Genomic DNA, 72,089 nt, shown 5'->3' on the forward strand with positions numbered 1-72,089 from the left:
GTGGTTCACATGAGCAATAAAATGGGCGGAAATGATCTTTATGTTGGTCTCTGTTTCAATTTTCTGTCCAGTTTCCGGATGTCTCAGAACCGAGGTGATGCAAAACTTTTTTGATGTGTGTAATTCAAAAATTAACTGCAATAAAAGTCTACGCTTAGCGCAACGTGAATTATGACGTCTAGTAATCAGTTATAGTGATTGACGATACAGCATTCAGTATTCAGTTTTATATTGTCTTCATAGTTGCAGTGGCGTTCCGATGCTTCCGGAGAATTGTCGTCCTGCAGTCGCCGGAAACGCCGTCATGGATGTCTTCTTGTATCTTCCGGATACTGCATTGCGTTGCAGACATTCCCTCTACAACAGTTTTAGGATAAGCTAAATTACCATACTTGTGATTTATTCGTTTCCCATCATTATCATTTGTAAGGGGAACGAAATTGACGTACTAATAGTCGTCGTAGACAAACTTTATTTTAAAACATGTCATTGCACGTCTGCCGTTCCCAGGATACGAATTCACTAAATAGGCTACTTCATTCATATATAATAGCATTAATTGCTTGTCCATTACCTAATTTACTTTAGACGTCCGTAGTGGGGGTCCATTTTCAGCTACATGTATTTAATAGTTATAAGCAACTGAAGTTACACTTTATTTAAATATAATTCGCGCATTACTCTTATAGTAACAAGACTCCTGTAAATGCAAAGATATTCTTTCAGCCATTTGCAGTATTTCTGTTACCTAATGTAAGTATATAATTATTCTTCCTAATAAACGCGATAAACGTTTAAAACTTCACTAGTTCACCAGCTAACTTAAAGTAAGTGACAGCGATATTCACCCTTAAGGTACTTTACGAGAAATCTGATCTAAAAAAATGTACAGTTTCAACAATATGATCACCACATATATTCCAACCTATGTAAGGGCCTGCAACAATTTTGTTTATATTTATGATTAAGTTCAAAGGGCTCTAAGCATTATGGGATGGACCCTAGAACTTAGAACTACTTAAACCTAACTAACCTAAGGACATCACACACATCCATGCCCGAGGCAGTATTCGAACCTGCGGCCGTAGACGTCGCGCGGTTCCAGACTGTAGCGCCTAGAACCGCTTGGCCTCACCGGCCGGCTATGATTAAGCGCAGCTGCAACAGACCAGCGATTCTATAATCAGAACTAGGCTTGTGTCGCAGGAATTAAAAACTTGATATCTCTTACAAAACGTAAGCGCTTAAACTCTCTCTTGATTAATTCGTTAAATACTTAAATAATTAATAAATGAATAACGCTCTTCCACTTCACGTGGGTAGTTAAGGCTTCCGTCAGTATCTAACACTGCGTCAACAATACTTTGCTTAAAAGTAGTTCTTCCAGTTTTACTATTGGTAATACAGTTAACCTATGTAACATAGAACGCTACACATCAGTAAGTACTCGTACCCTTGCAAACATGTAAAAATCAGAAAAGACCTTTCTGACTTAGTCAATCAGTAAAGACTAAAGAATTTGTTACTACTAATTCCTTTACTCATTAGCACCACCATGCTCAGTTTCCCCACAGAAAATTTCTTTTAAGGGGAAAAACAAGAAGTAAAATAGTTATCATAACTACAAGTATTATTGCCTCTTTTTGTTAATTACTTCAAACTGATTGTCTTATCCATTACTATCTTTCCCAAAGGTTATCACACTCGGTAATTAAATAAGTCACTCATCTCATAATAAAGATTATTCAGATAAATCTCCTTACACACTTAACAGTAATACATCCTACTTAATCATATGTTATAGCAACAAGATTAATTAATAATCTTACAACACAAAACATCCCCAGTCCTTTGAATGATTATCATTTGTTATTTTTGAGGGACATCTCATGCATGATGATTTGGTTGTTCTTTACACAAACGATACAACCTCCAACTGGACCTGGGCAGTAAACATATTTCTAACTCTTCCCATCAGATTCTTTAGTGGTTAACGTACTAGGTACATTTACTTACTGTACGGCAGGCCTGGAATGATTTCAGCCAACCCTTGGCTGCACTTAATTTTCTTGTTTCTGGTCATACTTTAACACTTCTCCTTTACTGAAACGGTAATAAACATAGTTTCGCTGTCTCTCTTTGATTTGTTTTTGTCATTGCTCGCGTAACAACTAAGATATGAGATAAAATATGTTGCTACGAAAAGAGCGCTGAAATACCTTTTAGGGATGCTGTGCTGTGACTTTCTTTGGATCATTAATTTTCAACAAAACAAAATATATTATGTTCTTATTATTCTGGATCTGGTTTTCTATAGAAAGAACATTGTTTCGTTACTGTAACACGCTATAAAGTTCATCATATCTTCCTTATTTCATAGTTACTGAAAAGGTTACAGAAAATTATTTCGTTATCAATACTGAGGTTACAGTACGCAGTGTTTGTTCAACATCAAAATTTATCAGTGGATTCTTGTTAACAGTAAAACACCAATAAGTACCACGACTAACACGAGAACATGACACTATTGTCAGAGAAAAATATGTTTGCCAGACCAGAACCACGCAAAGCAAGATTTATTTAATGTTATGAAGGTAAATTATCTTTTTGCCCTGTTAATTATGTATCATCCACAGCCCGCGTCCACCTGTAAAACACATCATGTAATCTGCTGCTCTGCTCTGCAATTCCGAAAGCTGAAAGTAATAATTTTAGTTCACTATTACCTGTCCGCTTCTTTGCGGTATTATTGGTTTCATTTAATGGAGTTTGAATGCGCCGCGGCAGCGGTTCGTTCGTTCGTAGCACAGCTCTGCACCACGAATAATATTTAAATAGCTGGAAACGTCTTAAAAGGATGGGATAAAATACCAGGCAAGCTTATTACAAATCACAATGCAAGTTTTCACTAAGTAATTCTATTCAAAACATTTAGACAGATTAAATTATTACACACCTTTACAAATCAGTACCTAATGGCTTACGTCTCTCAATCTTGACAAAAGAACGCTACACAAGCATACAATATAAGGTCACAGGATCTTCCTACTCACATAACTCCAAGAAGACGACAGAGGAATTAATGTTCGGTCACTATCATTTATACTCGTTGTGACATATTCTCATCTTTGTTTTATATTTAAAAAGTATCGTCTGTGGCGGTTTCAGTACTCGCCGACACAGATATTATCTTTAAAAAAAATAGGTACATAATTCTATACAAGTATAAAACGTAACACATAATGCTTTCTCTTTATTACATAAAATTCACACAATCGTTGTCCACGCAATTACAATCATCCAGTTAAATTATTCTTTTCTCCTTTTTTACCACATATAATATGTGTTTTGTTAGGAGACTTTACAGTACATTTACTTACTGTACGGCAGGCCTGGAATGGTTTCAGTCAACCCTTGACTGCACTTAATTTTCTTGTTTCTGGTCATACTTTAACACTTCTCCTTTACCATAACGGCAATAAACATTTCCAGAGGAACCTCAATTATCCCAATATCGGTTGTCACCGTTTGGTTTCCCTTCGTTATTACTGGAGGTCGCTGAAAGACCGTTTCCGTGTCTATTACTACACTGAGGTCGCTGAAAGACCGTTTCCGTGTCTATTACTACACTGATTCGTTCCCCCATAGTTTTGGGAATATCCGTTTCCAACTGCTTTAGCTCCATAGATCTCCCCCATATACACGCTTTTCTTTCCAACTCATCTCATTGTTCTAAATAATCAAACAAAACTTGTGTGTCACTGAGGTCCCTACCTACTACTTTTTCTCCTTTGGAATAGGGTACCCTTATTATTAATATATCTACAAGGTGCTTGCAACTTAATGGATCATCCAAGTACTTGTAAATTCATCTGCCTCTCAATATACTTCCTGAGTTCCCCACATTTAATAGTATACTCTCCAGAAAATAGAAATTTTACACTTAGTCTACTTTGAGCACTTACTGATCAAAAACAGTTCTCGAATTTGCGACCTGGAATGCATCAAAATCTTCGTAATTGTCTTCGGAAATTAAAGCCCAACATGCTACATAGATTCTCAGTTAACCAACAACGAATCTTAATTTACACAGCTCCAACCACCCTTTTCGGAATACACATGAGAAGACTCTAAAAATATTACAGGACACAGATCCCCGATAGATCTTAAGGAGAAAACTTCGTGTAGCTTTAACTCTTTTACTTCTGACACACCTTACTTCACGAAAGTTATTACATTTAAACCTTGTTCTTTAGATATCTCTAATTGCTTCTTCATCAATTGTCTCGTGAGGCACGCGATGTTATCGAAAGAAGTTATACAGCATTCGACTACCTTTACTCTTTCGTTAATTTTTGATTATGATTCCTGAATTTTACCATAATAGGTGTCAACAAAAGACTTCATCTCAGCAACCATTGTTCCACACTTGCTACCCACTCCTTCGACGTGTTCACTTACTTCATATTTCACTTGACCTACATTATTTGTTAAGGTTTCAATTACAACAGGTTAATTCCTACATGGTAATTCACATGAATTATTTACGACGTTCTCGAAAGTACCCGGTACAATGCGCCAGTTCATTTGGTACTGCGATGTGGCATTTTTCTGTTGGAATGACCACCTTTATTTCAGCAAAATTGTGCTGTCAGAAGTGCTTACCTTTCACAATTTGTTGGTGGTATGGCGGAAATTCACAATTCCAGTGGCTGTTTACACGAAAAGATACAGTCTAACAGTCTGTGGTCACAAACGTTCCACAATGAATATGAATAACAGACGAGGCCGATGAGAATCCTCAATACCTATTAAGCAGTTGCATGATCGTCATGTATTAAAAATTTGCTATAAGACGACATTACAAGCATACAGAAAAAAAAATTGACATTGAAAGAGTAAAAAGTTACAACCATCGACAAACGAAATTTATTATATATTTGTAAATCAAAAAGCACTGTGTGCCAAATTTTCACTGGTGGAGCATGTGAAGAAAGTGAATTGAATTTATGAAGTCGAACGCATTATTCCACTGTTCGTTGCAACCATTTTCGGTAGATCTGAACGAATAGTACAGAAAGTTAATACATTTATGCGAAGTACGTTGGCTAGTCAAGGGGCAGGCCTGCAACGATTTAGGATTTAAAAATCTGCTGTTGTTGAATATATAAAGGAAAAAGAAGTGCAAGGACGAATATTAGAATATCCAGAATAGATTGCGGTTCTCGCATTGTAAGTTAACTTGACTGCCCACTGCTAAGACATTGCTAGGTGAAAAGTAACTTATTTTTGATTTGATGAGGATGCATTTGAAACGAAAAGCGCAGTGTAGAAGGGGCAAAGTCTGAGAAGAAACACAGTCCCTTTCCCTATGCTCGCTGGCTTAAAGAAGAAGAGAGTTTTCAAAAATTCATTGTGGCTTGACAGAATTACAAAGACAGTCTGCCAAACGTTTTGAGGACACTGCCAATCTTGCATATGTTTTCGAACTGTTTTCGAGACAGTTCGCCATTTCAGTTGAAAGCGCTGCTGTGCATGTGCAGGTGTAACTGACTGATGTGCAATATACTTCCAGTTTTACGAAGAAATACTTTTACTTTAAAATTGTTCAAGATATCTTTATTACTCTCCTCAAGAACAGTGTCCACGTCTGGGTAATGAGTTCGAAAACGCGATAAAATATATGGCTCAAAACATGTGCGTGAAAGGCTTTTTTCTCGGTTATGAATCTAAATAAGTCATGATTACGTGGCCAACTGTTTGCGAAAATCTGTGGAATTGTCGCCATCTGCCATTATGCCGACGGTTTGTACCACAAAAATTTGGTTCCGTGTTGTAGAGAAATATGAAACAAAGTCGTACACGGAGCGACTGCATTGCCATCTAAACTCGGCGCGTTCGCCATTTCTCCCACTACCCCCTCCTCCCACTCAGTGTGATGCGGCAGTGGGGGAAGTGTGCTGTCTGACTGACCACTATGGCATGCCTACCAGGGCAGGAGGATGCTAAGTTCACCGGACTTGGATACGATGTGACGTCATTATGACGTATCACGCTACATCGAAAACGATAGAAACCGTATATCGACTATTCGACTTTTGTGAACTTTCGAGAGGTTGTGACAGGGTAGCGCTGTACTCTGCGCCATTCGTTTAAATGTGTTTTGCGTTCCTTGCGTTTAAATCGTGTATTGTACTCTGTGTGTGTCCTGTGCGTTGTTTTTCGTTGCTCGTCTCTAATTATGTGTTCAGCATTCGAGAGACTAATGAGAGAAAAGCTGAAAAGAGTTCAGCATCGATGACGACGGGCAATTGCGTGGCTATTGTGAATCTCAAGCAGAAATTGATGTACTTCTGACCCAGCTGAAGTGCGTCGGTTATTCGTACTCGGTGAGAAGAAGCACTCAGCAGCCAAAATCTTTAGATGCGTCAAGACACTAACCTTTCGTTAAGATTACATTGAGAAATCCACTTCCCCTCGTATTTCATCTCCGGTCGACGATTTTTCTTCAACAATGCCTCATATTTTTCTTTTTAAGTTCGAAATTCAATCATTCTACACACCAGTCATTACTGGACACTAAGGTACCTGTCTCTGCGGTCCGAGTGTAAAATTACTTGGAATTATGGTTGATAAAAGACTATCTTGGGATGGACATATAAATTACTTAACTAACAAACTTGCACGAGTTCTCTTTCAGCTATATAAATTAAGAAAAAAAAGTCAGCAAGAGTATGCTGCTACAATCTAATATGTACTGACAAGACCAATTCGATGAAACCATACTAAAATATTGATAATAAATAAATATTATTTTCGGCGTAAGCATTCAATACAACACTCACACAATCTAATCTGGTCTGGACATAAGAAGACTTCACTTTTTTACGAAACGTGTTGTCCGTGGTGTTTTCAAGGCCACGGTCTGGAATATTTCTATTAATATCCAGCACTTTTATTTTGGCGAAATACATATACGCTGCCGCACTGAGCTGTTATCAGAATCGAACGTGTCAAAACAAACCACTAGCTGACGACAGTTTAGAATCTCGAACGTTCGTAAAGGTCGATAGGTGTGTTAATCGACTAAAGCGTATATACGTCATAATGACGTCACATCATATCCAGGTTGGGCGAACTTAGCATCCTCCACCAGGGCAGGGCTCGTGAGGCGCACTCCTGGGCACCCCTGCGTTACCTGTTATCTTCATGTAAATGACTCATCAGATCTGATATTTGCTATTGGAGAGCTATAAGGTTTGGTGACCCCAGACGATGTTAATGTTTATGTTCAATGCAAGAAAATGATTTGCTTGATAATAAGAGAGATAACTGGATTTCACAAAGAAATATTAGATTGCAGACTCAACTTGTAGAAATGAAAATGCATAAATGATAGCACGCTGACAACGCATGATAATTGTTGCACCGCAATGGTTGGTAAGATTAGTTATTTCGAAGCTAGTATAATCAATTTCAACAGTGCACAGCTAAAAGTTCATTGTTGAAGCCATCTGAATTGGTCCATGTGTCGATTGTGATTGAAAATGGAGGAAAGTGAGTTTTGTGCTGTAATTAAATAATTTAATTTGAAGTGCTCGACTGCCACACGAATCAAAACAGAACTGAATGTTCACAAGAACTCTGCACCATAACTGAAGACTATTTACTTCTGGTTTGAGGAGTTTAAACCTGGTCACCACCAAAGATGAAGTGTGCTCTCGGTGTGGAACTGACGTCGCCACGATAGACATCGTCGATAAAGTCTATGATATGGTAATACAAGACTGTAGGTGCCACAGAAGAATTCTGAGATTAGATGGGTAGAGCACATAACTAATGAGGAGGTATTGAATAGAATTGGGGAGAAGAGGAGTTTGTGGCACAACTTGACCAGAAGAAGGGATCGGTTGGTAGGACATGTTCTGAGGCATTAAGGGAACACCAATTTGGTACTGGGGGGCAGCGTGGAGGGTAAAAATCGTAGAGGGAGAACAAGAGATGAATACACTAAGCAGATTCAGAAGGATGTAGGCTGCAGTAGGTACTGGGAGATGAAGAAGCTTGCACAGGGTAGAGTAGCATGGAGAGCTGCATCAAACCAGTCTCAGCACTGAAGACCACAGCAACAAACAACAAGACTGCCGAATGAAATTCCATGTGGTTGCTGAGACTGTAGGCATCTCAAATGAACGACTGCATAATATCCTGCGCAGAAATTTGAAGAAGCTATGGTACTTGAACAAAAGTATCCGGACACCCCCAAAAATATACGTTTTTCATATTAGATGCATTTTGCTGCCACCTACTGCCAGGTACTCCATATCAACAACTTCAATAGTCACTAGACGTCGTGAGAGAGCAGAATGATGCGCTCCGCGGAACTCACGGACTTCAAACGTCGTCCGGAGATGCGTCTGTGCGCGAGATTTCCACTCTCCTAAACATCCCTAGGTCCACTGTTTCCGATGTGATAGTGGAGTGAAAACGTGAAAGGACACGTACAGCACAAAAGCGTACAGCAGGCCGACCTCGTCTGTTGACTGACAGAGACCGCCGACACTTGAAGAGGGTCGTAATGTGTAATAGGCAGACATCTATCCAGCCCATCACACAGTAATTCCAGACAGCATCTGGATCCACTGCAAGTATTACGACCGTTAGGTGGGAGGTGAGAAAATTTTAATTTTATGGTCGAGCGGCTGCTCATAAGCCACACATCACGCCGGTAAATGCCAAACAATACCTCGCTTAGTGTAAGGAGCGTAATCATTGGACGATTGAACAGTGGAAAAACGTTGGTGGAATGACGAATCACGGTACACAGTGTGGCGATCCCATGGCAGGGTGTGAGTATGGTAAATGCCCGGTGAACGTCATCTGCCAGTGTGTGTAGTGCCAACAGTAAAATTCGGAGCGGTGGTGTTATAGTGTAGTCACGTTTTTCATGGAGGGGGCTTGCACGCCTTGCTGTTTTGCGTGGAACTATCACAGCACATGCCTACATTGACGTTTTAAGCACCTTGTTGCTTGCCAGTGTTGAAGAGCAATTTGGGGATAGCGACTGCATCTTTCAACATGATCGACGACGTGTTCATAATGCACGGGCTGTGGCGGAGTGGTTACACGACAATAACATCATTGTATTAGACTGGCGTGCTCAGAGTTCTGACCTGAATCCTATAGAACACCTTTGGGATGTTTTGGAAAGCGAACTTAGTACCAGGCGTCACCGACCGACATCGATACCTCTCTTCAGTGCAGCACTCCGTGAAGAATGGGCTGCCATTCCCCAGGAATGAACATATGAGTGCGACAGTGGAAGCTGTCATCAAGGCTACAGTTGGGCCAACACCATATTGAATTCCAGTATTACCGACGGAGGACGCGTTGTACTTGTAAGTAGTTTTCAGCCAGGTGTTCGGATACTTTTGATTACACAGGGTATGTGCGAGTTGGTTGTCGCAAACGCTCGCAGCTGACCACAAGTACACCCGACACAAGATTTCAACTCTATGTCTGACGATGTTGAATTGTGATCAACAAGATTTTCTGCACTGATTTGTGACTGTTGATGAAAGCTGAATTCCTTGTTACCCACCAGAGTCAAAATGGCACTCAAAACAATGGACAAAAGCTGGCCAATGTGCACCAAACAAGACGAAGACTATTTTGTCAGCTGGTAAGGTGGTGGCCACATTTCTTTGGGATACCCAAGGAATAATCCTCATAGATTACTTGGAGAAAGACAAAACCATGACTGGGCCCTACCATGCTTAGTTGTTGGATTGTTTGTAACTTGGTTGAAAAATGTCTAAGGTACGCACGCAGAAAAATGTTTTTTCACCAGGTCAACACCCCATCCCGCAAGTCAGGTATAACAATTTCGAAAGCGCATGAAATGGGCTTTGAACTCGTACCTCATTCACCCTGCTCACCATACATAGCCTTAAGTGACTTTTTTCTGTTCCCGAACTTGATAGTTTGGCTAGTTGGGAAGAAATCTTCATTAAATGGGGAAGTGATGGTTGCAGTATCTTGCAGAGTTTTACAGAACCTGTTTCCCACATGAGATGAAAGAGCTCCAGCTGGGCCAACCGTATATCTCTCAAAGCAGACTATGTCGAGAAGTAAGGTGATTTTTTTTGCGAAACAAACATTTTTCTTGCTTTTTCACCAGACTTATCAAACGACCCTCGAGCACCTGTTAGCGAGGGAAGTTGCGATGTTCTACCAACCGAGAGCGGAAGCTCCGCTTCCCTTTAATTTATCGGTGGCACAGCAGAGCAGTTTTAATTTCAAGGAACCGCAACACCAGAGCGGCGCGGCGTATCGAGCGGTCGCGGTTGTAACGCGCAGAATGACACAATGCGGCGGCCCCAGGCGGTGGGTGGCCGCTGAGCGCGCTGAGCCCAAACCAGCGGGAAACACTCTGCGCGTCAGCACGCGGCCACCCCCAACCCCCTCGCTCCCCTCCCAGCCCGCTGACAGATCGCAGCCGCACCAAGAGCAGGGTATACAGGGTGCTTCACGAGGAACAGTAAATGTTATAGGAGCATGATTCGAATAAAACATCTTTCCAACTTTTATTGGTTACTAGCCCGACAACGCTTCCCTCTGGCTCACTCTGCTTAAATGGGACAGAAATAAAAGAGAAAGCAGACGTTTCTAATTTCTATGGGAACTGGATACACGACCTGATCTCCTTCACTCCCGTGTCTCTGCCCCTTGCTTTGTCCATCTGATCCTCCTCCTCCTTCTCCCCTTCACTCTCCATCTCCTTCTGACTGCTCTCTTTCCTTGTCTAAATCCATCACTTCCTCCCTCTTTCTCTGTTCATCTTCTCCTCCCCCTCTCTCTTCGTCTCCCCTGTCCCCAACCGAGCAAGGTGGCGCAGTGGTTAGACACTGGACTCGCATTCGGGAGGACGACGGTTCAATCCAATGTCCGGCCATCCTGATTTAGGTTTTCCGTGATTTCCCTAAATCACTCCAGGCAAATGCCGGGATGGTTCCTCTGAAAGGGCACGGCCGAATTCCTTCCCCATCATTCCCTAATCCGATGAGACCGATGACCTCGCTGTCTGGTCTCCTTCCCCAAACAACCCAACCCCAACCCCTGTCCCCACTCTTTGTCCTTCTTCCCGTTTCCTACGTCTATTTCCTCCCGTTGCTCTGTCCGTCTCCTCTTCTCACTCTCTCACTACGCGAGGTGGCGCAGTGGTTAGCACAATGGATTCGCATTCAGGAGAACGACCGTTCAAACCCCCATCCAGCCATTCTGATTTATATTTTCCGTGATTTCCCTAAAATCACTTCAGGCAAATGCCGGGATGACTCCTTTGAAAGGGCACGGCCGACATCCTTCTCCATCTCTCCCTAATCCTACGGGGCCTATGACCCCGCTGTTTTGTCCCCTCCCCCAAATCACTCAACCAACCCACCCTCTCTCTGACCTTGGGCCTTGTTTATTGTTATTTCAAAGACAGATTCTGTATCATTATTGTAATCAAAAACCAAAAAGCTTTAAATCAACTTTACTGTTTCCTAACAGCGTTTCACTATTGTACACTTTATATAGCTACTTATATATTACAAGGTATATGTGTGTATCTAACCAAACATTTACTGCAGTAACGTGTAAAGGTCTGAAGTAAATCGGAAAGGTAGATGGTTCAGGATGGCTCTGAGCACTATGGGACTTAACTTCTGAGGTCATCAGTCCCCTAGAACTTAGAACTACTTAAACCTAACTAACCTAACGACGTTACACACATCCATGCCCGAGGCAGCATTGGAACCTGCGACCGTAGCGGTCGCGCGGTTCCAGCGCCTAGAACCGCTGGAAAGGTAGAGTTCGTGATTTTTGGTAACATTGTTTTCTGTTTATATATTACACACTCATACATTATATTTATTAAAAACATACATATCTTAAAGAATTAGATATCTATAACACACCCGTATTATCTTTGTCTTTCGATGAATGACAGCGTAACGTAACCTGCAACTAACGCTGATATAATATAGAGCATGAAATGATTTCTTTACCCAGAAAATTAATCAATCTTACAAAGAATGGTACAAACACCTGAGTATTATTAAAATGATTAAAGAATTTCTTTAACCTTATCTCTTTAAGAATTGAGTTAACTTTTCATCTTTTGAATTAACTGTAAATAGTTTAAACCATAGATGAAGTTCATCTAAGCCATGCGGTGATAAATTTCTGAATAAGTTTCGTAATCAAAAATATTAACTAACTTTAATATTGAAAACTGACTATAAAAATTCATAAAAGCACTTAAGATAATTTTCCTTTGCGTGTGAAACTCGCAAAGACGGAAATATTCTTTAGTACACGTAATGACGGATTCAGCGCCACTGAAACAGTCGAAGCCAGGTAGACAATCGACAACTATATTATTATTATCTTTAAATGAATTGCACGTGGAGGAAGAAGTATTTTTCAAAGGAAACATCAGATATTTTTAATTAACAATTATTTTAACTTTAAAGTTCATACTGACAGCTAGTTATACATACATCGATCCACAGGAGAGAGGGATTAAACAGGCGAAAAACAGGGAACAAACAGGGGCGAGCAAAATGGATATTACACTGGTCGTTCCATGCTTTCATGGAACGTATTTAAATGTGGTATTCTTTATCTTTGCTATTAATGGGAAATATTTACAATATTTGTCAGAAAGTATTTTTAGATTAGACGGAATGACTTATAATATTACAGGTGTTATTGTCACTGTTTACATTACATTCATATCAGTTGAATAACCTGCGTCATACAGTAGATAGACTTCCAGGTGACGCCGCACGTTCTAGTAGGTACACAAAAAAAGTGGGTATTGGAATGCTATGCTGTGACAAAATTTCAAAGCAAACCGTGAAGAACTTTCGGAGATATTATAATTTTTAAGAAACGATTATCTACTTTGTACTTATATATAAGCTGTAAATGTTCATAATCGCAAATCTCCCAAAGTTTTTGGCCAAATGCATTGAACGTTGAGACAACAATGCACTGGAATAGGCCTGTCTTTTTATGTACCTAGTTTTAAATATATGTAATACATAATCTTTTAAACTTGACCAGAAGAAGGGATAGGTTGGTAGGACCTGTTCTGCTGCATCAAGGGATCACCTATTTAGTACTGGAGGGCAACGTGGAGGGTAAACATCGTAGAGGGAGACCAAGAGATAAATACACTAAGCAGGCGCAGAAGGATGTATGTTCAGTAGTTACTTGGAGATGAAGAGGCATGCGCAGGATAGAGTAGCATTGAGGGCTGCATCAACCAGTCTCTTGACTTAAAACCGCAACAACCACTCCATTAACTTTTAATATAATAATAAGGAAACGTTGTCACAAAAAATAATCTAAAATCGTTAAAGAATAAGGTACCTAAAAGCACTCCTACATTAGAATGGAACGTTGTGTCAGACTTTCTAAGAAATGAGTCAAGAACTTTCGGAGATACACGATTCTGAGCAGACGACCTTTCGGGCTCTTGACGACACCATATATAGATAGCTCTTTCGAGGTTGTCTTGGCTTTCTCTGATAACGTCAGCCTCATCATAAACCGCGTCTTGTGTTACCTTTTCTCTTGTAGCCTTCACCATTCAACCATCACCACAGTGAAGTCCTGGGAGAGTCGTGGCTCAGGAGTTCGATTTAGCCTCCTGCAAATTCCCTCTTTGTCTCATATATCGATAGTGGTCAACTCCCTGGTTGCGGCCAGAGGGTAAGAAGGAGAGAAGAGAATGCTGAGTAGTGCTTGCTTGGTGAGTGACCTGTAGAGGAAAACAAGTTCGGATGGCGTTCGTTGAGACTTTGTGAGCTCTGGTGCGCTCCTAGGAGTAGTTGTGCACTTGCTGCGGACTTCAGTGACAAACGGATAGAGCACACCGGTATTGCCGTGGTGTTCTGAAACGCGTCACGCCCAGAGAATTCGCTAGCCTGGGGAGTAGCGGACGGGAAATTCTACCGCACGCATGGGGAGGAGCCATGGCTGTTGTGACACGGCAATGTGATGCAGATTTCCCACATGGATAGAGAACATCCCTGGATCCGGCTTGATTTATTCGTTTGTTGGGGAGATTTCCATTGTTTAATCGCGAATTCTGATACATTTCCTTGAAAAATTATTCTTACGGAGAAAGCCACTAGACTTATCACATTCTCGTTGACCTCCATCGTAAGTGGTTTTCTTCCTTTTTCTTAAAAGAAAGGAAGGAACGAGTTAGATACAGTTATCCAGGTTATGATAAAATATAAAAAAAATTCTCCTTGCGAAGTAATTAAACTGTACTGAGCGCGGCCAAGTTTTGTGACTGAGATTGTTACCGTGGTTAAATAATTATCTAACTGTGCATGATACTGGTCGGACTCGTCGGTAGATTTAAATGTTTTTCAATCAGCGCGTTAATTGCTAAACTCCAAGTAGTTGATTTTTTTTTTCATTTGTGAATATCTGGAAGGGTTCCTTTTAAGCTGTGAGTGTTCATTTCTTCTGAGTCTGTACTTACATTTCTTTCATATGCTCCAGGCAGCTTAATAATTGATGGACCTTCTACTGATAGGCGACGAGCGTTATGTAAGTAAGAGCCTAATAGCCCCTTGTTACACCTACGTGTAATTATTCCGCCAACTAATCCCAGCAGCTACGCCCACGGATTCTGAAGTGAGTCTGTTATTACTGTAATACTATAGACCACGTACAGCTTTACTGGTGTCTGATCTTACTTCCTTGAGTGGCTCAGAATATAGTTCATGTAATAGAATGCTGTCTAAGGTATTAACTTGTTTCTAACTTTGTTAGTGTCTTTCAACTTCACTTTGGTTACCAGTAAATTTTGTTCCTGTAAGAACTCTTTGACTCATATATCGATAGTGGTCAGCTCTTTGGTTGCGGCCAGAGGGTATAAAGGAGGACAGGGGATGTTAAGTAGTGCTCGTTTGGTGAGCGACCTGTACAGAAAAACATATTTGGATGGCGTTCGTTGAGACGGTGTGAGTTCTGGTGCGCTCCCAGTTCACTTGTGCGGGCTTCAGTGACGAACGGATGGAGCACGCCGGTATTGCCGTGGTGTTCTGAATCGCGTCATGGCGAGAGAATTCGCTAGCCTGGGGAGTAGCGGACGGGAAATTCTACCGCACGCATGGGGAGGAGCCACGGCTGTTGTGATACGGCAGTGCGATGCTGATCTCCCATCTGGATCGCGAACATTCTTAGATCCAGCTTGATTTATCCGCTTCTTGGGGATATTTCCTATGTTTAATGGCGCAGTAATTTTCTGGAGTTTCAAGAGAGTGTTTCAAGGTTTCAATGAGAAGTTGCGATTGAGTTTTCTCCTGTAATTCTTGTTTGCTTAAGTTAATTGTGCATGTGAATAATTAAAGGCGTAATTAAGATCCCGTTTATCCTCTGGGAAATTTTATCTGTAATAGATTTGCTTTAAGGCATTATGTGTTTATTAGGTAATCCAGCTCCTTACATTTCACCACCTAGCTTCTGGTTGCCGCATCATTTCACTGGGATCGGTTGGCCAATATACGTGAAGTTTTCTGTCAATTCATCTTCTGGGGAACAGCTTTAGATTGTGCTGCGGTCCCTTCGCGTTGGAAGGCTATATAAGGACCAAAGTGGAAGATAAAATACAGAAGGTCGGAAAATTGAATTTGGTCTTCCGAAATTGTTTCAGTAGATAGAAACACGGTCCATCCTTTCAATCATTTACAGGAATGTTGAAATGGCGGATATTGATCGCGGAATAGAAAATGGAAACACATCAGGATCGGATGAGATACCTGGGACGTTCGATTCCGGCCCCAGTGGCCGCCACTTTGAATTGCCGCCGACTGGGCCTCCTGCGGCCGCAATGACTGAGATGGGGCTCCACAATCGGTCGGATCCATGCTGCTGGCAATGTGAAGGCAGAACGCTCCGCAGGGGAACGACGACAAAAACTTCTCGCTGCGACAGAGACGGCTGATGAAGAGACGCTGCAGTCTTTGCCTTGGTGATCCGCCGGATAGGTGGCGGCACGTGGTCGATCAACCGGAGGCTCCAAGCCGTTGCTGGATCGAGAGGGCGTGAAGAATTTCATGGAGGGGCCCGCTGGGACTGCCCATACGGTTGTTTTCCGATTTGTGTTGTGGGCTCCGAGCTACGTTAAACAGCCACACAGAAAAAAGGTGACGTTGGTCGAGATGGCCGTTTACAACTGTTAGCCTATGTGGATTCCTATGGCCGCTACAGGTTGTAAAAGCGCATTTGCTGCTCATACAGTTGACTTGGTCGTAATGAACTACGTTACTGGTGCGCATCATGGCTGCTGTATTGATTCCACGTGGTTTTGGATGCACGTGCTTGTCTTGATAAGAACTATATTTATTACGTTATTTTGAGTACTGTATATCCTGTCATTAATTTGATTATTGTTAAAAAAGCTGTCGTTCACATTTAGGGAGGAGGGCTGTATATGGGTGATGTTAAGGTGTGAACTATCAGTTTAAACTAGCAAAGAACTTGTCTGTTTTGTAACGATTACCTGTGGTCATTTTAATATTAGTTATTCTGCAATACAGGACGCTGAGCTCAGTGCGTAAATTTAAATCTTTCTTTATACTTGCTGGTGAGACCTGTGCGATTTCCGTCTGCTATGTCAATTAATTGGTTCAAATGGCTCTGAGCACTATGGGACTTAACTACTGAGGTCATCAGTCCCCTAGAACTTAGAAATACACTCCTGGAAATGGAAAACAGAACACATTGACACCGGTGTGTCAGACCCACCATACTTGCTCCGGACACTGCGTGAGGGCTGTACAAGCAATGATCACACGCACGGCACAGCGGACACACCAGGAACTGCGGTGTTGGCCGTCGAATGGCGCTAGCTGCGCAGCATTTGTGCACCGCCGCCGTCAGTGTCAGCCAGTTTGCCGTGGCATACGGAGCTCCATCGCAGTCTTTAACACTGGTAGCATGCCGCGACAGCGTGGACGTGAACCGTATGTGCAGTTGACGGACTTTGAGCGAGGGCGTATAGTGGGCATGCGGGAGGCCGGGTGGACGTACCGCCGAATTGCTCAACACGTGGGGCGTGAGGTCTCCACAGTACATCGATGTTGCCGCCAGTGGTCGGCGGAAGGTGCACGTGCCCGTCGACCTGGGACCGGACCGCAGCGACGCACGGATGCACGCCAAGACCGTAGGATCCTACGCAGTGCCGTAGGGGACCGCACCGCCGCTTCCCAGCAAATTAGGGACACTGTTGCTCCTGGGGTATCGGCGAGGACCATTCGCAACCGTCTCCATGAAGCTGGGCTACGGTCCCGCACACCGTTAGGCCGTCTTCCGCTCACGCCCCAACATCGTGCAGCCCGCCTCCAGTGGTGTCGCGACAGGCGTGAATGGAGGGACGAATGGAGACGTGTCGTCTTCAGCGATGAGAGTCGCTTCTGCCTTGGTGCCAATGATGGTCGTATGCGTGTTTGGCGCCGTGCAGGTGAGCGCCACAATCAGGACTGCATACGACCGAGGCACACAGGGCCAACACCCGGCATCATGGTGTGGGGAGCGATCTCCTACACTGGCCGTACACCACTGGTGATCGTCGAGGGGACACTGAATAGTGCACGGTACATCCAAACCGTCATCGAACCCATCGTTCTACCATTCCTAGACCGGCAAGGGTACTTGCTGTTCCAACAGGACAATGCACGTCCGCATGTATCCCGTGCCACCCAACGTGCTCTAGAAGGTGTAAGTCAACTACCCTGGCCAGCAAGATCTCCGGATCTGTCCCCCATTGAGCATGTTTGGGACTGGATGAAGCGTCGTCTCACGCGGTCTGCACGTCCAGCACGAACGCTGGTCCAACTGAGGCGCCAGGTGGAAATGGCATGGCAAGCCGTTCCACAGGACTACATCCAGCATCTCTACGATCGTCTCCATGGGAGAATAGCAGCCTGCATTGCTGCGAAAGGTGGATATACACTGTACTAGTGCCGACATTGTGCATGCTCTGTTGCCTGTGTCTATGTGCCTGTGGTTCTGTCAGTGTGATCATGTGATGTATCTGACCCCAGGAATGTGTCAATAAAGTTTCCCCTTTCTGGGACAATGAATTCACGGTGTTCTTATTTCAATTTCCAGGAGTGTACTTAAACCTAACTAACCTAAGGACATCACACACATCCATGCCCGAGGCAGGATTCGAACCTGCGACCGTAGCGGTCACGTGGTTCCAAACTGACGCGCTTAGAACCGCACGGCCACACCGGCCGGCGTCAATTAATTGGATTCGTTCCTTACGTAAAGATTATCTGTAGGTGCTTGAGGATTGTTTATTCTATTTTCAGGAAAGTGAACCCAGTACAAAGTTGGAAAATTGTTCTGGTTGATTTCAAGTACGCTTATGTAACGATAATTTCTTGCTAATTGCTAGTGAGATTTGTGCGAGGTCTTTCTACCATGTTAGTTGATGGGATTTGTTTTTTGTGTAAAGTTTGGCTGTGTGAACTTTAAAATTGTTTATTATAAATGCAGGATGGGGAACCGAGTACATAATTTGAAAGTTCTTTTGGTTGATTCCAAGCACATTCAGGTCATGCTGGTTCATTAGCTGCTGTCTTAATATTAGTTGTTTCTTGAAGGTAAAAGGCGAGTGAAAGTTTAGATTCAAATTTTCCTTGCTCATTGATCTTAAAAGTTGTACATAACAAACCTAGTGTGATTATATTGTTGTAACTATTCTGTTGTAAGGTTAATTGTCGGCTAACATCTTAAGTTTCCTGTTTAAGTATTTTTGTGCAATAAAAACATGAAACCTCCTTCAATGGAATGTCATTACGTATGCCTGTAAATGCGAGCACCACCACTCCATTGCTACGTCACAATACCTATAAGATTCTACAGAGTGTAACGGAAAACTTGCTCTGTTTCTTGCAGCGGTTTGTCGTAGATCTCTGGAGCAACGAAAGGTACCAAGTGGCGTAAAAAAGCGCAGGTCATTCCCGTTTTCAAGAAGACGTTGTTGGAGATTCAACTCAACACTACACTCTTAATGGAAAAAAGGAACAAAACCGACAAACGTAAGTCGCAATACCCCAAGGAAGTGTCAAAGGTCCGTCACTGTTTTCAGTGCATATAAATGATCTAGTAGAGAGCTTGGGAAGTTCTTTAAGACTGTACGCAGATGATGTGGTTGTGTTTAGGAAAGTACCAATGTCAGAAGACAGTATAGATTTGCCGAATGACCTTCAGAGAATTCATGAATGGTGCAGACTTTGTTTTATTTACCGTGAGCGTAAATAAATGTAACACACTGCGAATACATAGGAAAAGAAATCCACTTCTGTATAATTACATTATTGACGACAAATTTCTGGGAACAGTACCTACAGTAAAATACTGTATCTAGCAGTAACTCTTCAGAGTGACCTTAAGCAGAATGCCCAGAGGAAACAAACAGAAAAGCAGATGCCAGGCTGAGATTCATAAGAAGAATCTTAAGGAAACGTAATTCATCCACTTAATAAGGTGCTTGCAAGGCGCGTGTTCCACCGATTCTTCAGTGTTGTTCACCAGTCTGGGACCATGTCCAGGTAGGGCTGATAGGAAGAGAAAATCCAAAGGCCGGCCGGTTTGGCCGAGTGTTTCTAGGCGCTTCAGTCCGGAACAGAACGACTGCTACGGTCGCAGGTTCGAATCCTGCCTCGAGCATGGATGCGTGTGATGTCCTTAGGTTAGTTAGGTTTACGTAGTTCTAGGTTCTACGAGACTGATGACCTCAGATGTTAAGTCCCCTAGTGCTCAGAGCCATTTGAACCATTTGAATTTGAAAATCCAAAGAAAAACGATACGTTTCGTCACGAATTCGCTTAGTTGGAGCGAGAGCTTCACAGAGATTGTCAACAAACTCCAGTGGCAGACTCTACAAAAGAGGCGTTGAGCATCACGAAGTGCTTGGGTGTTGAAATTTGCAGATAGCACTTTCCGGAAAGACTGAGGCAACAATTGTTTTATCCACATGTCTCACGAAATGAGCATGAGAAAATTTGAAAAATTAGAGTTTTACTGAGGCTTATCGACAATCAATCTCCTCATCCGGCATTAGCAAGCAGAAAGAGAAGGGAGTGTAGGTCGGTTAATGTTACCAAAAGTACCCTCCGCCACACACCGTTAGATAGCTTTCGGAGGATGATGTAGAGGACATATCCATCCTCGTAGTCAGACTAAAAGGAACCTCTATTAGTAATTGTAGAATCTTGTTTCGGAGAGATTGTAGATAACAGGGACCCATATGTCAATGCGGTAACACAGTAGGTAGAATAAACAGATAGTTTGTCACACCATATTACACATTTAAAGAGAAGAGCTCTTGTAAACGTGTCTCTACAAATGAATGTGGATTTTCGTCCGACCACCGGTAGGAGTTACGAGTGCCATTGACACCGCCACCTGTGATAACGCCTTCTTCAGGAAACATAATTTATTGGGTTATTCGGCGATTTATAATCAGCTAGGGACAAAAATTCCTTAGTCTACCATCATCTTTGTCTCGAAGGTGTTGGATTTGGTGTAAATGGTATGGATAACAGCCGTGTATATATAATGTCCGCCACATTCTTGTATGTGGAACACCGACAACTGTAGAAATTCTTTGCGTTCTAGTTAACGACTACGTTCTACCAGATGAATCATGTTTTTTTCTTCATCCACGAACGATTCATTTAGTCGCTCAGATGAAACATGACTACTGATTACTGCAACAGTGTCACTCATATTACTCAAAATTCGAGTTAACCCTCTTAAAATTGATACTGTGCGTTTAGGAAATTGTCTCCAATATTCTCTACAAGCAGCACCAGAAATTTCATTACAAATACCCTAGCGGTATATCAGGCATTTGCAGAAATGGGAGGCATTCGTAAATAACACAGTGGAATTGGAAAACACATCTTAAACACAGCAAGCACAGTCCTTACCTGGAGGGGAACAGTGACCATTAGAAACTAAATTTGTAGAGTAGCCAGTGGGACATCGTGGAATATTCCCGTTTCAGCCCCTATAGTTTCATGATATTCCGAGATGTGACGGCACTGTACGTAGTCTTAAAAATGGCGTCTATGATTGCGGTGTGTTCCAAGTAGAGAGCAACCAGTGAGTTTTTCTTTTTTGGCGGAAAACGAGATCATCCCAGATATTCACAGGTACTTGCAAACCATTTCTAGACAGTTTTCCAAGTGTGGACGAAGTAATTATAAAAAATAAGCTACAAAATTTGTACGGTCATGTTGTTCGTATAGTCGAAGGTATTTTTAATTTATCTTTGCAACTACGGCACAAGAAATAGTGGTGCAGAACGACGGAATAGAGCAGAAATGTTGAAGAAGACGGTATTTCCTGATGCAAGCGAAAATCGGACATAATAAATCGTAAGTAACATCCATATATTTTGTGAGGAACTGTTTCTAGACGTAGAAAGAAAGCCAGATTGTAAATATGTTTCATTACGGAAACCCGATGACACTGTATTTCAGTATAACGAAAAGCGTTTGGCGAGAAAAAAAGTCATTTCGTTGCAGTTACAATGCTTCATTTAAAATACCTTTAACAACTTCATAAATAACTCAAGAAGGTGTAAGCCTCTTAAAAGAAGCAAACGGGGAGGGGGGGGGTATGAGTTCTGTAAAGCAACACTACAGTCAGCATTCTTAAAATGTTTCTTGTACTATGTTCATTACTGTAGACTATTGCCCGTGACTGTGTTAAGTGCGTTATTTTATGGGTATTACGAATTACTGAGCAAAGGCTCAAGGCGTCCTCTTCCTAGAACATCGAATCTTCTCGATTCTGACAGGAATGCCCATGATTTTTCCGGCAATCTAGTTTTGACTCACTTTGTGCGGTTTTTCTTTGAGTTATATTGTCAAACACTCAGTATCTGACCGAATTTTTCATCCTAGCTTCGCCCAAAGTTTCTCTTGAAGATATAAACTACCGTACAAATGCGAAAATGTGCTATAGTAAATGTACTACAGTAAGTGCCTATAAGACGTCGCGCTGCAGAACGCACTTCAGGCGAGGTACAGTCGCAATTCCTGAAATATGTCGGTCGTGGCCTCTGGCCAGACGAGCATGCATTGCAGTTCGGTGTCCAAGGGTAAATCACGAAAAATCCGCAGATTTGCCTACACCCATGAACGGACACGGTCTTTGGGCAGATCGGGGAGTTTAGATCCGATGGGCGGACCCGTTATTGGGAAACGATGAGTCTTAGTTAGATCGGAGGACGAGATCCGCCAGAGAGACCCGCAGAATGGGCCCTGGCGGAAATCCGCTCGTATGTGGCCAGCTATTATGTGATTCTCACAACAGGAAGGGACATTTATTGTGATCAACATTTTGACCCGTCGAGGCGCGTAATGGTTTTTACTTTATAGTACAATGTCTTTGTTTACAATTCACATTGCTTCAATGTCTGAAGGAACATTGCATAATGTGTACCGTAAACACTTACGCTCGACAGGAAAATAATAAGTATTGACTTAGACTGGCAAAATTTATCGATTTCCTGCGCGTCTTACACAGCAAGTTAATACGGTGGCTTGCAGACACCCTAGCTGTAGCTCAGAAGCTATGCAAGGTAGACCTTTGTTTATACGTTTCAGTAATCAAATTGCACCTCCATTACTGCGCTGAGCCCCCTGCACTACCATGGTCCTCGCCCCCATCATGCCATCTGGACAGCTACGGACCAGGTTACTTTGTACCCACTCTACCAACTAGGCTACAAAAAAGAAAATAAATAAATAAATAATATAGAGACACACTGACAGCATTCTAGACCCACATAGGGTCCAAACTATGCATTTACAGCTAGGGATACCCACTAAAAAAGACCAGTTTGCTGTCCTGTACAACATCGGCTCCCATTTGATGGCATTACTGCAGTGTATATGCAACCAAGCTTGTTGCCTTCGAACGGAAACTTTTTGATCATCCCTTATACTAAGCATTGTCGTTTGTTTCAAATACCCTGCACAGGCAGTATCAGCCGTTATTGGAATTGTGAAGTTGATTTGAATATTTTGCTGACTTTGTGAACTAGTTTATACTTATCGCAGTGCTGTTGTACTATTCAACCTTTTCCGACAGTGAAGATTAGAGCTTTGCTTTATGATTCACTATCCTCTTGTTATAAAAAGGGACTAGAAGAGCTTCATGTTAGACTGCTATCCAACAATGCAGGATGGGAGTGAAATTTATTCGAGATAACGTCAACTGCGTGATGAACGGCGGATTGAGTCAGGTATTGCGAAACGATTGTTGGATGACATATTTTTAATGGGTTGGAATTTCTGCGCTCCGAGAAATACCTGCAAGGAGAGAGAAACAGTACTGCATAAAGTAGCACACCCCAAGTTCGCAAAATTTTCTTTGTCGTAGGCTCATTCTACTTTGGAAATATTATGTTTCTTGCAGCTCTGAAATACGAACTGATTGATTGGTATTGCAAATTAATTCTGATTACAGAAGAAAAAGAGTACAACAAAGCAATCAGTATTCAGCGCTTACAGTACATTAGGGCTACCTATGTTTCTTGCGCACTTGCAGTAGCCCAAGTTAATATTTCGTTCCAGAAGAATGACGCACTTTCCCTATCAGGAATAAATCGTACACACTTTTTAATGTCCTTCACTTTCTTCACCCCTATAGGTACCTTCGCATCCTTGTAACACTTATAGTCTGGCAGTCGTAGTTTCTTCGCATGATCAAGTTTCTACATGAGGCTATTGATCTGAAACCAATTAATGAATTCAGTTGCTGCCACAACTCCTGGCATTGATGCTTTATAACGGTAATGATGAAACTTTGAAATATTTGATGGTACCTTGTCAGCCCTCGGAATATCTCGTCTCGATGCAACAGAAAAGCAAGTCTTCTTATAAACTGATGACCACCACTTCTTGAAGTCTACGATTTCACTTTCATTTACCAAGTGCACAATAAAATTACATTTTGCAGTCACTGTAAACTCGTATTCATTCCTAAGTTGTGTATATTCCCTTCACTTTCTTGACAGCTCCTTTTTATTGCCCCGGATACCCTAAAACGCGGCAGGAATGAGTTACCGAGGATAGGGTAAAAATGTTCTGTTGTTTCAAACCGATCTAACTCCGCAAGAACTAACTGCAGGCAAATCATTGTGTTGCATTTGTTCTGTCCCAGGCACTTTTCGCAAAACAGAGGTAACTTTTTCGCATACGGAGCTATAAATTCAGTGATGTAGATTAATAGGAAAGTAAAAGCTTCATTGGGTTTTTTCTTCTCATTTCCTTCACTATAAAGATATAAAATACTTGACCTTGTTTGTAGATTATGTATACAAAATACTGCAACAGTCGAGTGATTCAGGTACAAAAGTTCCTGCACGAAGACACGAGGAAGGAGAAACATAAAGCAGCAGTTCCAAGATCGGTGTCCGACTCTCTTTTCCCATTTTGTAGAGCATAATAAGACTTCTTAGATCTTCGGATTGTACAATCTTCACTGCTATGCTGTTCGCTTTGCAACCTCAGTGAGTGTTTTTGGCTTAATCTTTAATGTCAACTCTTCGCAGGTGGAGCAAGTGCCTACTTCAGATCTTCTGAAAGGAATTGAAAAGTTTGCACAAAAACTGTATTATAGTAGTCGTATTTCGCGCGCGAGCTAGGATGCTTAGGAAGAAAAATTCGTTGCATTTTTTTCACAGATAGTTTACAGTGTAGGTAGTGCATGGTGCGGCTGCCATAATGACTTTTCTTGATGGGGAATGATCTAATGTGAGCTGTAATTTGGTAATTTTATTCTGATGCCGTAACATTAACACTCTTAGGTTTCCCCCTTCCAAGCCGGCTGGAGTGGCCGTGCGGTTCTAGGCGCTACAGTCTGGAGCCGAGCGACCGTTACGGTCGCAGGTTCTAATCCTGCCTCGGGCATGGATGTGTGTTATATCCTTAGGTTAGTTAGGTTTAAGTAGTTTTAAGTTGTAGGGGACTGATGACCTCAGAAGTTCAGTCCCATAGTGCTCAGAGCCATTTCAACCATTTTTTAAACATAATAATGAGCCGAGAGAGGTGGCGCAGTGGTTAGACACTGGACTCGCATTCGGAAGGACGACGGTTCAATCCCGCGTCCGGCCATCCTGATTTAGGTTTTCCGTGATTTCCCTAAATCACTCCAGGCAAATGCCGGGATGGTTCCTCTGAAAGGGCACGGCCGACTTCCTTCCCCATCCTTCCCTAATCCGATGAGACCGATGACCACGCTGTCTGGTCTCCTTCCCCAAACCAACCAACCAACCATAATAATGAGGAGGAAAGATGCAGAATAGGTATAGAACCTGAAGACGAGGTTTGCGATCAACACAAATATCGCTTTTGGCGACTTTAAAGCCTCTTACAGATTCAGCATTAAAAGTATAGCTAATAATTGAATGAATCTCGTAGTCCTTTGAGATACGTACTGATATTCGACAAGGAGACAGTACGTATCCCATGCTATTTACTATGTTCTGGACAAAGTCATAAGAGACTGGAAAAAAGGTCACAAAACTCATAGCAAACGAAATTATCATGTGTTGTTATCTAACGGACGACCCCGTCTGTGGTACTTCGGCCGCCTACTGCAAGCCTCTCTATTTGAGACGACTTCGGCTGGTTGTGTGACAGTGACGAGGACAACACAATATTTGTAAGTAGGCTGTTTAGGTTCTTATATTGGCAACGCCACCGCCACCTAGCGCTCTGTATGAAAATCACTGGCTGTGCTGTATGCATCTGTGGCTGGGTGGCAATGTTGGAATTTGCTATTGTAGTGTTGGGCAGTTGGCTATTAACAGCGCGTAGCGTTGCGCAGTTGGAGGTGAGCCGCCAGCAGTGGTGGATGTGGGGAGACAGATGGCGGAATTTTGAGAGCGGATGATCTGGACGTGTGTCCATCAGAGACAGTACATTTGAAGACTGGATGTCATGAACTGATATACAGGGCTATAACAAATGATTGAAGCGATTTCATAAATTCACTGTAGCTCCATTCATTGACATATGGTCACGACACACTACAGATACGTAGAAAAATTCATAAAGGTTTTATCGGCTGAAACCGCACTTCAGGTTTCTGCCACCAGAGCGCTCGAGAGCGCAGTGAGACAAAATGGCGACAGGAGCCGAGAAAGCGTATGTCGTGCTTGAAATGCACGCACATCAGTCAGTCATAACAGTGCAACGACACTTCAGGACGAAGTTCAACAAAGATCCACCAACTGGTAACTCCAGCAATTCGCAATTCACCAAAAGTTAACGTGTCTTCTGCAATCTCACGGTTTAAAGTTTATGTCCCCTTTTTTCTCCTGCGAAAAAAACGTTACAGGACACGTGTATCTGGACATGCTGGAAAATTGGCTCATGCCACAACTGGAGACCGATAGCGCCGACTTCATCTTTCAACAGGATGGTGCTCCATCGCACTTCCATCATGATGTTCGGCATTTCTTAAACAGGAGATTGGAAAACCGATGGATCGGCCGTGGTGGAGATCATGATCAGCAATTCATGTCATGGCCTCCACGCTCTCCCGACTTAACCCCACGCGATTTCTTTCTGTGGGGTTATGTGAAAGATTCAGTGTTTAAACCTCCTCTACCAACAAACGTGCCAGAACTGCAAGCTCGCATCAACGATGCTTTCGAACTCATTGATGGGGACATGCTGCGCCGAGTGTGGGAGGAGCTCGATTATCGGCTTGATGTCTGCCGAGTCACTAAAGGGGCACATATCGAACATTTGTGAATGCCTAAAAAAACTTTTTGAGTTTTTGTATGTGTGTGCAAAGCATTGTGAAAATATCTCAAATAATAAAGTTATTGTAGAGCTGAGAAATCGCTTCAATCATTTGTAATAACCCTGTATATATTATGATTTTTTAACACTATTAAGGTAAATACATTGTTTGTTCTTTATCAAAATCTTTCATTTGCTAACTATGCCTATCAGTAGTTAGTGCCTTCAGTAGTTTGAATCTTTTATTTACCTGGCAGTAGTGGCGCTTGCTGTATTGCAGTAGTTCGAATAACGGAAGATTTTTGTGAGGTAAGTGATTTGTGAAAGGTATAGGTTATTGTTAGTCATGGCCATTGTAGGGATTTTTGAAAGTCAGATTGCGTTGCGCTAAAAATATTGTGTGTCACTTTAGTGAATGTCTGAGTACGTTCAGTTTTGCTCAGCTGTTTGAAAATCAAATAATGTAAGAGGTTTATCAGCACAGTCATTCATAAATTTTTCTAAGGGGACGTTTCAGGACGTTTCATATGGCGACCCTCCCATTTCTTTCTTTCTGGTAAGCACGTAAAAGTATATAGTGATCATCGTGCATTACAATTTCTTATGTCTTCAAAATTAAATCATGGCAGGTTAAAACGTTGCGCATTGTTTCTACAAGAGTTCCACTTCACAATAGTCTACATTCCCGGCAAGGACAACATTGTTGCGGACGCACTGTCACGCGCACCGGCTGGGCTCGAGAAAAGTAACACAGAAGGCAACCTCAAGAAAAATTTCAGTATTCTTTACATTCAGAAAGTCGCCTTTGAAAACTTCATCACCACATCTTTAAAAGACATTGCTCATGAACAAGATAAAGAACCGATTTGGAAAGACATCAAAAGTAAATGGCATGAAAAGAAACACACTCAGATTCGGCATTACTATCTGGTTAGAAACAACAAACTCTTCAAACGCTGAACTGTTGATGACAAGCTATGGGTACTTTGCATTCCAGACGATTTTGTTAATAAGCTCATTTGGTACATTCATTTCAGCTACGCACATTTTAGTCCACGAAAATGTTATCATGTTCTTCTAACGACTTGTTATTTTAACAATATGGAAAAGAGAATTCGAAGAGTCTTGTATATTTGTAAACTTTGTCAAAAGGCGAAACCATCTACTATCTCACATCGTGCTCCGTTGTTTCCTATCATTCCTTCAAATTAAAAGAATTTTCTGCTGTTGATCTCTTGGGACCCCTTGTCAGAACATCGAATGGATTTTCGTACGTTCTAGTCGCTGTTGAACTTACTTCAAAATTTGTTTCTTTCACTCCGTTACGTAAAGCCACTGGACGGTCTGTATCCAACGCCTTTGTTAAAAATTTCTTACGTGAAGTTGGACACGTTAGTAAAGTCATTCCAGATAACGGACCGCAATTCAGATCTGCTGTTTGGTCACGCATGCTTCGGAATCATAAAATCAAACCTGTTTTTATTTCATTGTACTCGCCACATTGTAACCCGTTTGAACGGAATATGAAAGAAATCAATAAGCTTTGTAGACTTTATTGTCACAGAAAGCATCAGCATTGGGGCAGATATTTACACTTATTTCAAAACGTGCTGAATGAAATGCCTCATGACTCCACTGCTTTACCACCTATTCTTGTACTAAAGAATGAAGAACCACCGAACAGAATCAGAGAGCTTGTACCTATTCCGAATACACGTAAACTTCGACACAAAAACATAATTGATTTGGCTATTAAAAATATATAATCTGCATCAGATAAAAGGAGAAAACCACACGTTAAAGCAAATGCAAAGAAATTATATATTGGTCAGAAAGTTCTGATTAAAGCTCATTCATTGTCACATAAGAAGAAACACTTGAGTCACAAATTCTTTCTAGTTTACAATGGACCTTACAGAATCCGACGTATACAACATGATAATTGCGTTCAAGTTGTAACTCTGCGTACTAGGAAGAGTACAGGTTTGCACCACATTTCACATGTAAAACCGTTTCTTGAGAGATAATCTGCTTTTTAACTTAGTCTTTGCCATAAAATTTTTCACTTCACACTACTAGTACAATTTGTCACACTGAGAAGCTGTTAGCATGCAACAATGTTTTGAAGTTAACTATCCAGTCTAAAACCTAGGGAACATATTTAGACAGTATTTATGAGTGCATTGTTATAGTGAACAACGACACAGTGTTATTCTGTGTGTACGTTCTTGCTTGTTAGTTGCACGATTACGTAACAACTATAAGGCTCACATACTTCGAACATGTACCGGTACTGCTAATGAGATTTTAATGCAACATTTTGGTTTACTTGAAAATACATTCTGGATTTAAAGTACTTTCTGAGAGATACCAGATGACACAGTGGTTAGTTTATTTGACAGCTACACGATTATATCACGACGCTACTAATGGGTGACACAATTTATATTATTGCTTTTGCGCTGTATCTGTTTTATATCTACACAGTTTTTCTGAATTCTTCTGGAAAGTAAAACATGTTTTAGTAGTAACTTTGGTGGTATAGCTACAATGAGACAGCCTTTTCCGTAGCACAACAATACGCTACAGCACAGTACTTTCTTCATCAAGGCAATAAGCGTAATAACTAAGATATCTATACGCAAAGCATTTCACTTTTGTTTATGAGGAAGTGATTACATTGACTTCAGCAGAACTTTGCTTACAGAGGACGATAACTACGACAGTTCCACAGAATTATCTTACAGCAAGACGCACATTTAGCGCTACAGGACACGCATTTGAGTGATTAATCTTGTACTTAAAACATTTATTTTTAAAGATTTTTGAATTACAATGAGAGTTCTCCGTGATACATTTCATTCCATTGCTGTAATCTTTAACACCTGAGGGTATAATTACATTAATCCTCAGGGGGTACACGCTTACTTTGTGTACCATGTGTTTGGTAAGCACAAGGAGCCCTAGCTAAAATGATATTTGCTTATACAACTTTACACATCGGTGCCACATTTCTCTAAAACATAATTACACAGCTATCTGATCATTTAACTGAGAGAGACTAACATTTTTTTTTACTACATCAGTGACAGATGTTTGCGTAATTACACAGATGGATAACTTCACACTTACGAAATTGTATTTTGTCTGTACTTTGTGAACTGTTCATATTTTTTCAGAACCATTGTGATACTATGAGAGCTTTGAATGATGTGTTTGGTATGAGATCATGATTTTTATAGTACGTTTGAGGTAGATGACACTATTGAAATGAGCAGAGAATTTTTTTTTTTAGGTTTTGAAATTATTGTAGTAAGCTACGACGTTTTTGAGATTTGACTGAGGTGTTATGATGTTATTATTACGACGACGATGTGTATTATGCTGTTGAGGAATGTTTATTATGATACGTATTTATTATGATGAAATATTGAAGAAGTGTCGACGAATATGTATATGTGTAATAAGGTGAGGAATAATGAGTAGTGGTTAGGGACGCTGATTTGTGAAAAAAGATGTTGGAAACCAAGAATCGTACTTTAAGGGTTATGAAATGTGTGTATATGCGTAATTTATCACAATGCGGGCAAAAAATTTTTTGGACGCTGTTATATTTATAGGATTCTGTTACTACACACTCTTAACGCAAATTCTCGACCTGTGAAATTTTTTTTATATGAGGCTGTCACTGCTGTCGTAAATATCTCGGTAAGAATGTTAAATGACCTTCACGTAATGCGTCATGGACGCCCAGCTGTGCCACCTGCCTGGAGAAAAAGCCATTAGGTGGAAAAAAAAGACAGACCATTAACTCCACTATTGACATTCCTTTGTAGAAAGCATCACAGATACGACACGCTCATTACTTGGAAACATATGATTATATTGTGGAGCACGTACTTTATGCTACTTAGTGAAATACTTATAAACTGATGGGAAATATTCTTACATCTGCACACCTGATTGTGACAAGTGTCTTTCTATGAGAGTTGAGAGAATTTCTACTAACTTATGAAATGTCACATGACTATTGAATGATATTTTTATGCTTTGCTTTTCATAGTTGTTTATTTCATTTGATATCTGGTTTCCAGCTGTGTTGCAACATTGGTTTTATAAAATAAAATTAAATTCATTTGCTAATGTGAACACTTTCTGTCAACAGATCTATTAAATAATAATTTTATGATCCACATTCTTCGAAAAAGGAGCACTTGGAAAGGAAAGAACAATAAGAAGGGATTAATAACAGTTACTGCATACATAATTATCTTTTCAACTACTTGGTAATTTTTTTGGTAGAATAACTTCTTGTGGTGCACCACTTTAATGACATAGATATTAAGATGTGAATAGACATTTCCCTTATCTGCATCGTTGTCTTTAGTGTACTATTTTTTCTGCTTGAGCTATGTCATATTTAGGTATAAGTTATTGCACTTGCTGCTGCTGTTTGCCAGGCATAGTGCTACTAAATTTCACTTTGTATTGCTCTGTTAAGCTCGTTTTACTACTGATTTATTTTTCTTGATTGCTGCACATTGACTCCAATTAGTTGTAATGTTGCGTTTGCTTTGCTTATTTAGATTTACTGCTGCTAGCTTTGCCAATTTGCATTTTTTTCATTGCTGTTTGTATTAATTGTTTTGTACTGCTGCATTGCCTCGTCCCTTAGTATATACAGGGTGAGTCACCTAACGTTACCGCTGGGTATATTTCGTAAACCACATCAAATACTGACGAACCGACTCCACAGACTGAACGTGAGGAGAGGGGCTAGTGTAATTGTTTAATACAAACCATATAAAAATGCACGGAAGTATGTTTTTTAACACAAACCTACAGTTTTTTAAATGGAACCACGTTATTTTTGTTAGCACACCTGAACATATAAACAAATACGTAATCAGTGCTGTTTTTTGCATTGTAAAATGTTAATTACATCCGGAGATATTGTAACCTAAAGTTGACGCTTGAAACCTCCGACGTTCAGTTGCGTGTTGTAACAAACACGGGCCACGGTCGGCGAGCAGCATCTGCAGGGACATGTTTACGATGACGACCGTGTTTACGAGTGTGGCTGTATTACACTGTTGTGGTTTGGTCTAGCTGTCGCAGTGTCCGCATGTAGCGCTTGCTGCTATTGTTATTCTGCATTCGTCTCTGCACGCAGACCAACTGTAGTACACTGTGTTACCAGACGTCTGTGATAGTGTAGTGTTGTAGGAATTGTGACCATGGTGTATTCGAACTCTGAAAAGGCGGAGATGATACTCATCTATGGCGAGTGTCGACGAAATGCAGCTGAAGCCTGCAGGGTGTATGCAGAACGGTACCCGGACAGAGAGCATCCAACGTGCCGCACATTGCCAAACATCTACCGCCAACTGTATGCAACAGGTATGGTCGTAGCACGCAAACGGGTCCGGAACAGGCCCGTCACAGGAGAAGCGGGTGCAGCTGGTGTGTTAGCTGCTGTTGCCATGAACCCACACATGAGTACACGGGACATTGCGAGAGCCGGTGGACTGAGTCAAAGTAGTGTCATGCGCTTACTGCATCGTCGCCGCTTTCACCCGTTTCATGTGTCGCTACATAAGCAATTACATGGTGATGACTTCAATCATCGTGTGCAATTCTGTCAATGGGCATTAACAGAGAATGCTTTGCAGTTCTACCTGTTTACCGATGAAGCGGGTTTCACAAACCACGGGGCAGTGAATCTACGGAACATGCATTACTGGTCCGTGGACAATCCTCGCTGGCTCAGACAGGTAGAGCGACAGTGACCGTGGACTGTAAATGTATGGTGCGGAATCATTGGCGACCACCTCATTGGTCCTCACTTCATTGCAGGGACCCAAACAGTTGCAACATACATCGCGTTTCTACAGAATGATCTGCCGAGCAATGTCCCACTGGAAACGCGTCGACGTATGTGGTATCAGCTTGATGGTGCACCTGCACATTCCGCAATTAACACTAGGCTGACCCTTGGCAGGATGTTCGACGGGCGTTTCATAGGACGTGGAGAACGCATAAATTGGCCAGCCTGTTCTCCTGATCTTACACCTCCGGACTTCTTTTTGTGGGGTACGTTAAAGGAGAATGTGTACCGTGATGTGCCCACACCCCCAGAGGATATGAAACAACGTATTGTGGCAGCCTGCGGCGACATTACACCAGATGTACTGCGGCGTGTACGACATTCATTACGCCAGAGATTGCAATTGTGTGCAGCAAATGATGGCCACCACATTGAACATCAATTGGCCTGACATGTCGGGACACACTCTATTCGACTCCATAATTGAAAACGGAAACCACGTATGTACGTGTACCTCACCCCTCATGGTAATGTACAAGTGCGTCAGTGAAAAAGACCAATAAAATGGTGTTAGCATGTGGACGTAATGTGCTGTTCCAGTCTCTTCTGTACCTAAGGTCCATCACCGTTCCCTTTGGATCCCTACGTAATTCGGTGCTCTCCGATACACACGATCGAACAGCGGAGTAGTGGTACTCAAGCGTCATCTTTAGGTTACAATATCTCCGGATGTAATTAACATTTTACAATGCAACAAACGGCACTGATTACGTATTTGTTTATATGTTCAGATGTGCTAACAAAACTGACGGGGTTCCGTTTAGAAAAACGTAGGTTTGTGTTAAAAAAACATACTTCCGTGCATTTTTTTATGGTTTGAATTAACCAGTTACACTAGCCCCTCTCCTCGTGTTTGGTCTGTGGAATCGATTCGTCAGTATTTGATGTGGTTTACGAAATATTTCCAGCGGTAATGTTAGGTGACTCTCCCTGTATATATCTCTGAGCTCAGTAGATTTAAGTTAGCTTAAGAGGGGGTAAACTATATAAGAGAATGAGTTGCGATGAATTGGAAGAAATGCATTGAGAAGTTATACGAAAAAAGTACAGAAAGCAGGTATAGATAGGACTTTTTAAGAATAATGATGAACGAAGGGAGATCTCCAAGTAAAGAAAGTTTTGTTTGCAAAATACTGCAGTAAAACAAACCCTGTCCTTTCCTTTTGTATTATTCCGCTATATGTTTGTGAACCCTTGTGTATTTGTGTTCATCCTGTCTTTATGTGTTTGTCTGATACGATTTATGTTGTAGCATTTTTCTAATACTCAGCTACATTCACTATGATGAGGAATACTGTTACCCTCAAATATAATTTGCATTAATAATATGTTATTTACTTTGTAAAGATGTTTAGACATTATTTATTCTGTTCTGTTTCAATGCTCTTGTGTAAAATTAATGTTTCGAAAACTATTCTCATTATTTTACTTATTTTCTTATGTCATAATTCCTGTAACACTGATGCACATGTTTATTTCTATTCTTTTGTAAAGCCTGTATTACTACAAATGTTATCTGTATTATTATGTTTTAATGATGTTTTCTGTACCTTTGTGATTGTATTCTCATGTTATAAAATGTAATTGACACCAGTTCGTCAAATTAAGTTACATTTCACTGCACACGTTTCTGTTGGTCATAGTATATGCACAATATATGATAAAAAAGGACTGTTAGTGCTCGCAGGTGTGTTAATAATTCAGCAAGGGACTGGTTAACACCATTGCTAGTTCTAAGATCAACTCCAAAAACTTTTTGAGTGCACAAGTGGTGGTTTATGGACTTGCTATATTGTCCGCAAGACTCTTCGATGGTGATTGTGCACCTGCACAGTCGCAACAGATGGCTGCTGGCCATCTCTACGATGACTATGGTGGGTCTGCATCTTTGATGGCCCACCAATACCATTATTTTTACAAGGACTGCAGTGAGTCTGCATCTTTGATGGCCCACCAATACCATTATTTCTACAAGGAATACAGTGGGTCTGCATATTTGGTGGTCCACCAATACCATTATTTCTACAAGGACGGCAGTGGGTCTGCACCTCTGGAGGCCCACCAATACCATAATCTCTACCAGGACTACAGTGGGTCTGCTCTGTGATGACCTACCTACCAGTATTCTTCAAATCTTCGACTGACTCTGCTGTGGGTTTGCTCTGTTGTGGCACATTACCTGTCTGCATGACAAGAGTCAGCACTGTCTTTCCGTTGGAAGGACAACACTACTTCTTCAAGACTGCATGGAAATCCACTACTTCTGTGTGCATTTCTTTTACTGCTCAGACTTTGAGAAAAACACTGCAATTTTACTGTGATGAACGATCAGGACTGTCTCTATGGACTGTGAGAAAATTTTAACTTCTGACCAACATTGTGTCAATAAGTGTTTGCATTTAATTTCTTTGTTATTGTAATTGTGAAAAAATTTTAACAAATATGTATTGGCCAGTGCTAAAAACAATTTGTAAAATTTTTTGTGGGGAGCATGGGGGCTATGTAAGTAGGCTGTTTAGGTTCTTATATTTGTAACGCCACCGCCACCTAGCGCTCTGTATGAAAATCACTGGCTGTGCTGTGTGCAGTCTGTGGCTGGGTGGCATTGTTGGAATTTGCTATTGTAGTGTTGGGCAGTTGGCTGTTAACGGCGCATAGCGTTGCGCAGTTGGAGGTGAGCCGCCAGCAGTGGTGGATGTGGGGAGAGAGATGGCGGAATTTTGAGAGCGGATGATCTGGAAGTGTGTCCATCAGAGACAGTACATTTGTAAGACTGGATGTCATGAGCTGATATATATATATATATATATATATATATATATATATATATATATATATATATATATATGTTATGACTTTTGAACACTATTAAGGTGAATACATTGTTTGTTCTTTATCAAAATCTTTCATTTGCTAACTATGCCTATCAGTAGTTAGTGCCTTCAGTAGTTTGAATCTTTTAATTAGCTGGCAGTAGTGGCGCTCGCTGTATTGCAGTAGTTCGAATAACGAAGTGATTTGTGAAAGGTATAGGTTATTGTTAGTCAGGGCTATTGTAGGGATTTTTGAAAGTCAGATTGCTTTGCGCTAAAAATATTGTGTGTCACTTTAGTGAATGTCTGAGTATGTTCAGTCTTGCTCAGCTATTTGAAAGTCAAATAAGGTAAGAGGTTTATCAGCAAAGTCATTCATAAACTTTTGTGAGGGGACGTTTCATAGTCGCCGACCGAAAAAAATCCAGTACGTAGCTGGGAATCGTCCCCGAACCTTAGAATGTAGAGGCAGAAACGCTAACCTCTAAACAACGAGTTGCGCACCATTAGCGTAGAGATTCCTGAAGTTAAATTCTTAGCCTTTGCTGAAGGTTTAGCATTTATCTAAATATGTGACAGGAAAGTTCCCTGGTAGAAGAAAAAATAGAGCAGCCAAATATCTTCACGATAAAACCATACAAAATATCTTACGATTAAAAGCTGTATCACAACTCTAGAAATTTTCCACTGAAGATACAATATGGGACGACTTTACAAGGGTTCTCCTTCGAATATGTGAAAAGACCATATTGCAGTTAGGTTAGAACACTAGTGAAAATTTAGAAAGAGCCATCCAACATCTAAAGGCAATCAGAACCACGTAAAATCACTGTAATAAAACGGTATTATTGGGCTATACGGAACTACGTTGTTAGAAGACAGTTCTTACGCCGGGAATATCAGATATCATAGTTCTTGGTGGGTGCTCTAAAGAAGTAGAAACTGAAAAATACGACTATAAAATTTTTAGGGAAATATATGGTGGACCTGCTGAAGAAAATCGATAACGGACCAACATAGTTTGAAACCGTATGAGCAAATTTATAAAATGGGCAATACGTTCACCAAAAAGCTATTAAACGTTATTAATTCTAACACGGCTGGAAGAAACTAGGCCGGCCGAGTGGCTGAGCGGTTCTAGGCGCTACAATCTGGATCCGCGCGACCGCTACGGTCGCAGATTCGAGTCCTGCCTCGGGCATGGATGTGTGTGATGTTCTTAGGTTAGTTAGGTTTAAGTAGTTCTAAGTTCTAGGGGACTGATGACCGCAGCAGTTAAGTCCCATAGCCATTTAAACCAGTACTGCGGAAGTTATTCTTGTCCCTTATTCTTTGAACTTGGCATTTACAAAATGTTTTGTTGAGTATTCTCGTATCAGCTATTCTTTTTAAATTCTTTATTCAAAGTTAACTATAATGATACATGTCAACCCACTACCTAACTGCATTAGTGGGTCCTAAATTTTACAATCATCAGCTATTTGCCGTTTGCCAAATAATCTGTTACCACTTTGATGTGTGGCTTCATTTCGACTTTTCTGAGGGCACTGCCAATCTTTAATTACTCGCGAAGGTCGTTCTGGACTCACCGGACGACTTCATTAAGCAGCGTCGGGTCGGCGCCAGAGCCGTAAGATAATAGCTGGACCGTCACTGGCTGCTCACCGGAGTCGATTGTCAACGCCCTTTAATTTTAACGATTACTGCAATCTCCAGTGGCAAATGGCGACCGACGACCGACATTCGAGCCGCACAGAAGATGAACATTAACAACAGTGGTCCAATAAATCGCTGTTTCGTAGGGTTTGCGTCTCCAGGCAGCCGCCATTTTTTGACAGTGGCCTTGGTCACAGGTGTTTTCACAGTTTACGTCGACTCTCAAAGAATATAGCGACAATTACGGATGCAGGTATGGCATGCCGATCACTAATCTACTCATTGTAACAACTTGATGCTTTATATTTACAGAAATATCACGATTGGGGCGGGGGGGGGGGGTTACTGTGAAGTAGGCCCATCTCCCTTATTCGTGGTAGCTATTACTATTATTATTTTACTACATTTATCCGCTATACTGACAGGTTTCGGACCAGGTTAACTATTCATCCATTCCTTATAGATTAGTCACTATTATATACGCAATTTTACTCGTTTTAGTCACAGAATCTACCTGAGTTACTTCATTTACTATAGATATGGCACATCCAGTATGACTAACACAATAATGTTAATAATAATAACAATAATAATAATAATAATAATGGAAGGAAGATTGTCTTTTAGCTGTTATAAAATCAGGTGAATACAATTTCACTTGTGGTGGGTTCTAAGAAACCTTATGTCTACATCTTGAGAAAGAAGCTTTCTCCTACTGTTTTGTAATCACACTAATGCCAAGAATCTATTACCCAAGCTGTAGATCGATGAAGCTGGCCCGCCTTGATACCTTCCTAGCCATAGTGCTGAGGTGCATGAGTACACATCCCGTAGATACTGTTTTTGTTCAGAAGGATGCAGCAAATAAATTCTTCGAAAAAGCGGCAAATGTCGTAGGTGTTTCACAAATTCAGTGCTAGAAAAGCGGAACAGAAAAGCGTCACTTAAACTAAGGCTGTTTCGGAAAGATTCATCCTGTGGAGCAAGTCTCTACTTCTTCTTTCATTCAATAGGTGCAATTTTTCAATGTGCATAAAGCTACCAAGTTTTTATTTCCAAAATAATCATCCGAAAAAGGTATTATACCTGTTTTGACATACAACCTTGAGGTGCTTTTCACAAGTAAGTTTAAGATTAAAGTTTTCGTTTACCTTTCACAAATAGTCAGTGAGCCCTACATCGGAGGAACGAAACAAATCCAAAAGAGGAATCAGACTCTTCCTATACTTCTACGAGCACAAACACAAATTCATCTCGAGGCAGGTGAAAATCCCTAACCCCGCCGGGAATCGAACCCAGGACCTCGTGCTCGTGTTTTTCACTTGAAGGTTACTCACTAGGTTTTTGCGTCCCTAATCTACTCCATTTATACAATCGGAGAAGGAGGGCCTACAGTTTAACGTGGAATCCGAAGAACGTATCGTTCCTGAAGACTCCGCTCATCGTCAGGAAGTGAAGGTTGGTTTAACCGCAGACTGAAAATTTCTGCATTCCGCCCGAGACTCGATTCCGCGACTGCTCGGTTCCCGGGCGCGCATATTACCACCAGACCACGTATGATAATTGTAGGTTGTTCATGACTCTACAGGGTCTTTATTTATCGTGGAACTTCATCAACAACTGAAAAATAAATCTGTCGTGGTAGTTAAATTTTAATATTAATCTCAGAGTAACATAAAAAGAAAGCTTAAGGACAAAAATCTGATCACAAATTTGCTTTATGAAGTTCTAAACAAACACACACAAAAACCTGTTCGCGGTACACTGAACCATGACTTGTCAACGTCAACACAAAAATCCCACCTTCTTCCAACTACTGGCTTCAGCAATTGATTTGCAACAACTGAAACCTCTATTGCGGATATGTCGCCAATTACAGACGACATATAATGATACTCATTTATGATAAGGAATCTTATCTCTAGATGTCCGTATTTTGTAAGAACTTCCTTCATATAAAATTAAACTGTGTCTGGAGCAGGAATGCAAAGGAAAGATTTTGTTATTTTCCATGGGATATATCGGAAATCTCCAGTTTGCACAATGAGAAGTCCTATCAATACAGCTTCTTCTTATTTGGTTACTTCTTATTTAGCTTCTTCTTATTTACCTATGAGTGTCGTGAATCCAGATTATCAGGGTTCGTTTGGAAATTTCACACACTGAGATAGCGTTCTTAATACTTAGTTTCCATTTACAACGAGACGCAGTCTGAAATATTTAGGAGATATTTCTGCAATGAAAAGACTTAACGTTTGTACACAAGCAGCATTTTCACGCTGACAACTTGTACAATGTCATTTGCATGATCCAAAAACCACAGTTGAAAGCTACATGTGAAATTCATAAGTTAACATACAAACACCTGAAACAATGACTTTCTCTCTCCACCACTAGACGCTATACAAAGTTGTTGCTGAGTTCATGAAGTCACATTGTTACTGCATCCGCGAATGTTTGTTCTTAAAGGAACCGTTTAATTGAGGCGGTCAACTTCACCCAGATTCCAGCAAGAATTTGCATAGTTTAATTTAGCTCTACGTATCAGTAAGTATAATATATTAGCTTTTGTTATTACTCTAATTGCCATGAAGAATCAATACACGACATACAAGACATAGATGCACGATTGTTTTGTCAGTCAGCGAGTAACAGTTTTAGTTCAATAATAACTACAAAAAAAGACTCAGTCCCTCTGAAAACCGATTAGAGGTTCACAATACTACACGTTTAGCTGTTTAGCCATTGTAACGATTGAAGATATAATACAGAGGGCGCAAGCCTATTGCCTTTACCTTTATGGTGTTGTCCGTGGCCAAGGGGAAGTATTTGGTAAATGAGTTGGAAGATTTAGCAGTACTCTTTCGTCTGGACCGTTTTAAATTCAACCTGCAACATAAACTGTTCATGCTAGAGACCACTAACCAAGACCCTGATGTGGGTGCTGACAAGACCAAAGTTCACCTGTATCATCAGGTGGGCGATTCTAATCCCGGCCTTCTGGTTCTAGGTGCACAACATAACGGGCACCTCCTACCCGACTGTTGATCCCTTGAGCAGGATGTTACTGGGAGAGAAGAAAACGAAGTGGAGGAAAGAGAAGACGGGCGTCAAAAACGAGAGCAAGGGCATCTAATGATCGGAGCTGTTTTGGGGAAGATCCTTGTCTTGTTTTGGAACTTGGGCGTGAAACAGGATGAGGATCTCCAGGTGCAAGAGGACCTAGGGAGGAACTCAGAAGGGGGAAGGTAGTGCCTGTGTATTCTTTGAGAAATACACTGCTATGCTACTGCAGCCCTCATCACAACAGGGAAAAAACCAGCTTGTCCACGGAGTTTGTCGCTGCTGTCTTTTAATATTTGCACTGTTCACTTTGTCGTATACACTTGGGGGTAATTCAAAAGAATGTGAAGATTAAATGACACCTGACGTGGCTCACCCTTAATGGAAGATGTTCACAAGTTAGTTAAGAAGTATGAGAAATGATTTAGGGCCAAGCCCAACACTAACAGCCGGTCGTGGGAAGATTAACTCACACATACTATCTGGTACTCGTGCATTATATTAGAAGTGGTCATCGTTTTATATTAGTGGCTGTAGGTGCCTTCTCGTGATTCATGTGATTGGTGCACACCAGATCAGGGACAACTACCGTGACGCAGCAGATATTTTCAATTTTTGGGGACCCGTAAGGTCCTGGTGAACGACAACGTGCTAATCTTCTTGTCAGGTGATGTCAGGCGATGCTGTTTCAAGAGTGCCATTACCCTCATGGGTACTACCCCATACCATGTTCAACCTTGTTTCTTGGAAAGAGTCAACCGTAATCTGTAGGTGGCCCTGATTACATTCCACACAGAGTTACAAGGGAAATGGGTTGGATCCACAACATGGCTGAATTTAGCGTTCAACACTGCTGTGCACGAGCCTCATAAAAGCACTTCAGCCAGGCTCACGTTCATCTTCTCGGTGAATTCCCCTCTATTGAACCTGTCCCCATCAACGACTAGCAGCCGTGTAAGAACGACTTGGAGGCATTCGTAAAAAAAAAAAAAAAATAAAATAAAAAAAATAAAATAAAATAAAAATAAAAAAAATAAAAAAATAAAAAAAACAGCAACAACATCTGGCTTGCACATCGTAGGGAGGCTGGGAGTTTCAGTTTTGGGTGGCCTCCTGTCGGGCTAGAAATAGGAAATGTAGTTTACCTTAAAAAATTTGGGGACACAGCCTGGAGATGGAAGAATAATCAGTAAATTGCTGCCTCGTTTTATAGGGTGCATAATGTCTTTAGAGTCAGTGTGACTACAATTTTCCTGATTCAGGTTCAAGCCATGGTGAAGTGAATTATAAGCCAGCTTAAACTGACAGGCTGTGAATAGGATGGTGGCGGATTGTTAGATGCATCTCGTAAACCCCTGTACTCCGTTTCAGATTAAGGGGGGGGGGGCAAAATTGTACCCTGCGACGGGTATATCGATTCACCTGTTTTGGTATAACAGCTGTAGAAAGCGTGTCTGGCTGCAGGCTGAGGTAGCGCCGATGGCGGGGAGGGAAGTTGGAAGGGCCTGCGCGAACAGCGTAGCGACATTGTTTGCAGGTTAGAGGAGTAAGTTGCGTGTGTGTGGAGTAGCTCTGCTGTGCTGCTGTAATGAACTGGCTGATGAGTGCTGGCGACGTTTGTACAGCTCGGAGTTGAGGCCCGTGTTGTTCTATTACTGTTCATCTATTAGTATTCACAGAGCCGCTGGCTGGTCTGGCTACATACTAACGCACTTGCGGAATCGCAGGGCTTACGATAAGGTCGGAGATGGAAATACGTAGTTATTAAGGCCGTGAAATTCGCTCGCCTTCCTGTCCACTGCCAGTGTTAAAGTAATGAGAACTGCCCAGTGTAAGTGCATCTTCCAGTGTAATGGTTACTTTATGTTGCGATTTATAATGCATGTGTGTGTGTGTGTGTGTGTGTGTGTGTGTGTGTGTGTGTGTGTGTGTGTGTCAGTCTGAAATCAATTTGGGGCCTGGCGGCGTTTGTATATTATCTTTTTTCCTGTTAAAATATTTTATAGCCGTGAATAACTGTCGTTATAAGTTTCAGATGACGTTTATTTAACTTTGTCTCAAAGTACATGAGTCACTGATCTGTACAAGATTTATGTACCTGTGGTTTGCACGAAGTCTGTCACTGTTCAGACTCAACAGCAACCATAGTGTGGCGCGGTGGTTATTGTATTATCTTGACAGGGTGTTTTTTTGTTTCTTTGTATTGAACGAATATTGTTGTCGCGACTTAGAATCGCAGTGCCTTGGTTGTTAAAAATTTTGTTATTTCTTCTTATAGAGGCATGATCGATGTTGCATGATTTTGCATAACTTTCACGTGTGTAAATTGCTTAGGCAAAAAAATACTCGCTTCCTTTAAGGGTGCCTCACCTGACGCCTAGCTAGTGTATAAATCAGGATTGTTTTGGTTAAAGTACTATGCTTAAATAAATTTTTGTTTCCTTAAAAGTGGCGTGCATCAAATATAATCTATATTTGGTCTTTGGATACCTTAAAGTAAATATCTGTTTTCTTAATGGTGGCATTTACTACGTTATATCTTTGATTCAGCCTACGTGAGGCCTTGTTTCTCTCCAAGGTGACATACGTCACGTGTTGTTAAATTGAACATTCTAATGCTGTTGGGTAAATGCCCATTTTATTTAAGGAGACGTATGTCACGTCTGAACTTTGCAATAATCACGTATGCTCATCTTTGATAGACTTGAACGTCAGTGGTCTAGACCTATAGCAGTTTAGTACTGCTTGTATGGACGGTGATCAACGTCTTGAGAACATAAATTATTTTATTGTTTAATGAAGATTGTTTATGCTATATTTCTTGCAATTTATGAGCCAGGACGTTACCATACCCTCACCTTACCTGTGCCATATCAGTGGTAGCAAAATGTGGTTAGCGTGCGTGATGGGGCTCTGGTACTGTGTATAGTAGAAGGTTTAAAATTTTTTTGTGTACTGTGTGCTTTCGTTTTGCGTTTCAGGAAAACTGAAAGAATGACCTCCGTGGAGTCAGGATGATTTGGGGATATCTTGTCTTACTGAACCACAGCTCCAGTATGAACTCAGCATACTTGGCGAGGCTGTGGATGGTAACACAAGCTTCTTACAACAGAGGCTGAAATGGGCGTTGGACCCTCGCAAACAACAGTGATAAAGGACACTATTATGGAGTAAAGTGATGCTTGTTCACTACATAGTACTTTTCTCGTGTGCAGGTCATTGTTGAGTTATTCTGGCATTCTCCTCCTATATGTTCTCAGGTGTTGGGACTGCAAGCACAATTGCATCATGTGGCTAATTATGTAAGGGATCTGAGGCTGGTCTATCAGGAATAGAGGTGTAAGGGAATTGTAGACAAGTACTTCAGAAGAATAGTGAACTGCAATTAGAGGACAGTTTGTTGCGATGGTCAGACAGTGTGGGAGAAAGAAGAGGCAACTGATCATGGACAGATTCCCGGCATATTCCTTCTCCGTATTTGGAGAGCTGTGATTGTTTAACAAATTGCCTCATGCACTATGGGGAGAATTTTTATTTATTTCCGTGCTTGGTACAAGTTGTCGAGATTCTTCAATATCTCTAAACTTGAAAAGTCGTTGACTGCTTTTAGATCAGTAGACGTCATCCCAGTGCCAGTGGTAAGAGAAGTGAAATTATCTCTTAGATGTCAAGAATCATCTTGGCCCATGATGTTAACTGTGCTCAAGGTGCTGAGTACTAAAGAGCTTTTGGAGAATAGAACGGGTTGTGTGTTTAATTACGTTAACGAGGTGGTCCATTTCAACTTTAAACCTAATAGAATTTTTGTCATGTCAACGAAAGTGTCTTAGCGGAGTGTGTGGTCAAGAGGATGGAGGGTGAGTTTCATGTCTCTCACCTGGACTGGGAGCAGTTGCGGCTACTGTTAGACATGTTAGCGCGATACCTGAAGGTGCTAATGAACAGACTGAGGTCACAGGGAGGGTGGAGTACCGTACTCAACTTACTGAAAAAATTCCTGTCAGGCAGTCACCCTACCATTTGTACCGGCCCAGGATGGGAGAGACACGTAAAAGCAATGATCAGATGTTAGCGCTGCGCATCTTCCATGTTTCTGGTGTCTAAGGCTGGCGGGGAGGCACCTGGTGGTATATTATCATGCTCTAAACCAGAAGGTACCTGGTTTTCTGGGGTGCGGTGTTTTACAGCACTCGGCCTTAAAAAAACTTACCACCAGGTGCCGTTGACGGAGAGTCGAAGCTACTGACAGCATTTTGTACAGACTGGTATCATTTTTAATACATTCGCCAGCCGTTTGGTTCGGCGACAGCGGCGGCAGTTCTGTCCTGTCTTTTAGATTCAGTGTTAGGTTACCTCAAGTTGAAATGAATCTATAATTACTTGGATCATGTAGTAGTATACGGTAAGATCTTAGAACAGTATTTAGAGTATATTGCGCGGGGGCTAGAATTTATGTAATGCCGGCCAAGGTGAATTTGGTGTATGATTAGATTTTCTTTTTGGAACACTTAGTGTCATCTCGAGGGGTGCAGGTAGATCACAGGCGTACTAAGGTACATTCCCACTACTGGAAGATAAGAAATATACTTCTGGTTTCGTACCAATGCTCAATTTCTTCTCCAGATTTATCCCTAGCAGTGCTCAACACTCTGCTAGCCTCAACCTGTTGAGAAGGAAGGGTGAAAGGTTCCATTGGAGAGATACTCGGCAGGCATCGTTTGAGGCGCTGAAGGTTTTACTGGCCAGTGCACCTGTTCTGACACTCCCTGAATTTGAACAGTAACTTGTGTTACAGACCAATGTGTCTCACCGAGGGATTCAGGGATTATTGTGCTGTTGCTCCAAGTTACTGAGTTGGCCAGGTGGCCTATTGCCTTTGCCTGTGGGGCGTTGACAGTGGTCGAGCGGAGTTATTTGTTATATGAATTGGAAGGTTTACCAGTACTCTTAGGACTGGAACATTTTAAATTCTACCTACAACACAAACTGCTCATGCTAGAATCCGAGTGCCAGGCCCTGATGTGGGTGGTGACAAGACCCAGAAAGATTGGTAGGACCGCTAGGTGGGTAGTTCGAATCCTGGCCTTCCAGTTTGAGGTACACCACATAAGGGGTAACTATAGTTGGGTTTCTGACACCTTGAGCAGGATATTCCAGAGTGAAGGAGGTACAGAAGAAAATGGAGGCAGAAAGGAGAAAACGAATATTAATAAGCAGAGAAAGGACCTCTAACGGTGGGAACTGCTTTGGGGTAGATCCCTTCCTTGTCTGGGAATTTGGATGTGAACTCCCTGGCTGCAAGAACTGAGGAAGAAACTCTAAAGGGAGAAGAAGGTGCACGAATACTCTCTGAGAAGCGAATTGCTATGCTATCACATATGCCAGGAGGACAGAGACAAGATCAGCTGACCCACGGAGTTGATCGCTACTGTATCATAAATTTCCACCGTTCGCTTTGTGGCAAACACTTCGGGCTATTAAAAAACATCACAAGGGATAAAGAACACTGGACGTGGCCACTAAAATAGGGATGTTCACAAATTACTTATGAAGTGTGAGGAGCAATTTAGGGACGTAACTGCAGGATTGGGAGGCTTAACTGAGATTGGGCAGCTCACCCTATGGACAAGGTATTCATAGACTATCTGGGACCGCTATCCCTTAATACAGTTCGTCATCATTATAATCTGCTGATAGTAGATGCCTTTCTGCTTTTGTGTGTTTAATGCCAACGAAGTCAGGGACAACTTCAGTGACGATCAGTCACTCGCAGCGTCTATTTTCCATTTATGGGATACCGAAGACCTAGGTGAGTGACAATGCGCCAGTCTCCTTGTCGTGTGATTTTAGGCGATACCGTTTCTAGAGTGCCATTACACACGTGACTAACAGCCCATACTGTTCACAACCTTCTTTTATGGAAATGGTCAATAGTAATCTGAAGGTGACGCTGATTAGATTCCAAGTAGCATCGCAAAGAAATTGGTTACATGTACAGCATGACTCAGTTTCAAGTTCAACGAGCCTATGTTCGATCAACAACCTGCTGCCACAGAACAACGACCCAGAGACAAACAGAAAAAAATACGAAGCAGGCAGCAACAATATCTGGCTTGTACATTGCAGGGAGGCTAGGAGGTTTAGTTCGATGATGCGACCTGCAAGCCTGAAGGTTAGAGATGTTGTTTACCTCACAAACATTCGGGGGCAGAGTAAGAGAGAGAAAAGAATAACACGTAACATACTATCTTGTTTTGTAGAGCCGTATAAGGTCGCGTGGATCAGTTTGCGAACCAGGTTCCTGATTCAGAATCAAGCCACCCAGAAGTGAATTACGATACATATCGGCCAGCTTAAATTGACAGGTGGAGAAAAGGATGGTAGCGAGGTGTCAGAAGCATCTTCTCCGTTCCAGATAAAGTGGGGCGTCGGGTGTATCTATTATTTAGTCGGCTGTTTTGATATAACCATGGTAGCAAGCTTCTCTGGTGGCAGACTGACCGCTGAAGGTATCGCAGGTGACGAAGAGAGAAGTTGGAATGACCTGAGCGAGAACCGTGGACAGACAGTATTTACAGGTTGAAGGAGGCAGCCGGGTGTGAGCCGAGTAGCTTTACTGTGCTGTCGTAATGAACTTGGCTGATGAGTGTACTTAATTGTATTCGTTCTTCTCTCTTCTTCAGTGACCGCTTCTGGGGAATGATTGTCGCAGCACAGCATGGCGCATGTACTGGGGGCAACGGAATCTACTTTGTCAAACCGGGATTCGGTGAGGCACGCATCACCGATGAGGACACTCCTAGTTGCGCGCTGAAAGCTGCGGCTGCGGCCGCCTCTGCCACAAGCACAAGTGTCTCCGCTGCCGGCCCAGCACCACTTGGCTTCCATGGACCACTCTCCTTCCAGAAACTGGTTCAGGGATGTGGCAGCAGCTATCACCACAGCCGCAACCAGGCTGTTCCGCCCTGACCTGATGCTGCAGCGTCTCCTGCCAGAATCGGCAACAATGCAAAGTATGGCACATACCCCTCAGCACCTCGCTGCATCAGCCTTCGCCAATGGGGTGGATGCAGTCATCCTCGAGTCACGGTATTAGTAATAGTGATGCTGCTGTGGCTGGTGGCAATTCCCTCTTTCGTCCTTTTAGTGAAGGACATCACATTAATAACACCGCAATGAGAAAACTCGGTCATTACTGCAGCCTTTGAGGAGCGAACCTCGTTGACTTGGATTTTGATTCCAGCTGGACGGTAACGTGACTCTATAGACTTTCAGAAAGCGTGCCTTCCTGTTATGGAAACGGGAGCTCCTCCAGCTTATTAGTGATCCACGATATCCCGCCATTAAATGCAGCGCTGTGCTGTGTATCGAACTATTACACCTCCCAAAACTCGCCTCTGATATTTGAGCCTTCTCTGGGTTTGGGGAGAAAATGACATGATATCAGTGAGCACATCAATCAGTTAGTGGTTTTTTGAGTCCCCATGGAGTGTTATTATGCACCAGTTTTCCGAGAGAGGGTGAGCTAAAGCGCTCAGCCGAATGCTATATCTTTACACCCACAGGGATACCTATCATCCAGTAAATGGAGTATCCTGCTTTATCAAGCTTCTTAAGGATATAGATGATAAGTTGTTGTTGTTGTGGTCTTCAGTCCTGAGACTGGTTTGATGCAGCTCTCCATGCTACTCTATCCTGTGCAAGCTCCTTCATTTCGCAGTACCTACTGCTACCTACATCCTTCTGAATCTGCTAAGTGTAATCGTATCTTGGTCTCCCTCTACGATTTTTACCCTCCACGCTGCCCTCCAATGCTAAATTTGTGATCCCTTGATGCCTCAGGACATGTTCTACCAACCGATCCCTTCTTCTAGTCAAGTTGTGCCACAAACGTCTCTTCTCCCCAATCTTATTCAATAGCTCCTCATTAGTTACGTGATCTACCCACCTAATTTTCAACATTCTTCTGTAGCACCACATTTCGAAAGCTTCTATTGTCTTCTTGTCCACACTATTTATTGTCCATGTATCACTTCCATACATGGCTACACTCCATACAAATACTTTCAGAAACGACGATTTCTCTTCTACAGAAAGGCTTTCTTTGCCATTGCCAGTCTACATTTTATATCCTCTCTACTTCGACCATCATCAGTTATTTTGCTCCCTAAATAGCAAAACTCCTTTACTACTTTAAGCGTCTCATTTCCTAATCTAATTCCCTCAGCATCACCCGACTTAATTCGAGTACATTCCATTATCCTCGTTTTGCTTTTGTTGATGTTCATCTTATATCCTCCTTTCAAGACACTGTCCATTCCGTACAACTGCTCGTCCAAGTACTTTGCTGTCTCTGACAGAATTACAATGTCATCGGCGAACCTGAAAGTTTTTATTCCTTCTCCATGGATTTTAATACCCACTCCGAATTTTTCTTTCCTTGCCTTTACTGCTAGCTCAATACACAAATTGAATAACACCGGGGAGATGATACTACCCTGTCTCACTCCCTTCCCAACCACTGCTTCCCTTTCATGCCACTCGACTCTTATAACTGCCATCTGGTTTCTGTACAAATTGTAAATAGCCTTTCTCTCCCTGTATTTTACCCCTGCCACCTTTAGAATTTGAAAGAGAATATTCAAGTCAAGATTGTCAAAACCTTTCTCTAAGTCTACAAATGCTAGAAACGTAGGTTTGCCTTTCCTTAATCTTTCTTCTAAGATAAGTCGTAAGGTCAGTATTGCCTCACGTGTTCCAACATTTCTACGGAATCCAAACTGATCTTTGCCCAGGTCGGCTTCTACCAGTTTTTCCATTCGTCTGTAAATAATCCGCGTTAGTATTTTGCAACTGTGACTTATTAAACATATAGTTCGGTAATTTTCACATCTGTCAACACCTGCTTTCTTTGGGACTGGAATTATTACATTCTTCTTGAAGTCTGAGGGTGTTTAGCTTGTCTCGTACACTTTGCTCACCAGATGGTAGAGTTTCGTCAGGACTGGCTCTCCCAAGGCCGTCAGTAGTTCTAATGGAATAATTTCTACTCCCGGAGCCTTGTTTCGACTCAGGTCTTTTAGTGCTCTGTCAAACTCTTCACGCAGTATCGTATCTCCCATTTCATCTTCATCTACATCCTCTTCCATTTCCATAATATTGTCCTCAAGTACATCGCCCTTGTATATACTCCTTCCACCTTTCTGCTTTCAGTTTTTTGCTTAGAACTGGGTTCCCATCTGAGCTCTTGTTATTCATACAAGTGGCTCTTTTCTCCAAGTGTCTCTTTAATTTTCCTGTAGGCAGTATCTATTTTACACCTAGTGAGATAAGCCTCTACATCCTTACATTTGTCCTCTAGCCATGCCTGTTTAGCCATTTTGCACTTCCTGGTTATCTCATTTTTGAGACGTTTGTATTCCGTTTTGCTTCTCCATGGATTTTAATACCCACTCCGAATTTTTCTTTCCTTGCCTTTACTGCTAGCTCAATACACAAATTGAATAACACCGGGGAGATGATACTACCCTGTCTCACTCCCTTCCCAACCACTGCTTCCCTTTCATGCCACTCGACTCTTATAACTGCCATCTGGTATCTGTACAAATTGTAAATAGCCTTTCTCTCCCTGTATTTTACCCCTGCCACCTTTAGAATTTGAAAGAGAATATTCAAGTCAAGATTGTCAAAACCTTTCTCTAAGTCTACAAATGCTAGAAACGTAGGTTTGCCTTTCCTTAATCTTTCTTCTAAGATAAGTCGTAAGGTCAGTATTGCCTCACGTGTTCCAACATTTCTACGGAATCCAAACTGATCTTTGCCCAGGTCGGCTTCTACCAGTTTTTCCATTCGTCTGTAAATAATCCGCGTTAGTATTTTGCAACTGTGACTTATTAAACATATAGTTCGGTAATTTTCACATCTGTCAACACCGGCTTTCTTTCGGAATGGAATTATTACATTCTTCTTGAAGTCTGAGGGTGTTTAGCTTGTCTCGTACACTTTGCTCACCAGATGGTAGAGTTTCGTCAGGACTGGCTCTCCCAAGGCCGTCAGTAGTTCTAATGGAATAATTTCTACTCCCGGAGCCTTGTTTCGACTCAGGTCTTTTAGTGCTCTGTCAAACTCTTCACGCAGTATCGTATCTCCCATTTCATCTTCATCTACATCCTCTTCCATTTCCATAATATTGTCCTCAAGTACATCGCCCTTGTATATACTCCTTCCACCTTTCTGCTTTCAGTTTTTTGCTTAGAACTGGGTTCCCATCTGAGCTCTTGATATTCATACAAGTGGCTCTTTTCTCCAAGTGTCTCTTTAATTTTCCTGTAGGCAGTATCTATTTTACCCCTAGTGAGATAAGCCTCTACATCCTTACATTTGTCCTCTAGCCATGCCTGTTTAGCCATTTTGCACTTCCTGGTTATCTCATTTTTGAGACGTTTGTATTCCTTTTTGCCTGCTTCATTTACTGCATTTTTATATTTTCTCCTTTCATCAATTATACTCAATATTTCTTTTGTTACCATAGGATTTCTACTAGCCCTCGTCTTTTTACCTACTTGATCCTCTGCTGCCTTCACTACTTCATCCCTCAGAGCTACCCATCCTTCTTGTACTGTATTTCTTTCCCCCATTCCTGTCAATTGTTCTCTTATGCTCTCCCTGAAACTCTGTACAACCTCAGGTTTAGTCACTTTATCCAGGTCCCATCTCCTTAAATTCCCACCTTCTTGCAATTTCTTCAATTTTAATCTACAGTTCGTAACCAATAGATTATGGTCAGAGTCTACATCTGCCCCTGGAAATGTCTTATAATTTATAACCTGGTTCCTAAATCTCTGTCTTACGATTATATAATCTGTCTGATACCTTTTAGTATCTCAGGATTCATCCATGTATGCAACCTTCTTTTATGATTCTTGAACCAAGTGTTAGCTATGATTAAGTTATGCTCTCGTGCAAAATTCTAGAAGACGGCTTCTCTTTCATTTCTTACCCCCAATCCATATTCACCTACTATGTTTCCTTCTCTCCCTTTTCCTACTCTCGAATCCCAGTCATCCATGACTATTAAATTTTCGTCTCCATTCACTACCTGAATAATTCCTTTTATCTCATCATACATTTCTTCAATTTCTTCGTCATCTGCAGAGCTAGTTGGCATATAAACTTGTACTACTGTAGTAGACGTGGGCTTCGTGTCTATCTTTGCCACTATAATACGTTCACTATGCTGTTTGTAGTAGCTTTCCCGCACTCCTATTTTCTTATTCATTATTAAACCTACTCCTGCATTACCGCTATTTGATTTTGTATTTATAACCCTGTATTCATCTGACCAAAAGTCTTGTTCCTCCTGCCACCATACTTCACTAATTCCCACTATATCTCACTTTAACCTATCCATTTTCCTTTATAGATTTTCTAACCTACCTGCCCGATTAAAGGATCTGACATTCCAGGCTCCGATCCGTAAAACGCCTGTTTTCTTTCTCCTGATAACGACGTCCTCTTGAGTAGTCCCCGCCCGGAGATCCGAGTGGAGGACTATTTTACATCCGGAATATTCTACTCAAGAGGATGGCATCATCATTTAACCATACAGTAGATGATAAGTAGGTATGTATTAATGTTAAAAATAAAACAGGCCAGGGTTGTTTTGTATGGTACATCTTGACTTGAGAAAGAAATTACAATTGTAAGGATAATCCACAGCGCACATCTCGATACGGTAGACACATTGACATTCGTAAGTCTTATAACTTTGATGTTATCATGTTCCCCGTCAGGATCCATGGCATACCTAAATTTGAGACACGAGTACTGGAATATCGATCCATATTTATGACCTGGAGAAACGCAATTTAGATGAACAGAACAATAATCGTGGGACCGTTCCATGTCTCAAATTTTGCCGGTGAGTATGTAGAGGTGCTACTATTCTCAAATGAGGAAAATGAATAGAATGGTAATGATAATTACTGCTGGGTCAAAAACATACCCCGACTCATTTCCTAAAAGTTGTCAAATAAATACACACGTAATGCATATTTCCTTAAGGTTCCTCAACGCCTTTTCAACAAGCGAGTTTCTAGCAAAGCGTGTAGCAGATTGCCCGTCTAAGTATCCAGTATCTGTTATTAAGCCTGAGGAAAAAAAATTATACAGTTTAAGAATATCATGTCCATTATAATTATCCTGGCTGTTATGCCGTGGTCGGTTGATGAATTCTGTGTCGATTCCCAAAGTTTCGTCTCCGACTGCGGGAGACATCTTCAAGGGGGTCCGTAGCTCAAAGGAAGGTCCAACACACCCACTGGCTCGCTACTGACTGCCGCTAAATTCCGTGTCCGCGCGCTCCCACGCCGCGGTGTGACGTCACGTGTTTTGATAACGTCATTGCAATTGGCGTTGGGAATCGACACTGAATTCATCAACCGACCACGGCATAACAGCCCGGATAATTATAATGGACATGATATTTCCGGCCGCCAAAGTCTACATTTTAGTATCAGTTTAAGAATACTCAGTCAGGAGCGATGCTCGTTTGTTGTGTACGCTGACTTTGAATGCCTCCTGTCTCCTATGACCCACTATATAGGCGACCCTAACTCCTCTCATACTATCTTCACAGAAAAACATGTTCCATATGCTGCAGCATACGAAGTTGTATCACCCTATGATTCGAGATTTGACCGAAACAATCTTATGTTGGGGATAATCCTACAGTTTGGCATCTCAGTGGGCTTGAAAAACATTCAGTGGAAGTTGATAAGCTTTACAGCGACAATGTTCCTACTATCAAATCGAAGAAGAATCATTTGTATAATAACGAAGTTGACTACCATTTTTGTGGACTGCTGTTAGATAAAAAAGCGGAAAATCGCCCGTAGCGACCACTGTTGTGTGGAAATTCTGTGGCGCAGCTCAAAATACATGAAACTTGAAGTATCAATTACTAAGGCACATACCCGTTTTCTTTCATAATTTGAGCGGGTATGACGTTCACTTTCTTGTTGAGTACTTGGCTGATTTCAGTGGGACAGAAATCAAGTGAGTGTCCTACTTGAGGGTGTTGAGAAATATATTTCGTTCTCGAAGCACGTGACGAAATGAATTACGCTCCACTTCCTTGACTCGCTACGTTTTATGGAGGCACCACTCCAGAAACTTGAAACTTTATCTTTGGAGAATACGCATATAACTCGAGCTACATTCCCTGACGCGGAAATGATTCAGCTCGTGACTAGAGAGGGTTTCCCTATACGAGTATGTGGATAGTATGGCAAAACTCAACGAGATCTGGCTACCCGACATAACTGCATTGTCCAGCAACATTACAGGCGGTGTCATTATAGATACAGAGTATGATCTTGCTATGAATGCCAGATGAGATTTTAATGAAGAACATCGATTAATATTTAATAGTACTTCTTTAGATTCACAGAATGTGTAACGTATTGCTAGCAGCATTAGCCAAGCATAGGGCTCGCTATGCCCAGTAGCCAGCGGCAGCTGCACCAGCGCGAGCACCAACATCTGCTCTCCTTCTTGTTGCACGGCAAGCTACGCTTTCAGTGCAAGATGATTACTAATAATAATTAGCTACGTTACATTGTGCGTGGGCATCTGGTGCCACAAACCTCTGGAAACCTGTCAACTACTTGTCGAATCCATGGCACGCAGAGTCACTGCTGAATTTCGTTCCAGAAGTCGACCAAAAGACTTTTAAGTGGGCGGTCATAATGTTTTGGCTCATAAGTGTATAAATATATTTGAAGCGGTAGACAATGCAGAAATCAACACTGAGTACATTATATTAAATATTTACTAGCCAAATGAGTGCATACTGTACGGAAGATACTACATACCTACGTTTACTTATTCCTAAGTTGTCTGCTTCTAAGACATGGCCGAAAGTTTAGGAAATTATAAACGTCCGGAATAAACTGGATTATTTGAGAAATACAGCATCGAATGTTTTCCAAAGAAGGCTGAGTAGTAAAATGGAAATTGGTTATCAAGGACTGAAGGATACGTGGCATATACTAAATAATATGCCACTCCTAAGGGAAAGAGATTCATGCATCACCCCTAAAAGAACGTTGCAGGACCTTCATTCTCACACTGGCGATCAACGTAGGATTCTCTGACAGGCTGTTTTCGGGTGCTTGTGTTCTAGTAGATGTGTCGCAACGGCACAAAACTGTATCAAAATGAATGGAGGGCTCCAGAAAAACTTGTGCATGGAGCGGATACTGGGAAAAAATGTAAAATATTGCACAAAAAGGTAAAAACTCATGTATTTCTTGGTCTACACGTTTGGCGAACAAAGACGGTAAAGATTCATAACACCATTTTATGCATGGAGTTGTTGAAGGTGGAACGACGACTTGAAACCCACCTTATCGAAACATAATAACAGACTGGGATTCATTCGATGAATCCACGGGAAGAACGCGCGAGGCACCAAGGGTCGCAAGGCTCTTTTCCGGTCGACACTTGTGTATCACTCCACTGTCCAGGGTTCTTTCTACATCTACATCTACATCTACATCTACATCTACATCCATATTCCGCAAGCCACCTGAAGGTGTGTGGCGGAGGGTACCTTGAGTACCTCTATCGGTTCTCCCTTCTATTCCAGTCTGGTATTGTTCGTGGAAAGAAGTATTGTCGCTATGCCTCTGTGTGGGCTCTAATCTCTCTGATTTTATCCTCATGGTCTCTTCGCGAGATATACGTAGGAGGGAGCAATATACTGCTTGACTCTTCGTGAAGGTATGTTCTCGAAACTTTGACAAAAGCCCGTACCGAGCTACTGAGCGTCTCTCCTGCAGAGTCTTCCACTGGAGTTTATCTATCATCTCCGTAACGCTTTCGCGATTACTAAATGATCCTGTAACGAAGCGCGCTGCTCTCCGTTGGATCTTCTCTATATCTTCTATCAACCTTATCTGGTACGGATCCCACACTGCTGAGCAGTATTCAAGCAGTGGGCGAACAAGCGTACTGTAACCTACTTCCTTTGTTTTCGGATTGCATTTCCTTAGGATTCTTCCAATGAATCTCAGTCTGGCATCTGCTTTACCGACGATCAACATTATATGATCATTCCATTTTAAATCACTCCTAATGCGTACTCCCAGATAATTTATTGTATTAACCGCTTCCAGTTGCTGACCTGCTATTTTGTAGCTAAATGTTAAAGGATCTATCTTTCTGTGTATTCGCAGCACATTACACTTGTCTATATTGAGATTCAGTTGCCATTCCCTGCACCATGCGTGAATTCGCTGCAGATCCTCCTGCATTTCAGTACCATTTCCCATTGTTACAACCTCTCGATACACCACAGCATCACCCGCAAAAAGCCTCAGTGAACTTCCGATGTCATCCACCAGGTCATTTATGTATATTGTGAATAGCAACGGTCCTATGACACTCCCCTGCGGCACACCTGAAATCACTCTGACTTCGGAAGACTTCTCTCCATTGATAATGACATGCTGCGTCCTGTTATCTAGGAACTCCTCAATCCAGTCACACAACTGGTCTGATAGCCCATATGCTATTACTTTGTTTATTAAACGACTGTGGGGAACTGTATCGAACGCCTTGCGGAAGTCAAGAAACACGGCATCTACCTGTGAACCCGTGTCTATGGCCCTCTGAGTCTCGTGGACGAATAGCGCGAGCTGGGTTTCACATGACCGTCTTTTTCGAAACCCATGCTGATTCCTACAGAGTAGATTTCTAGTCTCCAGAAAAGTCATTATACTCGAACACAATACGTGTTCCAAAACTCTGCAACTGATCGACGTTAGAGATATAGGTCTATAGTTCTGCACATCTGTTCGACGTCCCTTCTTAGAAACGGGGATGACCTGTGCCCTTTTCCAATCCTTTGGAACGCTACGCTCTTCTAGAGACCTACGGTACACCGCTGCAAGAAGGGGGGCAAGTTCCTTCGCGTACTCTGTGTAAAGTCGAACTGGTATCCCATCAGGTCCAGAGGCCTTTCCTCTTTTGAGCGATTTAAATTGTTCCTCTATCCCTCTGTCGTCTATTTCGATATCTACCATTTTGTCATCTGTGCGACAATCTAGAGAAGGAACTACAGTGCTGTCTTCCTCTGTGAAACAACTTTGGAAAAAGACATTTAGTATTTCTAAGTAGAACTTAAGCCCAAAGAAGAGATGTACGTTGCATTCGGTTTCATTTAACAACGAGGGCATCACGTAGGCGTTCCGTTAAATTTTGATTATACTATAAATCACACCAATTTCGAGGTTCTCAGTCGAACTAAATTCCTAGGGATTACAATCATTAAGAACTTAAATTTGAACCATTACATATTATATATTGTGGGGAAGGCGAAACAAAGACAGTTTCCGATCAGCACTATGGTAATACTAACATGATGCAACAAATCTGCTAAAAGAGATTGTCTAAACATCGTTTCTCTCTTCTGTTTTGTAGTACTACTGCGCTGCACGATACTACAGTGTGTGCAGTGCTGTCACCGTATGTACTTCTTCTAATACATGAAATGTATTCGCAGTTGCGAGTAAAACCAACCATCGGCTGTAAAAGGGAATGAAAATTTATGCTGGACCGCGACTCGTACCCATCCCACGAGCGGTTGCTTTACCATTAGTCGATCCGAGCAACCATCATGGTCGGACCCAAACTTCCATATATTATCGCTCATGTCTCTACAGCCTGCACTCATACATCCATTAAGTATATTCCCCTACAGAGGACACACTGTAGTTCAAAGTCACTTGCCCTGCTTCGGAGGATAATTCCTATACTTCAGCCTCCACTGTAGGGCAACATACATAACTGACGTACGAATGCAGGTCGTAGACACATGGTTGCCAACATATTGAAGTTGGGGTCTGGCCGTGAAACATGCTCGGATAGCCTAATAGCAAGGACAACGGTCGCGATAAGCTGGAAATTCGTGTTCGAGTCCCAGAACTATACAAATTTTCGTTTCGTCATTCCCTTATACAGCCGATGGTTGTTCGTATTCGCAACTGCACATACATTTTATGTATTTTATAAATACCGTAGTCGACATAGAACTTGTTCCTTCGACCATGCATGGATGTCTGAAGGAACATTGCACTGTACTTCTGTATTTTCTGTAGTCAACCGACGTGACGTGCAGACCGTAGAATCGCTTACTCAACAGTCAGATCAGATGAACACGAAATTAAGTTTGTTTGTATCACAAAGTGCGAAGATAACGGGTTCATACAGGATTTTCTTGCGGAGATAGATGCAGTACCTTTTATCTCTGTTTTATTATTTAATGTACAAATGTTAAGTTTATCCACATTTTACGGTCTTGGTTGCTATTGCTATCATAGGTAAACTTTGTTTCTGATTAGGTCTCGGATGCGAACTGGCTTGTTCAAAATTCGTAACTAAAATTACTGTAGTAGTACTTAATACATGCACTTCGCAGGATGAATGGACGAATTGCATTCAAATATACAGTCAGCGCAGAAGCACGATACCTACTACTTTTCAATATGGCAAATAGATGCGTGTTTTTCCACAACCTAAATGGTTGCCTTTACTGCCTGAATAAAAGATTTCTTCCCTCATTAATTGACCAACTCTTGAACGTAAGAGAGAAGTAACAGTAGAAAAACTTTACCTAAGAGATTAGACTCACGCTGTACTATCGACCAGATCCGTTACTCAGTCTACTATCTGGTAATAGTTTGTGTTAGTTCCTCTTATCTCACACCCAGATTCAAACAACCAGACGTTACTTCTAGTTTAGCCAGTCGTTATGAAATTAAACTAATTGGTTTTCTTCCATTTACGCTCCAGTCACTTAAAGCCACAATTGGAAAAGGTTTCATTCTTCTGATTATTACGAAAAAGTAATAATATCTACCGTTATGTTAACTGCAACACATTTCAACAATTCTTATTTTTCATAGACACTGTACATCTTCAACATTTTGAGATTTCTGATTGCATGAAAATTTCATCTACAGTGACAGAAACAATGCAAATACATCGATCTGTATATGTCAATATCTCGACATGAATGGAACTTTCTTTTTCTTCACGACGTACAGTACAATAAAACATATTTTGTTCTTACATTTACTCTTTGTTTTTGGTTTCAAAATCAATTGACTTAGAAAGTGAAGCACATTTTCCGAAGTCTTGTCGCTTCATCAGCTTTCGGCTGGTGGGCGAATGTTGCCGGCTATGCCAGGTGCGTGCGGTTCTGCCGTGACGGGCGAAGAACACAGTGCACTGTGCGTTTTTGCCGCGACGTACATAAAAGAGGAAAATAACGAAACGACTTTTAAATCTATGTTATTAAAATCATAAAATAGTCATTAATTAGCATTCACTACCTTAATACTTCTTGCCATGAATCGTTGTTACAGGGAATATGTCATGCTGTTTCTATATCATCACTTTATACTGTCCTTACCTCATAGGATTGACGGAGGACATCGAAAATACTCAAAGAACGGCATATCGTGCTGTATTGCAGCGAAAAAAGAAATAGGGTGTCACGAGTATGACATGCAAAGAAGTCATTCAGTAAAACAAAGGCGTTTTTCATTGCCGCGAGATGATTTCACAAGAGAGCCTCGGTTAACGTGGGACTCATGCTCAAAACGACCTGTGTTACACTCTTCCTTTTAATCGATATTGCCATGTTTCTGTTCTTTGAGCGAGGATTTCTGGTGATACTTCACCCACGTATTCAAAGACTCAACGGTCAAAGAATATATCAGTAGGTGAACATAGATCCGCTCCATGCACAAGTTTTTCTGGAGCCCTCCATTCTTTTTGCTACAGTTTTGTACCTTTGCGACACATCTACTAGAACACAAGCACCCGAAAACAGCCTGTCAGAGAATCCTACGTTGATCGCCAGTGTGAGAATGAAGGTCCTGCAACATTCTTTTAGGGGTGATGCATGGTACGCTTGTTTCTGAATCTCTTTCCGTTAGTAGTGCCTCATTATTTAGTATATGCCACGTATCCTTCAGTCCTAGATAACCAATTTCCATTTTACTACTCAGCCTTCTTTGGAAAATATTCGATGCTGTATTTCTCAAATAATCCAGTTTATTCCTGACGTTTATAATTTCCTAAACTTTCGGCCATCTCTTAGAAGCAGACAACTTAAGAATAAGTAAACGTAGATATGCAGGATCTTCCGCACAGTATGCACTAATTTGGCTAGTGAATATTTAATATAATGTACTCAGTGTTGATTTCTGCATTGTCTACTGCTTCAAATATATTTATACACTTATGAGCCAAAACATTATGACTGCCTACTTAAAAGTCTTTTGGTCGACTTCTGGAACGAAATTCAGCAGTGACTCTGCGTGCCATGGATTCGACAAGTAATTGACAGGTTTCCAGAGGTTGTGGCACCAGATGCCCACGCACAATGTAACGTAGCTAATTATTATGAGTAATCATCTTGCACTGAAAGCGTAGCTTGCCGTGGAGCAGGGAGGAGAGCAGATGTTGGTTCCCGCGCTGGTGCAGCTGACGCTGACTCCTGGGCCTAGCGAGCCCTGTGCTTGACTAATGCTGCATGCAATACGTTACACATTCAGTGAATCTGAAGAAGTACTATTAAATATTAATCGATGTTCTTCATACTTAATATACCAAATTCAATGGATAACTCATTCACTCTGTTAAAATACCAAATCAGTAACTTCAGTACTTTCGAATATATACATTTTTACCTAAACATTAATAACCGTGATGACACTGCGCAACTGAGTTAGGAACTGTAATGTATTTATCTATAGTATCAACAGAAGCTACAACCAAGAAGTTGTCTTTAGTTTCATTGCCACAGGTTTCTGATGTATTTGAAAGTACTTTGGAAAATTATTTCGTCAGGTTTTGGTTGTGTGAATGTTTTGGAGAGACAGAGTGAACTGAGGAGATACATAAAGTGAGGATTTATATTTTATTAAAACTATGTAAATGTATCCATAAGAAAGTTGTCGTCCAATAAGGGAATTTGTGACGTATGACTGAGTGGGCTTGAGTTTATAAAAGGCAGCCAGCAGGGGCATCAGATTTACTAGTAATTGATTTTGTGGAAAGGAATCGTACTTTGTTTCATTAGTTCGGATTACGAGATTTATAGTCTACATTACTTGTAGTAACTTGATTGGCTGACATTAGAAATACCGCGAGTATAGAAGTGGTCGAGATGATCCGATTGGTTGATTAATATACTACACAGTAGGAATTCAGCATTTCCTGCGAGTTTGGGTAGGGCTTTGTGTCTGAGATCTTTGAGTCGAGATAGTCGCCCGGAAGCCGTCTTCTGGTAAACAAAACAAAACAAAAATAAATAAATAATAAAATAAAAATATTCAAACGACTCTGAGCACTATAGGACTTAACATCTGAGGTCATCAGTCCCCTAAAACTTGGAACTACTTAAACCTAACTAACCTAAGGACATCACACACATCCATGCCCGACGCAGGATTCGAACCTGCGACCGTAGCGGTCGCGCGGTTCCAGACTGAAGCGCTTAGAACAGCTCGGCCACACCGGTCGGCTTCTGGTAAACACCTATGCTAAACCGCACTCATCCAGTTTGTACGAAAATGAAGAAATTCGCGCCTTTCGTTGACTCTCGAATCGTTGACGATGAACGACCACAGTTCTGAGTATTTGAGCTATGTCAGTGATTTGTTTTAGGAGATACTCGCGTGTGAATATATCACGTCGTCCATAAACTCCGAGACGTTATGACGAGCACTTCTTTACAGGTGATCTGCTGAATGACTGAGTGTAACTCAGAAGTGGTCGTTCAAAATATCGTGTCGTGCTAAACATCTTCTGGCTGCTTTCATGTGTGAATTTGTGAGACAATCAGTAACATTGCATAATTGGTGTCGGGGTATTAAATGCGGAATTGATAGCCATTTTCTTTGCTTTAAAGACAATTAACCAATATACAGGGAATTTTAGACTTTTTTCAAACGAATCATGCAAGAATCCCGAACGCTCGACTATTTAAATAACTGTCAGCTACTGCCCGTAGACTGGAGTTATGTGGCCTCTGCGTGGTATTTACTGAGTCGAACTTTCGTCAACGCTTCTTCTGTCGGCTAAAGCATTTCTTTTGCATCGCCGAATGAAGGGGCAGATAACCTGTAACCTATCCAAGTAGGTGGACTAATAGTTTAATGGATAGTTAAAGCTCAACCAGCCCCGCCGCAACAGGCACACACTTCCCGCAATTTACGGGAGGTTGGTTTGTGGGCGCGGAGTCGGTGCCCGATAGCGCGCCAGTTGTGTTTCATCGGATTCAAATAAGCTCAATTTGCTGGTCAAGATATCAATGTGAGTTCACTATCATGCTACTCAAACTACTGCCGCATGGTTTTGGCGTTGTTTTTTGTGGTTTTAGGGCGCATAACTACAGTGGTCATTAGCGCCCAGACTAAGTTATGAATGCACTGCGAGGCACAAGGTTAAAACAGCAACTAAAAAGGACAACACTATAAAAGGCACATTAACAGGCAAGGGATTAAAAGAAAACAGCATAATCAAATGTCCTTAGACAGGTTTGTCAAGTGGATAAAACGAAGAACGCGAGCAGCTGCTCCTGGGCCATCCTCTAAAATGGCATCCAGAGTACATGACCGGCCAAGATCAATGCGCAGTGTATTAAAATTCGGACAGGACATTAAAGTGTGGCGTACCGTCAGCAATTGCCCACATGGGCAGAACGGCGCCGGCGCCGGCGTCAGCAGATGGCGGTTGCTGAACCGGCAGTGTCCAATCCCGCCGAGAAGGGCGTGAAGAGGTCGTCCAAGCCGTGGGGAGAGGTTTCAAGGCCCGAAGCTTGTTTTCAGTAAGTGTAGCCTTGTGACTCGGACAGTTACTCTGCTGAAAGATGCCATTGCTGTTGAGGAAGACCTCAAACTTAAGGGGTTACAGGTGATCCCTAATAATGTTCACGTAGTCCACAGCTGTCATGGCGCCCTCGATTAATACCGCAGGTCCCATGGAAGACCTGTTGAATGTCCCCCATAATACTGCTCGCACCGGCCTGTTTCCGTGGCACGCTGTATGTCTCGAGCAACCATTCGCCTAGATGACAGGGTATCTGGACACGACCATCGACTCTTAATTTAACAATAAACGAGATTCAACAGAACAGGCGACGCGATTACGTTGATCCGCGGTGCAATCTCGATGAACTCGTGCAGACTGAAATCATTATTGACGACGTTGTTGGGTCAGCGTGGGAGCACGTAAGGGTCCTCTGCTGCGGAACAACATGTTCAACACTCTGCGCTGAACTGTGTGCTCCAAAACACTCCTGCCTGCACCAGTGCTGTACTCTGCCGTCAGACCTGCCACAGATCGCCGCCTATCCCACTTTAGAGAGCGAGCGAGCTTCCGGTCCCTATGATGTGTGATGAGGATGTACGACCAACTTCTTGTCGCCAATTCGTGGTCTCCAGCATTTTTCCATAGATATTCACGACGCGAACAACCGACCAGCTTATCCGTTTACAAGATGCTCGCTCCCAGGCACTGGGCCACAACAATATGGCTTTTATCAAAGTCGTTTAAGTCAGTGGATTTCAGCATTTGCGCCAACTTAACGTCGCTACCCAATTTGTCTCTGTTCCGCTCATATGCACTGATCAGATGCTTCAAATGGCTCTGAGCACTCTGGGACTTAACACCTGAGGTCATCAGTCCCCTAGAACTTAGAACTACTTAAACCTCACTAACCTAAGGACATCACACACATCCATGCCCGAGGCAGCATTCGAACCTGCGACCGTAGAGTTCACGCAGTTCCAGACTGAAGCGCCTACAACCGCTCGGTCACACCGGCCGGCTTGCACTGATCAGCCAGAACATTATGATCACCTACCTAATAGCCGGCATGTCCTCTTTTGGTTGATCTTAGCAGCGACGCGTCCTGACACTGAAGCAGTGAGGCCTCGGTAGGTAGCTGGGAGGAGATGGCACCACATTTGCACGCACAAGTCACCTAATTTCCGTAAATTACCGAGGGAGAGGGGGACCGGTGAGCTCGGACACCACGTAAAATCACATCTCAGATGTGTTCGATCGGGTTCACAAATGGCGAGCTGGGGACAAGCACATCAATTGGAACTCACCACTGTGTTCCACGAACCACTCCACCACACTCCTCACCTTGTGGCATGGCGCATTACGTCGTTGCAAAACGCCACTGCCTTCAGGGAACATTATCGCCATGAAGAAGTGTACATGGTCTACAGCCAGTATGAGATACTCCTTCGCCGTCATGGTGTCTGTGGTTAGTTCCACCACGTTTGACCGCCTGTCCTGTTTTACCAATCTTCCCAGCCTGCAACGTCCAAAATCTATAATCAAGGGTGGCTGCCCAACTCGACGACGTCTGGATGTGTTGCAGTCATTCACCACTCTACCCCTCGAACACCCGACAAGTCATGCAGTTTCCGTAATCCTTGTGCCGAACCTCCGGGCCATCATCGGTCAAACTCAGACAGATCGCGCGCCTTACCCGTTCTACACACGCACAGCACGCTCGCTGATCCTACGAGCACCGTTTGCGTGTCTCACCAGCAGTCCTTCCTCGCCAGGTGACGCTGCTATCGCCTGAACGTGTTTACATCGATAGTATGTCGTGGCTGATCGTTGTACTTGTCCTACCGTGTCACGTGGTCTCGGCGCCAGCAGTAAACATACAACCTCACGGTGGGCGGTGATCGTAATGTTTTGGCTCATCACTATATTCTGAAGGTATATCCTTTAACATGCAGATATCCTGCTCTAAGAATGTGATCCGTTGCATCAACAAAGTTATGAAGCTCGTAGTTTATAGCTTTACGTCGAGTGTACACGTGCGTTTTTTGAGTTCTGCACTCCTATTACTGCCGGACATCTCGTTTTAACTTTCATTCTCAATTTTCTGCCTAGGTTTTTACATACTGACGCATATGTATCTGCTTCGTAAATTTTTCATCAGTAAAGCTGCTTCTGATCCCACAGGTTAATTTTGCCTTATTCAGCTAACGATGAAAATGGAAACCTAAACTTATTTCTTCTTGTAATTGTTTCTTTGTGTCAAACACATGTTACATTCCCCATGGGCATTACAAATGCTTCCAACTTCCTAAATTCTTGTAGTCAATGAAATTCCGTATACCGTACTGTTTATTTATTTTATTTATTTATTTATTTATTTAACCTGATCACTGACTTTCTTGTTACGGACATTGTGTTTTTACTTTGATGGTCCAAGAGCAAAGACGATAACCATTTGTACTGTATCTTTACGTGTGTGTGTGTGTGTGTGTGTGTGTGTGTGTGTGTGTGTGTGTGTGTGTGTGTCTGTGTCTGTGTCTGTGTCTGTTTTTTGTGAGTATCCGGGAGGAAAGTTTGAAAGCTGGTGACGTAATTATCGTTTATTAATTTGCTAAGGTGAAGTGCAATGCTCATACTGCATAAATTTTACAAACGGATGCCGACTGTTAACTCAGCAAAAGCGCACAACACTTATCTGTAATGAGTTTCTATGTACTACGGTACTTACATACAATGAAACAAGGGTTAGGAATTTAAATGGTTTTTATTTTCCGATAAGGTATAGAACGAATGATGTATAATTATTGACTTTTACTTGAGAAATATGCTCTCATAGGAAAACATATATGCTTCTTCTTTATTTGGAAATATGGTAGTTGAACATAAACAGACTGATGCCAAATTTCCTTTTATGAGTAATCCTTGTTTCTCGATTCTGTTAAGTACTTGCAGTAAGCTTGGAATTGATTATCCGCTGCATCTCTAACCCTAGGGTCCATATCTTTCAATAAATCTGGAAGCACAGCGCTCAGTCCTGACTTCAAGATATGTGCCCTTAGTGCCTTCTGAACCTGTCACAAAAGGAAATAAAAACAAGTTATACCAACGGCAGTTTTTTGGACCAGAAATTATTCTCCAAGTAAGAATAATATTATTCATGTTATTTTAGATAAAAATATGATAAGATCTGTACACTCTATCAACATATAGTTATCATCTAACTTACACATTATATTGTATCCTAACGCCTACAAGACAGCTGACACTGCATGAAAGACCTCGCTTATTCAGTTTGCGATGCAGCTCCTAACTGTGCGTTACTGCTTCATTCATATTCAAAGAGTTACACTGATGAATGAGAAAGAATAATTATTGTCTTCGTACTACGAGAATGGAAAACTACTTTCAGTTATCACTAGTAATGTATAAGATGTTAAGAGAGGTTTTCACCTCACTAAGCTAAAAGATTTGTAGAAAGATTAGCTACGTCGACTATTTTTTATTTTTCTATTTAAATCTTGCAGGATTTGACATGACGTAGCGTTATCTGCGTACAGAATTAAAATGGAATGCGAAAGTGAGTTTACCGAGTGTTCTGTATGAAAATGGGACAGTACTCCATCAGAAGCTACGCCTTCAGATATTTTTGAATAGATTTGAAATATGGAGATATTTCTCTTGCGCTGGTGGTAAAGCTACAGTGTTCCGAGATCAATGAAACACTTTCAGGTTCGTTATACAAATGAAATGGCACAGTTCCAGAGACTTTACTGATCTAGTACAGATTTGATTTTATGTATATGGACCGCAAAGAAGGAAAAACTTTCATGTTCACTGAGACTTGTAAAATAGCTTCCGTTATTAACAATATATGATGATAAGCTGTACCTGATGTACAGTACCCAGGATCACCAAGGTGCATCACAGCAGGCTGTCGTGGTCAGAAAGGGCTGATAAGTGAGTCAACCATAACTATAGTGTAAAACTTATTTTCAGCCTGGGTTGTTTTGCTTTCATGGTGTTACGGTCATCTCTATTATAACAATAAGTTTCAGCGTTATTGGAAATCATCTCTAACACATCAAGCGTAAATTATCTGTTATTATATTGCTGGAATGTACAAATTTCTTAAGCAACACTGACTGTATTCCAGTAATATACACATCTGCATAATATGTTTCAACTATGGTACCGAAAATTTTTCAATAATGGTGAAACTGCGAACAAAATCATGCATGTATTAAATACTAATATAGCACTATAATAAATAAGTTTAGCATACGTACATCGTTGATGTTGTTAGCAATTATGTATCGGACCTTCCATGAAGTGTGCCTAGCGTATTTGAGCAAGACGGGAATGATAGCAAGGCGCGCTGACTCAGGAATGTGTGGCCACTTACAAATGTAGGTGATAAGTTGTGCAGCCGCCACGCAGGATTCATCCTGTTGAAATAAAGACAGGTTTGAGTCTATTGTTCTTGAGGTACATGCTGCTGAAAATGATTGAAGAAACTACTACACAAATAAATGTCATTTAAAGCCTGTCACTCAAAAATGGCATTTGCTACAAAAGTACGTGTATCAATAGTTTAACAGAGAGCATTCTTATTATGACAAAATATCGAATTTCCATTCTTTTTTTGCTATTGTCTTGTAATTAATCATCCACTAAATTTTCTTGTGTAAATCTCATCCCTTTACGTTCCACTTCCGTATCACTCAAATCGTCGGAAAGAACTTTTAATTTGTGCCAAGAATGAAAAAATCAGATTTTTGCAGTTGATTTCAAATAATTCCTTAGGAAACCCAGCGCAGTTAGCGTGTGAATAAGGCGTCACGAACTGTAGCTCTTCAATTTTTTATGCTTTACCCAACCACTTTCTGATCTACAATTCCAGAAAAACGTATCAAAAGTTTGGACGTCTTGTCTTATATTTAGCCTCACGTTCAAGTCACTTAATATTGAAGAATATAGTTAAATTTGCAACATATGTTTCAAAACTTATACCCCAAAATGCTAAATCTTGCACGTTCGAAAACAACCAGCAGATAACAAGACCACAAAACGTGGGCGCTGAAACCATCAACACGGGAGGAAATTTATCCTGACAAATTTTGTAAATGACATGAGGCTGTCATGTAAAAAAGTTGAAGTTTGGCTCTAGAGAAACAAATACGTCTAATATTCACAATTGAATCTGTTCAGCTATTACACAAGAAATTGCAACTCTAACCCGACTATGTACTGAAAACAGCACTTCAAAATAAATTAAAATTTTTGGAAGAGTCGAATTGTGCCCTAGACTTAAACTCCAAACAACCGACTATTAAAATTTGAGGCCACATCTCTCGCCCCAGTATTTTTCCCTTATATATGATCGGTGACTGTAGGATATTTGATTCGATCTACATGGGTCCCATCATTTTCGTATGAATGTTAAATATGTGAGGATACTGTCAGTCGTACACTTTGTTCCGAAGCGACAATGAAAGTGTCATAATACATATGGAGCAATAATCACAAACTTTATAATTTTTGTAAATGCACTTGGAATTTTGTAATAAATGAAACTTATCATTTATAAACGGAAACACATTTGGTTAGAAAAGATATTAAAGTCTGGGAGGTATATCCGGAGACAAATGGTGCAATTATAGTGTTAGATGTCATTGTGTGTGACACTAGGATGGATGATAAGTCTGTTAAGCGATTCCGACCTCCAAAAACGTACCACTAAGGCATATGCACTGATTTGGTCAGTCTTTTGCACTTTCGCTGAATACGAAACATATACACTCATGACTGGGAGCCTGTGTTTTTTAAAAATGCTTTACTGTCCTCCTCCACCTGCTCAAATGTCTTCTGAGTTCCAACACCATTAATTGTAAATCAACGCCAAGTGTAACAGAATAGTCAAGTTTGGTGGCATTCTTACAGCAAGAGAGTCGTGCCCCGTAATTCAGTACAGTCGTACACAGGTGGTCTGCTGGAGATATGTGATGAGTCCTTTCGAATCACATGTTATATAAGATGGTTTCTCTGACAGACGCTGGATTACGATACTGTTACATTCGGATTTTCTAGGGCCATAAACGCCAGTCAGCATATAAATTTATTTCCTCATCCTTAACTCTAGCGGCACTAGCGAAATTAGAAGCTAATAATTACTTACGATTGAATACATCCAGACATTTGTCGTTACTTTTCCCTATAAATAACAAGCTCTCATTTATATGAACCTCTAATGAGCTTATTTGTCTGCAAATGAAATGTATGCAACTTTGCAGTATACTATGATATTTATGTCAAAGACTTTGTGTGGAAAAAGATTTTTGTGGAGTCATACTAATAACATGTACTTGAAACATGTATGTTAAAATTATAGTACCTTTTCTTCTTCTGCTAGCTTCTCCAGAATAGGTATTATGAAAGACATGTTCGATTGTACATCATATTGTTTTGCAAAGTTACCCAGTATCGTTACGACCATTCTCCTCACACGTATGTTATCGTCCACGCTAAGACGATTCAATATTTTCCACGTCTCATCTGCAAACAAATGAAGGAGGAAAACTATAGAATTTTTATAATTTATGTTGACTAGCAAATAATGATTAATCAGAGAGATGTATTAAGTTAAATCATAAATTAAGAAAGCGAATTAGTCGTTAGAAAATGCTATCATAACTAGTATATTAACAATTAGCTACCGTTAAACGTCTACATTAGGGCTACTTTTGTACACTCAAACTGAAATTGGATTAAAAACGAAGGATTTCGTAAGATTTAGTGTTGAAGTGATTTATAGTATATTTTGAGTAAACAAAAATGACTCAGTTCCCTACTTTAAAATCGCCGATATACTATTTCTCAAGATGAACTCTGTATGCCCGAATCTGCACCGTGTACTTTCCAGAGCATTAAGCGTATGCTAATGATGGTGAATATGACATCCAATGCAAAACTGACACTACCAAAAGCAAATTATTCTTTCGGGATCCCGTAACACGCCCTTATTTCCGGTAGTTAATTTCGTAATTAGCATTTAAGGTGAATAATCGTTTCTTAAGTCCATGGTTGTGTATCTCGGTGCTACAGTGCAGATATTAGTGTCATCTGGTTTTCATTTATCTATGGTACTGTCGTCTAATGAAAGTATGTTTCTTTGTGGTACTTAGGTGAAACATTCACTTTATGTTATACACAAAAATGTGAGCTGTGTGGATTACTTACATTTTCTGTGAGAATCGTTGAAAGAAACATGACTGTAAAGCATATCGTACTGTTTTCCCCAGTTCCCTGTTAATATACTTGGCTATCTTTTCCACACAATAGGCGACTTTACGTTTCTCTTCTCTAGATTCATCGTAGTGGCGTCCAGTACGTATCTGTATACTGTACAATACCTGCAATTGTTAGCAGTGCTGTAGTGATTTGATGTGAATCGGATAGTCACTGAAATTACTGATTTACACTCTGCTGTTCTTTCGACCTAAATAGGAAATGTTCAGTGAAAGTGTTCCTTGTATATGTCAATGTTTCTTATAGTCCTTCACGCATGTTATGTTTACACGGAGTGAACACATTCGAAAATGCCCTGCCTTACCTTTCTCTTTAAAGACTGAAAGTTTACAGACGTTTGAGACGTTCCTGAACGTTTCTCAAATTGCTGATAAAGTAGGCCAGCTAAGCGCTCGATCGCTCTTGAGAAACGGAGTGTACAAGCGCCCAGAGTTTCCTTCAAAGGTACCTCTGCAAACCCATGGTGGTTCATCGCTGCTGACACTGTTTTCCTCCAGAGCTCAAACATATTTCTTCTTGATGGTCAATGCTTTTTATTTGAATCTTTTGCATTTCACTTTAGGTGGTGCAGACACAATCCCTAGATCCTGCATCGCGCAACGTTTCATCGCCACGATCAAAGCGAACGATCGATGAGTGTCTGCAATTTACAGAAATACAGTACTGTTGACTCTGACCAGTGTCAATTCGATAATTCAGAATTCTCTAAATTTGGATTCCGCCACATCTGACAGAGTTCAACTAATTCACAGAAGTGTTTTACGTGCAGTTATCGACGCGCTTCCCTTTCGACCCACATTACGTCTACCGCTTTGAACTACGTACTTTTATACTATTTGCACGTTCTGGGATGTATCAGTATTAAAGAGATCACTTTAAGTATCAAGAAATGAAGCACGAATATATGATGTTAGTAGGTGGTGTGTGTTGCAGACATTTCGCGGTCTGTTATTTGCCATTGCAAAGGCTTGGAGCCTCCTAAGATCGAGTTAAAATTTCAGATTTAAGGAGCAACACAGTCACTTTTTCTACGAAACACCTTAAAAGCTACGGCACATCATCACGAATTCCATTAGTTCACTTTACTTTAAAATTACCATTCATTTCTGAACATAAAGGCAGTGAACAATAACGTGGTTCGAAAATTTCTGATGGAATAAAAGACAAACATTTCCTAAATAACTTCCTCTAACCACAAAATTTAAATTCATTAATCTAAGTGAATTACCTTTTGCTTGTGGTGAAACATGTCGATAAAACGCAAAAAGAATTCTGCATGCAGCAATTCTTGACGATGTAGATTTTTGTGTTGCCATATTCTCAACGACAGCCACATAGTTATCAAAAAAGTCAGGTTGATTGTGGTGTTGAGTTAAAACCCGAGGGCAATTATTCATCATTTCCGTGTCATATGTTTCCTCTAATCCAGCCATCAAAGTTGCAGGTGGCTGGAAAAAGAATTGAACGAATAAGTGAAACAATTGTCCCAATGAATAATTTACTAAAGCTTCTATATACAGAGAGAATTTATGAGAGTAACAAAGAGTAAATAATTCTATCAGCAATGTCACTTTCATTCCAGCTTATGAATTGCTTTTGCACGAGTTATTTCACCTAGTGCATCACTTTTGTGTGTAGTATTGGCCTGCTTTCACTTAAAAGCTACTGGTTCGCCCTGTCTGTGGATAATCATTCTATTAAACGCTACTGCCGGAACTATTCTCTGCGATCGTGAAACTACAGTTACTATTGGTGAAATGTATGTCCATGTTTCTACATATTTCGTAATTCATGACCACATATTTCGCTGAGTACTTTCTGCAACGTACAGCATATGTCAGCGTAATGTAGTTATTAGTGTCTTTGGTGGCCACTGTGACAAGTACCCTAGTTGTGTGGAATAACTAATCACGTAGAAGTACTCTGCTCACCTGAGATTCAGCTGTTGTCATTTCCGTAGCACACATCTCTTCTAGATCTTCATCGTTGGTATTTCGCCTTCTCTTGAAGAGGCAGGAGAAGCAGGAGTCCAGCTCCTTAGGAAACAGACGATTCCGAATACGACGAAACATCTGTGGCCGAAGAAAATAGCCAGTGTCACGAGCTATCTAATACTGCATTAAAATATAAAAAGTCTGCTTTAACAGTAGGATTCCTCCTGTCAGATAAAAACTGAAAAAGAAATGCTTTTCTACACAGAAATTACCTCTGTGACTTCAACCTTTTTATTTACTGATTATCACTCATTTACATATCTTTTCCGTGTATTTAGTACAATTCTAACAAAAGTTCCTGAGAGAGGAATATAATTACGGTTTATTAGATTGGAAAGTACAGCGTGAGAATTAATGACGGCAGCGAGAGTTTCTCATATCGACTGCGGTCTTCATCGTGGCCGCATATTTGTTAGAAATCTGACTTCTAACTGTACTGTGTAATCATCATAATGACTGGGGTAGACAATTTTTCGTGTTGACGGCCCTTGCAACTGCCGATTTCCTGGCCGGTAAATACAGACATCTTCAACAGCGCAGCATTTCCTGTTCCGAAAAATATGACCGCGACACGAAAGCAAAACGAATGTACCAAAGACTGAGTACTAGATTATTACGTTCGAATTTGAAC

Source organism: Schistocerca cancellata, chromosome 7, assembly GCF_023864275.1.
Source record: "Schistocerca cancellata isolate TAMUIC-IGC-003103 chromosome 7, iqSchCanc2.1, whole genome shotgun sequence".
NCBI lineage: Eukaryota > Metazoa > Arthropoda > Insecta > Orthoptera > Acrididae > Schistocerca > Schistocerca cancellata.